The sequence below is a fragment of the Medicago sativa genome, chromosome 2, assembly GCF_051527215.1.
Source record: "Medicago sativa cultivar Bolivia chromosome 2, Bolivia_mono, whole genome shotgun sequence".
Taxonomy (NCBI): Eukaryota; Viridiplantae; Streptophyta; class Magnoliopsida; order Fabales; family Fabaceae; genus Medicago; species Medicago sativa.
Genome location: NC_140750.1, coordinates 63,127,243 through 63,190,794, shown reverse-complemented (window position 1 = coordinate 63,190,794; position 63,552 = coordinate 63,127,243). Strand labels below are relative to the sequence as shown.

Sequence of the window (63,552 nt, the reverse complement as noted above, 5' to 3'; positions counted from 1 at the left end):
TTATTGTTATTATTATTATTTTAATAGTATTATATTACATATACATATTAATTTAAAATTAAATAAATTCTTACGAATTTACCAGTCGAATCTATGATCTTCACAAATACCCTCTCCAATCTTGAAAGTCTAAATAGTAGTAGTACTTACAATTTTATTAAGGCTAAATAAACTCGAGTCTATTAAAGTCTAAATATAATATTTTTTTTTGACAAAAAGTCTAAATATAATATCTATAAAGTATTATTTAGACTCTTTTTTTTAAAAAAAAAAGTTAAAAAACTCAAAAAAAAAAAAAAGTACCATTTAGACTTTCCAAGTCTAAATAAATTGGAAGTACCCTCTCCAATCTTCAAACTTTTATCTTTGTTATTTTATAAGAATAAAATAAATAATAATAATAATGAATGCCATACAATAAATGCTAAAAATTCAATATAAGTGAGGGAAATTATCTAGGGTCTCTATAATATGCACACTTTTAAAAAAGGGTCAAACCTGAAATTCCAATTTTACCTGTTGTAGTCAATTTGACAAATTCTTAACACTCATCTTTTTATTTTACGTGGTGAAGTTCTCGTTTCCTGTTGCAGCTAAACACATTGTCAGACGCATTTATTCCCTTATTCCCTCTGTAAATGAAGAACAGTTGCCTAATTTGATATAGATTGTTTGAGTTTATGAATTATTAGGAGTCTATTGGTTTTAGAGAGGTTGAGTGTTGTCCCACCCAATAACTAAAAATTGAAAACGTGAAATAAGATAGAAGCTCTTCATTAGTAAGTAGTAACATTTATAGATATTAATGTTATTTTTCAATGGCACTCTTATGAATCTTTATTTTTACACTAAACTATTTTTTTGACAAGTTCTCTATTTTTTACATACTTGATATCTTTTGACTTAGTAGACGTCATATTTCATTCATTACCTCTATAAGTTTTTTCATGTTTCTCTAAAATATTAATATTTCTCTAAAATAATATTTGAAAAGGACTCACCCTATTTATCTAAATTCGTACGTTGACAACTACTTGTAATCACAGTAACTGACTTTGAGCATGTTTGGCCTAGCATTATTCTTTTAAAAACTCTAGATGAAAAATTGCAAGTAAAAGAACTTTTGTATAAGTTGTTAATAGTTACTTTTCAATCACTTCTTGCCATCGTTTTAAACCTCCAGTCATTCGACTCTTGCAAATTAAACAACATTCTTTTTACATTTTCGTTTATAATGTTTTCACAAGTTAGCATCCCAATATTTCTTTTTCTTTTTTTTACAAAATCATCCCAATATTTCTGTTATGGTGTCTATCAAGCTCAAAGTGGCCATATTATATGTGAGACTAGATGTTATTATCTTTCAAATACCTTTTAACAATTTATATGTTCATTCTCTTGTAAAATGAAGCATAACATGAGTATATGTATAATATGTAAACTAAGTTCACATAACTGACATAAACCGAGTTTACATATACATATTGTTCGTAAATTGGGCTATGAAAACTCAGTTTACATACAAAGAATACGTAAAGTGAGTTTACACATGTTATGTAAATTCAGTTAAATTATGCAAGTTACGTAAACTTAATTTACTTGCAACGAATACGTAAACCTAGGTTGCAAGACCTACATGACTTTGTATACAAGTGAAAGTTTATTTGACTTTAAGGCTGTGTTTGGTAACATAAAAAAATTAGCTTATTCTTTGTTGGACTAGCTTTTAAGCTAGTTTTGATAGAATGAGATGTGTTTGGTAAAAAGCTTTTCTCACTAGCTTATAGCGTTTTTTAAAAAGCTAATCCAAGTAGCTTTTGAGCTTGTAGCTTGTAGCTTTTTACATTTTATTCCATTTTTAACCTTTAATATTATTTTTTATTAAAAAAACTACCCACGTAAAAGGAAAAAACTTCCCACATAGTGCATAATTTTTTTTGCAGTTTGCTTTACATTGGTTTCTATTTGATTTTTTTTTGTTCCTGTTGGTTGAAATATTGTTCTAGATTTGTTTTTTTTACACGGTCACTTCCTATTAAATTCATGTCTAAATTTTTTGTTTTGAAAGATATCTAAATATTTATTTGTTCCTTCAGAAAAATATCTGCAAATATTTATCATTATTTTTTTCTTTGAACATATTTACCAATATAAATCAAAGAAATAATTTTCCATAAAAATATTTTGAAATAAATTAAAATTATTAAGATAAATTCTTAGTTAAATTATTTATGGGTAAAAAAAGTAAAAATAATTTATAAATTAAATTTACAATACATTAAACATATATGTACTTTTAAGTCATTTTATATTTATTAGTAACTTCAAAAGCTAATTTTACCAAACACTTTAATTTAAATCAACAAGCTTTTTCAGCTATAATCTTTCGGCTATCAGCCATCAGCTAGCTTATCAGCTATAAGCTAACTTATAGCTTAATTTTACCAAACACACCCTAAGAGTCTTTGTATACAAGCGAAATTACTTGTTAATATATACATGCATATACCAGGTTAACAATTCTATCGCAACTTCTCACAAATTGTTTTTCTTTAAAAAAAGATTGTATACTATAATGAATCACAAAAGCAAATACTGGATTGCATTGATATTCTTAATGTGGATGTGTGTCATGACAACATAAGAAAGTTTGCGCCAATGTTTAACAAACGTTAGCTAATGTTTTTGGACATGGTGAGTCTTTTACGTCAGGGAAGAAATGAGCCATACTTGTCGCTGGATCTGAAGAATATTATAATCACGGGCACCAAGATGATATTTGTCATCTATACTATGTGTACTAGCGGAAAGACGGGCACTACGTCTGTCCGCTCTTTCTACTGCGCTAACACATGTGATTATTTTATTATGTTTATTTGTATAATTTTGATTTAAATTTTAAAATGTTAATGAAAATTATTGATATTTGATTTATAAACAAAATATTGTCAAGGCATATACCAATTATTTATGAACTCAACATATTTTGCTCACGTTTGTTACTAATATCTTTATCAGAGGATTTAAAGTCCAATTTTTAACATATTTTTTTGCTCATGTTTGTTACTAATCTTTTTTTTAGAGGATTTAAAGTCCAATCTTTAACAATATTTTTTGCTCACGTTTGTTACTAATATTTTTTTAGAGGATTTATAGTATTTAATATAGTGCTAACAAATCTTTTTCTAAAAGATTTTGAATCATAATATTTTGCTCACGTTTGTTACTAATATTTTTATCAGAGGATTTAAACCAATTTTTAACATTATTTTTTGCTCATGTTTGTTATTAATCTTTATTTTTTTTTTGCTCACGTTTGTTACTAATCTTTTATTAGAGGATTTAAAGTCTAATCTTTAACATTATTTTTTGCTCATGTTTGTTACTAATCATTTTTTAGAGGATTTAAAGTCCAATCTTTAACAATGTTTTCTGCTCACGTTTGTTACTAATTTTTTTTTAGAGGATTTATAGTCCAATCCTCATCGGCTATTATTTTTGTTTAAAAAAATTTAAAAAACTCATAGAGTTGTGAGAAATAAAGCAGGAAAAAACATAAGCTTTGAATTATTATTTTTTTGCATAAGTGATTATTGTTCACCTTTGATTTTCTCAAATTCTGATTCATTCATTCTTCTAACAAAAAAAAGTAAAAACAAAGCTTGAATTGTAATGTTGGCGGAAAGTAAATTGGTCGAAGGATATAACAGAAAGATATTCAATTCATGAAGTGGACCTTAAAGATATTCCATTCATTGGTGCTTCAGAAGTATTAATCAAGTTCTTGAGCCTTGGAACTTTCTAATTTTTTAGAGGTGATGAGATGTACTATGATGAATTCTGGATCGATTTGAATTCATGAGAAGAGACATAAAAAATGCAAATATAATTTTTAAACTTTTTGTGAGTTTGATATGTGGTTAACGGTGGTAAAAGAAGGTTAACGATGACGATTAGTGTAATACCCCGCATGTAAAAATTCAGTATCAGTTATTTATCTTAGGGTTTTTTTTAAGGGAAAGGCAAAATGGTAATTGCACATATGACTTTCCGGACTGAATCAAATTATTCCAACGGATCACGGTGAATGTAATATTTCGCTTAAAACTTTCACGGCATTTTATCGGATATTTTAGTTGAGGAAGAGTGTACAAAAGGGCATTTTGGTCATTACTCATCTAAGGACTATAAAAGGTCAAGCATACAAAATATCTTCATTTTTTTTTCCCATTCTTTTCTCCCTCATCAAAAATATCTCCTCCCCTCTTCTAACTCTCTCTCTCTCGGCCCTTTTTCTTCTCCCACCTAATTCTCATCATTCTTTCCAAATTTAAGCTAAAATCAACATACAAGTAAACAATTTTGATCCTTATCATATTGTGACCTTGTTAGCAAGTTTTGAGACCTTATGTTGGTGAACCAAGCCTTGGACAGAAGACATGAAAAGAGAGCTGAAGCTTGAGTACAAGAAATTTGAAAGCTTTAGCTTATGATTTTGGATTTCTACTTGGAGCATTAGCAGGTAATCACAAATAATCTGTTATTGCTTTTGGATTCTGTGATGACCCTGTACTTTTGACTGCTAGTAGTATCAGTTTTAGTGTTGTTGCTGTTGGGATGTTATGTTGAACTAAAAGTGCCTAAATTGAGGTATAAGTTGTTTTCAAGGAAATTATCATAAATGATTATTGGATGAAACAAGTTAGACTTTTGATGCAAGTGGTTTAGGTGAAGTGTAATCATGTTTGGTTGTATTCTGGAAAATTTGAACATAAGTTGAATTGTTTAGAGGGAATAAGTTGTCATATAAGCTGTTTTGAGCAAAATGCCTTAAACGACTAAGTTGTGAATTCCAACTGTTGTATAAGTGGTTCATAGGACTGTTTATTCATGTTGGAATTATGTGTGAAAGTTTGAATTGAAATTGATATGCTAAAAGTCATGAGTTTCTAGTTAAGCCGTTTGGAAAATAGCTTAAATTGGAATTTGAGTTGTTTCAAGTATTTTTTTTGTAATGACCAGTTTATGAGAGATATGTTTAACTGGTATATGAGTAATGGTAAAATCATAAGCTGTTTTAGTGATGATAAAAGTGCTTAAATAGTAATTAAGCTGTTTTGGAAGTGCTTAAATAGCCAAACGGCAAACTTCTGGTGCAGGGACTGAAATGGTAATTTTTCTATATGCTGGTTGATGAGTTAGGAGTATGTCACAAGTGGGTTGGACTGTTTCGGAAAAGTCAAGACCTATAAGTCAAGGCATAAGCTATTTTGGAAAATTGATTATGGAGTTTTGGAGATAGCAGAAGCTGCAAGTTGTTGATAAGATGCTTTGCAATTTTTTCCAAGAGTGATTCGAGGTGAGTTCCTTTAGTTAGTAAACCCACCTTTGGGTAGTAAATTATATCATTAGAATGCTAATATATGATTAAGAATTATTAGAACGTGTTGGCATAATTGTATCAATGTTATATTCCCATTATTTTGTTCTAAAATTTCTTATGTTGTTGTGCAATACTACTTTAGTCCTAATGTTGGAGGATAGAATTTGAATAGAAGATTGATATACATATAATTTGGAAAATTGAATTGTCACATGTTTTGGTTAATAGTTTACTCTAAATTCTCTTTTATGTTATGAATATGTTTATGATAGTGTTGATGTTGGAGGAAATTGTTTAAACAAGGCCAATGATGAATTTACTTATGTAAATGATTGAGAAAAATATTGGAATTTAACATTTGCCTTGGTTACTAGAAATGGTTACATTTTCTTAAATAATTTTACAAGAAAGTTTATCATGCATAAATATAGCCATTGTTCGGCTAGAATTTGAAACATTCATTTTATTCAATTATGTAACCAGGAATGTTTTAAGATACTCCAACACGCATAGTAACATAAACATGTTCGAATTGACATTAATGCATATTTTCTTACTATGTGACAAAGAATATTTAGCAATCTTCCAACTTAGGTGCCATTACATAATTATTGCACATTGACACAAGAGATGTATTTAGAACAAGCATGTCATCTAAATAATTCATGGGTGGATTTCCAATCATTGGAAGTAAAGAATCCTAGTTATGGAAGTTCGGCTTAATTAGTCGAATTTAGTTTATCAGAATATGGGGGAAATCTTATGACCTTTTAGGAATGACATATGACAACGATATGCCTAGAACCTGAATAGGTTAGTATCAGAATTAATTTCAGAATAAAGACGGGATCACTACGTCTTTATTATCAGTTTCAGGATGTTATTATTATAAGAAATCAATTAAGTTAATGTATTCCTCTCTTTTGCTCCCCGTTAGTAGTGGAGTTGAGAATTATTTCAGTTATCAGAAATCATTTCAGTTATAATATTAAAATATGTTTAAACCGTGGCTTTTGCTATCATCGCCAGTTAGGATACAAAAGGTTCCCGCCAGTTGGAACGGGCACTATCCGTGAGGATGACCCCACGATAATCAGAGGAGTCCGGTATCCCCGTCAGTTGGGTTCCCGCCAGTTGGAATTATTACCGGTCAGAGTGGAATAAATTCCGGGGTTACTCCACCTGGGTTTATTCCGTAAAATCAACTCAGATAATATTGTTTGTTCAACGCTAACATTCCTAACATAATATGACAGACATTATGACTATAATAGTTAGTATGATTTCAGCATTAGTATCAGGATTGAATCAGTATTTCAGATAGCGATCCTAGTTATCCCCCGATCGCTCAGTTAAGCATGACAAAACTGTATAAACCCAAAAAGGGTTGAGCTTAGAGACAGATGGCGATCCTAGGTTCCCTGAGATTGCCTACAGCTTAGGATAGGATAGGTGGAACTCACTGAGACATCCCGTCTCACCCCAATCCCTTTTATTTTATTTCAGATCAGCAAGTTGTACGTGGCAAGGAGACAATACAGGAGGCTGAATGACATATTTTCACATGCTCATGTCGTACTAGTTCAGATTATTTATTATGGTTCCAGACATGTATTCATACAGCAAATGTACGATCCTGTAGTGATATATATATTTATTCAGTTGCAATTTTTATTATTGTAATTTTAATGTATCCAGAACTAAATTTAGCGCACATTCTAAATATTCTAGATAAGTTTAGTATGGGCGTTACAATTAGCTAGTGACATTGATTATTAATCCACGTGTTATTTTATAATTGGTTATTTGTATTTAAAATTAAGGGTATTTTTGGAAATAAAATTCCAACCCAAAAGTGTGCTGAAAGGGGTAGTTTTCTTTATATATAGTATAGATAAAGTAAACACCGCCTTTCAGGTCTTTTATGCTTAATTTTTCTTTCAAAAAATACCTTCAATTTTGAATACAAATAACACATATGAGCATAAATATATATATTAAAAAAATATAGATAAGTATTGATGTAAGTTTTTTCCTACATGTCATATAACTATGTACACGTGAGTATATATAGGATCGTTTCCACAGGGAGTTACGTTAATCATAAGCATTTTCACAATAGTTCACATTAAGGAATTTGGACACGAATGTTTAAACGCTAACTTGGAAATAACGATGTCGCTTTGGACACGAAGGATGTTGTAGAAATGATTGTAATAATATTGGTTATAAAGCTAGAGTCTGTTAATCGATCGAGAGATTGCTGCTGTTATGCTTGCTCAAAAGTAATATATTTCATGTGTTAAAAGAGGCTTTTTTAGTGACTTGTTATGCAAGTTATCTACGGAAAAGCAATCAATTGTTGTATTTATACCATTTATGCTTTATATGCCTAATTCTACCCAATTTATGCAGGAAATGACAAGCAAGGACCAAAACTCAAGTGTGTGAACCAAGCAAATCTCGCTTACGCGAGGTCATCTCGCTTAACCGAGATTTCTCCAGGGAGCAGCTCAACCTTCGCTTGCATCTCGCTTCCAGGGTCGCTTGTGGATTTTAGAATCTCGCTTACGCGAGATCATCTCGCTTACGCGAGATCATCTCGCTTACGCGAGATTTCTCCAGGGAACAAATGTAAATTTCGCTCCCATCTCGCTTCCAAGTCGCTCAACCAGGATTCAAAGGCGGTTTAAGTTTGAAGCAACCTCGCTTACGCGAGTTCTAACTCGCTTAAGCGAGATTTCTCCAGGGATCATTCGCTTCCAACTCGCTTACGCGAGATGCAACTTCATAAAGGATCAGGGCTACGTGGCAAGACTTCATTGGCCATGGCTGGATATTTAGGCTTCTCGCTTAAGCGAGATTTATCTCGCTTAAGCGAGATTACACGTTTTCAGCCCATTTAAATACAAGTTTTCCCTCTCTCTAGACTATTCACTATTCCATTGAAACATTTTATACATTTCTGGAGAGAGGTTTGAGCTATTTCAAAGAGAGAAACACAAAGCAAGTGATTAAAGATGAAGATTCAAGTATAAATTTAAATATTAGAAAAATGTAACAAACACGATATGAATATATATATATACATATATTTGTTTTTTTTCCTTTATCATTTAAAAAGTGTAACAAACTATATGAACATATTTATACTTACTTTTTCGTTATCTCAATTATACTCTTAAACATCTTTTTCTACAATAAAGATCGTTGTTGGTGTCATTAAAGAAAAGAATTTAGATTATATTTTTTTTGTTAAATTGTTGGTGTCATTGAAATAAATAATTATGATTAGTTTGATTTGTTATAACTTGAAGCAACAAACATTTATATTTTTAGTTTTAATCCAAATCAAAATTTCATAAAAAAAACATGATTAATAATTTTCAAACGTTAGCGCAATAAAAAGAGCGGAAAGACAGATACGTGAGTGCCCGTCTTTTTGCTAGTGCCTATAATATATTAAAAAGAGGTGCCCTTGAAGATGAAAAAATCATTGTTTTCATGTATGATGATATTGCATTTGCATATAATAATTAAGATAATCCAATGCCTGATGGTATAATCAAACATCCAAATGGTTCAAATGTTTACCATGAAGTTCCTAACATATTATCTCTATTCCATTCTTTATTAATTAATCTAACACAATATATATATATATATATACATCCACATTAAGAATATAAATGCAATCCAACCGTTGGTATGCATGAAAAAAATATAAATTTTGTAGTATGCGAAAATGCATATGTTATTTTTATTAATGTTCCTGAAAATTTTAAATGATAAAAACACGATTTCAAATACAATCAATCTATGATTTAGGGTGTTGGAAAATACGCGTCGATCTATGATTTTTTAAATGTTTTTTTGCTTGAATGTAATTTTTTGAATGTTCAAATATTACATGTATGTTTATTCAATCACTATGTTCTAGAATTTATTGAATTTTTTTTTCTGCATGACCTGAAAATCGAACATAATCCAATTAATGCTCGAATGAGTTTTATTTCATTTTAGTGTAAAAAATACACGTTAATCCCAATCTAAATCTAAATCAAAATCAAATACAGTTGATTGGTTTAAGGGTTATGTCTGGTCAAATTTAACCCAACCCTTCTTTCCTCTCAAAATCTCAATTAAATTCACATATTGCTCAGTTGATAAAATGAGTTACACTCTGATTTTTATTTTTAAATTCATTTTTCTATTCATGTTTAAATATTTTTGATAAAATTGAGGATTTAATAAAACATATTTAGAATTATATGAGAGATGACATAATGCAGAAAACTTTTTTGGGTGTGCTTAGGGGCCGTAAAAGTGATGTTACAAGAGGTAGTGATAAGGTGGTGCTTAAGAGTGGACGAAATGATATTGTTTTCATTTACTACGCAAGCCATGGTTCTGAAGACACAATTTATTAGTAACACATTAAGTTGTTCTTTTTTCGAGATTTGTTGTTCATTAGATTTATATATTTTTTAATTCCAAACACAATAGATTTATTATTATATTTACACAGTGCGCGCGCTCGCGCATGTTCTCACACTTTATTTTAATAACATGCTCCCACACTTTTTCTGACGGGATACACCAACTGTAGATAAATTTAAAGGGCTGTTTCCAAATGATATAAACATCTACGTAACCACAACTTCAAATGCAATTGAGAGTAGTTTTGCATATTATTGTGTACATGAGTATTGTACTTGTTTGGAAGATATGTACAACATTTCATGGAAGGAAGATAGGGTGGTTTAATGATTTGTTAAATGATCATCAATAGGGTATTCAACTTCATTGACTTTCTTATTTTGTGGTTGTTTAAGGAACAATTAGAAACATGATATGACTCAAGAAACTTTGAAAGAACAATATGAACAATAAGTATCAGTTCAACTTTATCCTTATCTATGGGTACCTATATGTATATCAATTCAATTTTGGTTTGTACTAAATATTATAAGAAATGTACAGGTCCTCTAGAGAACTTTAGCAGCTCATGATGCAAGCTCTCACGTGATGCAATATGGAGATCTAAATATGAATAAAGAGCGTCTCCTTAGATACTTTTGTGCACATCACGCTAATTGCAGCAATGACAACTATGCCACCAGCAATCAAACAAGACTTGTTAGCTAAAGAAATGCTCATTTAATCTCCCATTTACTTTTTTTTTGAAAGACTCCCTTGTACTTTGTGTTATGGAAATTTTTTATATCAATTAAAATTGCTGATTCAAAAAAACATATATTATGTTTAGTCATTGATTATTATAAAAAAAAACCTTTAAATAAATGCATAATTTGCTATTTATTTTGGTTTAAGGGTTATGTCTAGTCAAATTTTGCCTAACCCTTCCCTCATCTCAAAATCTCAATTAAATTCACATATGCTCAGTTGGTAAAACGAGTTACATTGTGTTTTTTATTTTTAAATTAATTTTTCTATTTGTATTTAAATAATTTTGATAAAATTGTGGATTTTATAAAACTTATATAGAATTATATGAGAGATGACGTAACATGAACCAATAAAAGTGATGTGACATGAGGTAGTGATAAGGTGGTGCTTAAGAGTGGACCAAATGATATTGTTTTCATTTACTACGCAAACCATGGTTCTCAAGACACTATTGATTAGTAACACATTAAGTTGTTCTTTTTTCGTGATTTATTGTTCATTAGATTATATTTATATATTTTTTAATTCCAAACACAATAGATTTATTCATATGTATACACAGACAAGTGTGCGCGCTCGCTCGCTCGCACTCTCACACCTTATTTTAATAACACATACCAACACTTTTTAATGACACTAAAAAAAGCTAATGGTACACAAGTTTGCACTTGTCCTTTTTCATTAGTTCCATATTGAAACATCTGATTGTTTGTAAAGTGCATCCATTCCTACTCCTCCTTGTAGTAGTAGATCCAAGGATGCCAACTCGAAGAATGCCAAATCACATGAAAAACTATAAATGGCCTTGAGCCAGTCAAACTGATTTTCCGCGTGAGTAAAAAAGTTTGCTTCCATCACCATTCCTTGATTAAATTTTTTGAATATATAGATATTCAAATTTGTTAAGATTGATTTAATTTGGTTTCAATTTTTGAATTATTTATTTATTTAATTTTTTTTATAAAAGTTCTGGTTTCAATTTGTTTACTTAGATGACATATTTGGGTCTGCTTCATCCATTGGCCGTGCCCTCCTACAAGATACGAAAGGTAACTAACAATTTGTTATGCATGTATCTCTTTATATTTTACTTTTACTTTTATCTTATATATAATAATAAGAAATTGGGACAAGAAAAAAATTTAAAGCTGGGGAAGACATAAATTACGGGGATGTCGCCGTTACAAATCGTAAGTGCATGGCTTACCAATATCTTTTTCTAAATTAATTACTCCCTCCGTCCCATATTACTTGACCTAGTTGACTCTGTCACGTATGCCAATGCACAATTTTAAACTTAAATTTCTTTAATAATCTAGTAGAAAAAATTACGAAAATTTGATATTTTGAAAATATTAATCGAGACGAATCTAACAACATCTTATATGCTATATTTTGTTTTTATATATTAGTAGAAAAATAGAGTCAAAGCATGTTACATGAATAGTGCAAATATTCTAAATAGGTCAAGTAATATGGGACGGAGGGAGTAGCTAATAAGAATAGGTTTTTAAGTGTTTGATTTTGGTAGATATTTTAACAATGATATAAAAACATCTTAGGGGTCAAACCTACCAATTGCATAAAGTGGATTCTCCTCTACTAACATACACAAAAGTTCGGGGCCCAACCTCTCACCACTTGCTTAATAGATACAAGTCTCATATCACTTGAATCAATCAATGTTGATACTTTCAACTAGTTTTCTCTGCGTGTTTTAAACATGAAATTATAATTTTAAATTTCAATATGTTCAAATTTAATTTATTTTGTAAGATATGGTGATAAAAATAAATAAATGATCACCATGACTTACATTTAATGTGAGCATAATTGAATAAATGACCAATGGCTCAACATTCAATATAATTGTGAAAGTGCCAGCGCGTCATACAATTTTAAAATGGTTTTAGCTGTATCTCATTAGAAATGAGTCTTTGTATTCCTTTTTTTCACTTGTGTCCTAATATTAGGAGGAAAGAAATGGGCATTGCTTGTTGCTGGATCAAAACATTATTATAATTATAGGCACCAAGCAGATATCTGCCATGCCTATCAAATCCTTAGAAGAGGTGGCCTTGAAGATGAAAACATCATTGTTTTCATGTATGACGATATTGCAAATCATTCAGATTACCCAAGGTCTGACATTATAATCAATCAACCGAATTGTTATGATGTTTACCATGAAGTTCCTAAGGTACTATATCTAAATTAAATTCACATAGGTGTGCTCAGTTGTTAAAATGAGTTACACTCTGATTCTATAATTTTTAATTTTTTTATATATGTTTAAATACTTTTGATCAAGTTGAGAATTTTATAAAATTTTGTAGGATTATACTGGAAAAGACATAAATGGAGAAAACTCTTTTCGTGTCCTTAGAGACAATAAAAGTGCTACTATAGGAGGTAATGGTAAAGTGCTTAAGAGTGGACCAAATGATATAGTTTTCATTTACTATGCAGGCTATGGTGTTGCAGGCGTTATCGGTTAGGAACCCATTGACTTTTGTTTTTGACATTTATCGTTATACACACACATCCACGCACGCGTTCGCTCTCTCACACATATGATTTCTTTTATCTCATGTTATAATATATATAACGGGGCTTTTAACATTCGTGTTGATAGTGTATTATTCACCTTAAAGTATATAGTATTATTATATAAATAAAGTTATTACAGTTGATCAGGCATGTCAGATGATACCTCAATTTATGACATTGATATCGTACACACCTTGAAAGACTTATATGCGCCCAAATCATACAAAAAGATGGTGAGTTTCTTTAACTGTTTTGTATGGATTATGGAGATATATAGATCAATTTAATAATTACAAACAATATAGCCTATAGTAAGTATTTCCAAACAAACTGCAAATTTCATAACTCGTTAGATTTACATCATGTTAGTCAATCAAAGACAATTGGAGTACCCAACTCTATTTTAAATAGTCTCTTGGCAATAAAAAAAGATATGTAGTGAACACATGGTGATATGTTGTTTTTAGTCATAGAAAAATATGCATTGTGTTATGTACTTTATAGACCAAAGTTGGTAAGGAATGTGCTATTCAATTAGGATTTCAATTATTTTCAAATGGATCCTTAGTGACATTAACTTTTATTGAAGTTCATATTATATTTATTCAAATGAATACACAGGTTGCTAGTTAATTTGATAAATAAATTTGTCTTTTGCATTTAGATTGTTCTTTAAATTTGATATCGGTTAATTACTTTGATCTTTGAAATTACTAACATAGGATACATTCAAAAAATATAGCAAATTTAATTAGGATATCGGTTAAGTACTTTTTTTTTTACATTTATCATTATACACTCAAACACCCGCGCGCGCGTGCGTACACACACACACAATTTCTTTTATCTCATGTATGTAATAATATACTTAAATATGGCATTCAATATTCGTGCTGATAGTGTATTGTTCACCTCAAAACATAAAATATTATTACAAAATAAAGTTATTATGTTTGATCAGGCATGCCAAATGATGCCTCATTTAATGGCATTGATATCTTAAATACCATAAAGGACTTATTTGTGTCCAAATCATACAAAAAGATGGTGAGTTTCTTTAACTATTTTTACTATGAATAATGGAGATATATAGATCAATTTAATAATTACAAACAATATAGCCTATAGTAAATATTGTCAAACAAACTACAAACTTCGTAACTCGTTAGATTTACATCATGTTAGTCAATCAAAGACAATTGGAGTACCCAACTCTGTTTTAAATAGTCTCTTGCCAATAAAAAAAGATATGTAGTGAATATATGGTGATATGTTGCTTTTAGTCATAGAAAAATATGCATTGTTTTATGTACTTTATAGACCAAAGTTGGTAAGGGATGTGCTATTCAATTAGGATTTCAATTATTTGCAAACAGATCCTTAGTGACGTCAACTTTTATTGAAGTTCATATTATATTTATTCAAATGAATGCACAGGTTGCTAGTTAATTTGATGAATAAATTTGTCTTTTGCACTTAGATTGTTCTTTAAATTTGATATCGGTTAATTACTTTTATCTTTGAAATTACTAACATAGGATACATTCAAAAAATATAGTAAATTTAATTAGGATGACGGTTAAGTACTTTTTTTTTTTTTTTTTTTACATTTATCACTATACACTCAAACACCCGCGGGCGCGTGCGTGCGTACACACACGCACAATTTCTTTTATCTCATGTATGTAATAATATACTTAAATAGGGCTTTCAATATATGTGGTGATAGTGTATTGATCACCTCAAAACAGATAACATTATTATAAAATAAAGTTTTTTTTTTTGACAAATATAAAATAAAGTTATTATGTTTGATCAGGCAATGCAAATGATGCCTCATTTAATGGCATTGATATCGTAAATACCTTGAAGGACTTATTTGTGTCCAAATCATACAAAAAGATGGTGAGTTTCTTTAACTATTTTGTATGAATTATGGAGATATATAGATCAATTTAATAATTACAAACAATATAGCCTATAGTAAATATTGCCAAACAAACTACAAACTTCATAACTCGTTAAATTTACATCATGTTAGTCAATCAAAGATGATTGGAGTACCCAACTCTATTTTAAATATACTCTTGCCAATAAAAAATCATATGTAATGAACACATGTTGATATGTTGTTTTTAGTAATAGAAAAATATGCATTGTGTTATGCATTTTATAGACCAAAGTTGGTAACGGATGTACTATTCACTTAGCATTTGAATTATTTTAAAACGGATCCTAGGTGACGTCAACTTTTATTGAAGTTCATATTATATTTATTCGACAATATTGGAATAAAATATTATAATATTGGAATAAAATATTCCAAAATCAACAGCAATGTTAATCCACCTATTTATTTAAGTATAAACCACGTAAATTGGTCTTATTGTTAATAATTGACTTATATATGCCAGAAAGAATGTGGGTTCAAATTTGGTTGCAACATGATAACTATAAATTAAGTTAATTTAATTAAAATTAACTCTAATTGCACTCTCTAACTCTTTAAGTTGTCTTTGACATTGGTGAATTTGCATCATCCAACTAACCAAAGTGTTGAGAGAGTAATGAGAATAGCTTTTTAACATATTTAACCTCAATATTTATGTATTTCATTTGATGACATGAAAAGGTGATATACGTGAAAGCATCTGAATTTGGGAGCTTGGTTGAAGGGCTGCATCCAAATGGTATAAAAATCTACGTAACCACAACTTCAAATGCAAGTGAGAGTAGCTTTACATATTATTGTATAGATGAGTACCGTACTTGTTTGGGAGATATGTACAACATTTCATGGATGGAAGATATGTATGGTTTAATGATTTGTTAAATAATGACCAATAAGGTATTCAACATCATTCGTTTTCTTATTTTGTGGTTGTTTATGAACAGTGAGAAACATGATCTGACTCAAGAAACTTTGAACGAACAATATGAAACTGTAAGTATCAATTCAACTTTATCCTTATCTGTGGATACTTATATGCATATGAATTCAATTTTGATTTGTACTCAATATTCAGTAATGTACAGGTCCGTCGGAGAACTTTAGCAACTCATGATGCAAGCTCTCACATGATGCAATATGGAGACATAAATATGAATAAAGATTGTCTCCTTACATACTTTGGTGCAATCACGCTAATTTCAGCAATGGCAACAATGCCACAAACAATCCAACAAGACCTGTTAGCCAAAGAAATGCTCATTTAATCTCCCTTGTAGTACTTCTTGTTATGGAAATTTTCTATATGAATTATATTTGCTGATTAAAAAAAACATATAATATGTTTGGTCATTGTTGATTATTATAAAATGGGAAATGTTAACTTGTGCCCTTGGGGCATAAGTTAAGAAGGCAAATGTAGAAAGTTTTTCTTGAAACTTGTGGATTCAATGTCTTAAAAGTTGCAAAAGTTATACTTTCAATATAAAATTTATTTTTAATTTCCCTTTTAAGGTTCTTAACTTGTGCCCTAAGGGCACAAGTTAACATGACCCTTATAAAAAAAAACCCTTCAAATGAATGCACAATTTGCTAGTTAATTTGATAATTGAATTTGTCTTTTGCAATTAGATTGCTCTTCAAAATTTGATATCGGTTAATTACTTTGATTTTTGAAATTACTAACATAGGATACATTTAGAAATATAGTAACATTGTATCACATATTTAAAGACTAAACTAACGACTATTATTTGTTGTTGTTTTTATTTCACACTTTGAACCCAAATATTTCACAATTAACAAGAGAATTGAAACATTCCAAGTTTAAATTAACTGATGATGCAATAAGAGTTAATTAATGGTAAGATAATTTACTTAGAATTATCAAGACAAGAGAGATTAGACACAATAGAGAAGAGACTGAATAGTGGCATAATAGTAAATATATATCAATATAATATAATACCACATGTTTCATCCATCACATAATAAATCAATTTCTCATATGTGCTTTGTCCATTTGTTTTTTTTTTCCTTCATGGAATAGAATAATTAGGATATTTCTTTTGAATAACCAATTAATTCTTGATAAATACTTTTTTGTCAATTTATTAATTATCTTGTACTGTTTAGTATATTTAAACATATTTTTTTACCTTTAATATTATTATCTCTTGCCCCTTAGAAATATTATCTATTGCATAAAAAATAAAGTTTCTTTTGTACAATACAGGTATGCACTAATATAATCTGAAATGGCGATGTCCTACACCAAAGGACAAGATAACATGTTTCAACCCGACTCTTTCAACTTAAAAAACCGTCGAAAAGTGCAAGGAAGAGTTTGATGTTTTACCACGTTTCCGTTGGATTTCGAATTCTACTTATTCTTCAAATTATTTTCTATATCGTTTAATTGGAACGTTGGATTTCGACGTACTATAGATGCCAGGATTCTACTTATTCTTCAAATTATTTTCTATATCTATTAATTATATGTCAAAGAAAGAGAAAATTAATCTACATTTAAATTTCACTACCAAAAAAAAATAAAAATCTACATTTAAATTTCATTATTAATTTGTATAGACAAAAAATGTCATATCAATTGTAAGATAATTAATTTATCAGCAAGAAATAAACTTTATTGTGATGTAAGTAATGAAAAACCTAAAGCTGGTTCTTCCAAAGTTTGGGAGCAACATCATATTTTCGAATGGACAAAAAGATCCGTGTGGTAGTGGAGGATAAACAAATTTATGCATCCATCATTGCTACAACTACCTCACTGAGGGGAGTGGTTATGGTGCATAAGGAAATCCTTATGCCCCGTGCATAAATTCCAACATAATTGCTTCCTACACCCCAAAAGGAACCAACCAAAACAAAACAAAACGAACCAAACGCGGAAACAAACTGAATCATCACCATCGTTCATCATCATCACTACTGGAATCTTTAATCTCATCATCAACACCGTCGTTCATCATCATCACCGTACCGGAATGCCAAAACCATTTTGCTGTGGAAATGGTTTCTGCGAGTTGTACTCCAAAACCATTTTGCTATGGAAATGGTTTCCAGAATCTTCAATCTCATCATCAACACCGTCGTTCATCATCATCACTGTCATCATCACTGTACCGGAATGCCAAAACCATTTTGCTGTGGAAATGGTTTCTGCGAGTTGTACTCCAAAACCATTTTGCTGTGGAAATGGTTTCTGTGAGTTGTACTCCAAAACCACCAAAATCAAACCGAAATCAAACAACACAGAACCGAAATAGTAAATTCCAGTGGTGAAATCAAATCGAAATTGAATAGTAAATTCATTTTCCAGCAATTCTCAACGGAAATCAAACCGAAATCAAGAGGAACAAGGTTTTCAGCAACAAACAACACAGAACTGGATCGTTCAAGCAAGAAGAAGAAGAAGCTGAGGCCATATCGTAGTTTCTTTTTCGTCTCTTTGTTTGTTAGATCTAGAACTTGTGAAGCTTTGTTTTGAAAAACTAAGGCCGGATCTGTAATCTACATGAAAAAGGATATCTATATATGGGAAAAAAAATTGGATTCAGAGTTGTTTTGAAACTCCGGCACGGTGGTGCACCACCGGCCACCGTGCCGGAATCATTTTGCCCGCCGGAGAAGAAGGAGTGGTCGGCGCTGTGTTTTAGTGAGAGAAGCAAATGAAGTTTAATTGTGGGGTGTGAGCTTAGAAAGCTAGGATTATTACAAGTGTCCAATAAATCTAATGGTTGTGAAGTCCTTATGCATGGTGCATAAGCAAATGGCTTATGCACCATAACTTTTGCCCTCACTGAGCACCAACAACCGTCATTAATGGCGTGCTTAGAAAAAGTCTTTTTCTTTCATGCGATTATTTGTTGTGTCATTTTGGAACTACTATTCAGTGACTAAGGAAATGTTTACGGTTTTTATAAATATGATTCATGTATATTTTTGGAGAATGGATAAAAGTGTTCATTTATGCATTGAGTGTGGCAAGATAAATTATTGTATATATACATATTTTTATCTTTACATATTCGGTGGAATGTAAGGATGCATGATTTTAAGCATTGTTTTTTCCTACTGTGGGTTCTAAAATTCGGCACTTTTGATACATTCAAACGTTGGGCTATGGTAAAATTTCAGCCCTTATATTTGATGTGTCATTTGTATTCAGTTAGCATAAATATACCCTGCATACATTTATTGGATGTCATTTGGTTGTTATGAAAAACAAGATATGGTCTTTTTTTTTTTTTTTGATAAGAAACCACTAAATCATTTTAATATGTGACACTATGCCACTTATATCCTCATTGAGTTTCCTTTAAAGACAATTTGATCTCAGCCTAGCCAAATGCACCAAACTGTGGCCATTCATACCAACAATGAGATTTTCCTATCTTTCTTACCACTTTTAATTTTCCACTATGTCGCAGGAAATGAGAGCACAAGTTCAAATCTTGAACGAATCGCATGCCAAGCCATCCATGAAAAAATAAGTGTTTGGGCAGATTTTGTGTTTGAATTGCGGAAAACGCAGCTGAGTTGGTGTTGAGCCGTCAGTATGCCTCTATCGAACAAATTCTTCCTTGTTGCCAACTTGGTCATGCAAAAGCCTCCATCAGAAAATAAGAATTTTGCTAAGAGTATTTAACTTCTCTTTCTCGTATTATTAATGAAGGATGATTAAATAAAATCTTTTATAGTTTCTCCTTCCCATACAAAATTAATTTATTTCTTAATATTTGTAAAAGTGTCATATACTAGAAGAAACAGAGAGAGAGAGTATAAATTCGATAATAATGGGGGAGTATATGCTTGGTTGCATTATTGTTCCTAGATTCCTAAGAACACACACAACCTTCCAGTTGCAGACATTAATGCTTAGTAGCTATTTTTAGGATACATGGAAGTAAGTACTCACTAATGACCTCATTTTCAAATCCAAATCCATACTATACTCCATTTTGATTTTAAATATAAGCAAAAAAATGTTAAACAAAATAGATATATTTGATTAATTTTTTTTAATGCAATACGTTAAATTTGTTCAACGTTTTTTTTATTTATATTTGAGACCGGAGTAATATGTACATTTGATTTGCTCTATTGACCGTTTGATGCACGTTTGTCATGCCTTCATCCACCACTCAAATTTTTGGGCAGAAATTAACGATGCTTTGTTTCGTCTTTCATTTGTGTTTGATTCCTTTGTTCTATTTTTTTCTTTCTCCTCTGAGGCTCTCACTATAGGCTATTTAAGTTCCTTTGGATACCAACCATTATATTCTACATCTTATTTTATCTTTATCTTTATCTTTCTCTTCCTATCACATAACTTATCTATAACATATGTCACATTATTTTCTCTTATTTCTTAATCTTTTTAAGTGCATACACTCGGATAGGGGTACACCAAACATTTTATTATAATTATGATGCAGGAGGTGGCCGTATATGAGAGGACACTTGTGAGCTGTATGATTTTGAAAGAGCAAAAATATGCAAAGAAACAAAGATAAAGTGTTATGGGCAAATTCTATTCTAGAAATGGAAAACATAGAGATTCTTTCCACTTTTTAATGTTGTCCCTTGATGTTGTAACTTCTTTTTTAATCATTGAAGATCAAGTACTTCTTTTTCAATCCTTTGTTTTTAATTATTGAATAGTTTTTTTTTTTTTGAGCAAATTATTGAATAGTTAGGCTCCTTGATATTTGTGTTTTTAATTATTGAACAGGTGGTCGGGGGTGGTACAACAATTGAAAACAACCGAACGAGCAAATTATGAAACTCTTATGATTCTTTCCTTCAAGGACGGGCCACAATATAATCGCATAAAAGTGTGGAACATGATATTTAACAATTTTTTTTAGAAACGCTAACTTGTGCCCCTAAGACACATTTTAAGAAACTTAAATATAAATTTTGTTTACGAAATTATGTCAAATTGAAAATTAATGATTTGAAATAAATATTTATCATTTATGGAATTCTTAACAATATGTGTTCTAAAGACACATGTTAGTATGACCCTTTTCTTCACTGGTACTGTTTGGTGGATATTCTATCCATCGATTTAAATAAATTGAAATGATGTGCCAAGTTTCATATATAGCATTATGAATAACATTATAGAATCTCTACAACAAAATTTTAGAGTTTTTAAACGATGGAAAATTAATTATGAATTTTTTTTCTTCGTAATTATGGTTTCTAAAAATAATTAAGGTATGTAATAGCATCATTAAAATTATTATTATTTTTTGACAAAATTAAAATTATTATTATTGTTATTTTTATCATCATCATTAGTTTTTTTCATAGAAAATTTGCTAGTTTGATTATTATTATTATTATTATTGAGATAACCATCGTTCCAACTCATAAAGTCTTTCCCACACATATTACTCATTTGAAGTTGTTGGCAATTGATCCTACGAGCTCAACATTTAAATGTATACACGTATATCTCCTTGCGATCAAAATTTTGCTAATAATTTTTTTTTTGTGGTGGTCAGACATTGAACCCTAGTCCTTGCATATATTATATATTGTCCATACCAACTAAGCTAAGCTCACAAGGACAAACTAATAAGTTTTTAGCAATGCACTAGTTTCATCTTAAATATAAGCAAAAATAAAAATCAAATGAAATTGATATGTATCTGGTAAAAAATTTGAATCAAATACATCAAGTTTGTTTTATACATGAGGCATGTTTTGTCAAAAAAAATAAACAATATGAGGCATGTGGTCTTTTTTAATTTGTGCCTGCTATATCTATGTCATGCTTTATCGAAAATTAAAAAGAAGGCAAAGGTGTACTAGTAGCCATAGGACGTCTTATACTGAAAAAGTCACACATATCATTCTTTCTTTCTAGTACCAGACTTGATTAATTTTCCAATAGGGCTGATTGAAACTGAAAGGAGGTGGAGATTAGGACTCCTTCTTGATAGGATACTTAAAATAAGGAGTATTGATGGATTATAATTACGGATTATTAGTTGTTTTAGAGTAACACATTGTATTTAATTTTAGAATAAATTATGATGGAATAATAGTAGAAGATTAGTTTAATTCTACTTTATCTTTTAGTAGTAAGTTACTTAGAAATTTTAGTAGCCATTTTGTAGTTGTTATTTATCTTAAGCATTTCACCACAAAAAAAAAAAAGGATCTTAAGCATTTGTATTGCTTCATGTTGTTTTGTGATTCGAATGAGCTTGTGGCCGTTGGATGGATGTGATTGAAAGTGGAGATTTCATATGGATATGGAATGTGGTCTATTGCAAATGTCATGTACTTTGGAGTTATTGTGTTGTTTGATTTTTTGAGGGGCATGCGTTGTCACGTTTGCTGCATAAACTAGTGCATTTTTTTGTTGCACATAATATTAGTACGAAATTTCCGTCTCATTTAATAATGACTAATCTCGGTTAAAAAATATGTAGGGCGCACAAAGTATGTCATCTCTTTTCAACAATTTGTTTTATATGTGAATCGAACCCTGATCACATATTTAAAAGGTTCAAATTCCTTACCACTTGGATCAATCATCTGTTGGTAAGCAGTGCATCCTTTAACTCTTCTTGTTTTGTTTGGTGGTGACATTCAATGTTATTTAAGCACAACCCATCATCCATTTCACTTATATATTCCACTTCTTTCATCTCAAACATGTAACCCTGCACACTACTCATTCCCTTACTCACAAACAAGACCTTAAATTGTTTTTTCTTCATTTCCTTTTCTCAATTATTTCTCATCCATCATCTCTTTCAACTCTATCATATTCAACTTCATCTATCATTTATCTCCCTCTCACCAATCTTACACAAATATACCCATGTGATATATGCCACAATGTGAGAGACTCACATGGTCAAGTTATTTTGCTTCAACTTTTTTTTCTCAAGTATGGAGGAGCCTCACGACAAGGAGAACACAACACCGTTGGAGGCAAGGTGTGCAATGACCGTCAAGGCTGCAACCTTGGGCATGGGTGGAATCGGTAAACAGGTAGTGAATCTATCTCTACATTTTGTTCATCACTTGCTCTTGCTTTCTCTTCTTAACTTGCTATATGTTTTTCTCTTCTTTTTGTTGCATACATTTCATTCCCTATCTTTTCCTTGATAAATTTCAGTTTTCACCTCCTCCTTAATTAATACTTTAGGTGAAATGTTGTTTCAGCATTTTGCTGACCAACACTAAACTGAAACTTAATGGAGAGAATTAATATGAAGACTGGACCCTAGGATTAATCGGTGCTTGGGTCAGATACCAAGTTTGAAAAAAAAATAAAAATAAATAAAGGACAATTACATATATTTTAGTCCTTGATGTAGTAGATAATTTCTCTCGGATCTTCCACTTGGTAGAAAAGAGAGGGAAAGTATATAAGGGAGATATCAGAAAATATATAAGGGACCAAAGAAAAGAGAGGGAAAGTTTGTTATTCAGAATTGCAATCTTCAATACATGAAAAGTAAGTTACAATCTGATAGGGAACTGGTTTATACACATGTTAATGAACTGTACAATCAAAACTATGCTATGATCAATTGTATTTCTAATAATTTTGTCTTAATTTTGATTTTGTGTAGGAAATATCACTTTTGAGATAAATAATCATAAATTTAAGGCTAAAAATCTGAGTTGTGATAAAATTTGTAGCAAATCAAATATTTAAAGGATTAAAAAGTTCAATTTTGACAAAATATGTTACAATCTAAATATCTGTTATTTTTTTACTATGGATTTTATTTATATCATCAACTTCTCATTCACATGTTTTATTTAAGTTTAACATTTGCTATATTCTTAATAATTTCTCATCAGCATCGATACTATGGCAAATCAGTACCATTTCGTTTTGTTTTATTGATGGCCTTATCCAACCAAATGCATATATGGATGTTGTTTCAAGTGATTTCAAAGTAATTCACTCTAATATATTTTGTGTTTAATATGTGCTTTGTCCATTTTTTTTTATAAAAAAGAATAATTAGGATATTGCTTTACGAATAACCAATTAATTTTTTTTCAGGAAGTAAGTGAGAACTGCTACCAATTGAAGTCTTGGATTGAAATCGAGAAAGTAGCTTCTCAACCAAACGGTCTTTTCAATCTCAGTCAGAGATTCAACACCTGCATGTAAAAACAATTTTTTTTAACTAATTAGATATAGCGTATAAAATTAAATGTATTGATGTGTTCCATTTCTTGCAGTCTCTTGACCCAATCATCTGAGCTGAAAAGCTACCTGGAAAGCATGTATGATTATGCAGCTCAATACAATGATCCTCCAAGTTATTCGGTTATAATCTAATTTGTAATGCAATTGATCAAGCTGCTTTTGGAAACCACATCCTTGAGAAGATAACATCCTATAGAATAATATGTTTCTTTTGTATAATTTAGACATGCAATGAAATGGTGATGCCCAAAGACAAAGAAAAAGATAGCATGTTTCAACCCGATCCTTTCAAAAAAAAAAAAAAAAAAACCATGTCGAAAAGTGCAAGGAAGAATACGGTGTTTCACCCATTTTCATCAGATTTCGACATACTATGGGGGCCGAGTTTGTATTTTTTCTTCAAATTATTTTCTATATTTTTAATTATATGTCAAAAAAAGAGGAAATTAATCTGTATTTAAATTTCATTATTAATTGTACCGTAAAAAAAATGTCATTTCAGTTGTAAGATAATTAAATTATCAATAAGAAATTAACTTTGTTGTGGTGTAACTAATGACAAAATATAAAGCTGTTCGTTCATCAACAAACATCAACATCACTACACTTGAAGATCAATGATCTTGGCAAACCTGTTCGTTCTTATTGAAGTGCAGGTTTCTAACCTGCTTTATAGCATTGATTTGAGTTGCCAATTTTTAGAAGAGGAAATGGTTTGTGTAAGGATTTCTGTATGGTGGACACTCCCCTCCTTGAACAAAGAGCATTTCAGACAAGTGACTCCAAGGAACATGAACCTGATCAGTTTCATGATTTGAGAAATATTAGCAATATAGTACCCTTCCACATTATTATTATCGGATGAAATCTTCTGACCTTACGCAATAACCTTGAGTCAACCACTCTTAGTGATGCCCATAGAACTTCATCACATAATAAAACAGGCATTGTGAAAAGAATGCAGAGGAATATATCGATTTTTATGATCACCGTGACTTTTAAGGAGGCCAATATAAGCATCCACCATCATAATTGAAATTAATGTTATGGTCTTTCATAATCCAAGATTTACATTTGCTATGTACAGTGAATTGTGGTGGATTTATAAAATGACGTAATATAATGATGATTATGGCGATTTGAACCTCCGATATACATAAAATGAAAATTTAAAACGCGCTAAATTTTCCCACTTTTCATTTTGTGTAAAAATTGAAATGATGTGTTATGGCAGGTACACCATGACATGATGCTCTGTTATCACATTATTTCATATAGTGGTTTGAGATATTCATGATGAAACCTTATAAATCCATATGATTTTGAACATTTTTCTGATGTATTACAGGATACTTACAACTCCTGTCTCACTAGTCCAATGTGTTTCAGATGGCAATGGCATCCAAAAAGACACATACTCTTAGCAGGTTCTGACTATTCCACCGCTTGGATGCAAAATGCTGATGAAAATTCCCTTATCTTAGTGTAACCTGTGGTGATTTCACCCCTGATGCTACTAATTTCTCTTCATATTTTAATCGTGTTGAATCTTCCTTTATCTATTATTATCTATGTTATATATTTTTACATTCTTCAATTTCCGTTTACTTGGTACCTTGAGAGAATAATATGTACTCTTTCGGATGATGCCACCTTGAGAATATGGAATCCAAAAAGTGAAGAAAATGTTCATGTATTCGAGAGACACATTTATTTTAACCATACAGATTTTATTATTGTTAGGATGAACAGAAACTGCAAGCTTATTTTAGATGTTCTTGCCGTGTAGAGTTGATACATGATTTTGTTTTTTTGCCTCTACTTATTTAAATTTGCTTTCCTTGTCTTGCATAAAGAGGGCTTTAGAGGAAAAGAAATTAGCTCGAGATGTGGCAAGAAGTTCTGAAAGATTAGCCATGCACAATTTCCATGAGAAGACTCCCCTCGTCGAAGTTTTTTCCAAGGTATGTGATCACAGGATAGTACTCCCTCCATTCCAAAATATGGTGTTTATAGAACTTTTATTCTGTTTCAAAACAATATATATATATATATATATATATATATATATATATATATATATATATATATATATATATATATATATTTTAAATATCCATGAGGTATGATATCAATGTTTTCTAATTAATTATACCATTAATATAAATAAGATGATTTGTATTTACAAAATCTGCTTTATAGAATTTGCATAATAATTGTCATTCAATTTTCGACATTCTTTATATTGGTTAAACATGACTGTGCAGTGCAGTAGTGCACTGATATTGTAGCCATTTGCTCATTCCATAATGCAAATTACAATAAAATTATCTGTATCTCATGGGTATATGACTTCTATTCATAATGTAATGTTTTGTCTTAGATAATATAGATCACTTTATCAACTCCTTTTCAGGTATACAAAAAAATGTCAAGGCAAAACAAGCAAGTGCAGGCTATACAAGAACAGGTATTACCTGTCTTCTAGTTATTTGACCCGTGCTCCACTGGCCCTTTATTTACCATGATGGTTGAAATTTTGGTAATGAATTTTTCTCTGTATATCCAAGAGGGGTAACCTTGGCGCAACTGGTAAAGTTGTTGTCATGTGACTGTAAGGTCACGGGTTCAAGTCCTGGAAACAGTCTCTTGTGTAGAAACAGGGTAAGGCTGCGTACAATACACCAAATGGTGGGACCCCTTCCCGGACCCTGCGTATGCGGGAGCTTCAGTGCACCGGGTTGCCCTTGCCCTTTATATCCAAGAAGGAAAAAAAAAATCTGTGTGTTTTGATTTGAATGGAGTTCATGATGGGAATGATGCCTTAGAGATATGAGAGTTTGACTATGATTTGTGTGCTTTTTCTTCCTTCAAAGATAATTATTGTGCAAAATCTCTTGCTTGATTTATTTAGCATTTCCTATAGGCCAATTCTGCTAAATCAATTGAAAAGGATCATAAAGCATTAAAAGCAAAAGTTGGTGATCAAGAAGTACTGGAGAAGTCACTTGAGGCCAAATTGGTTGAAAGGCAAAGTAAAGGTAGGTTCTTGTGCAAGCAAGCAATGTTGGTACCCCATTTCCAAATGAATGCCCTGTAAGCACGAGAAATGGTATTTTTATTAAAACTAATCACAAGTTTACCAGGGGGGATAAGGGAACCACCACAGTTATTCTTGAAGCAGTTGCATCTCATGATCTATGGATCTGGCATGCCTTTTTTGGATGTCCGGGAACATTGAACGATATAAACGTTCTAGACCGGTCACCAATGTTTGATGATGTGGAACAGGGAAAGACTCCAAGGGTGAATTTCTTTGTGAATCAACGTCCCTATAATATGACATACTATCTAGCTGATGGTATCTACCCTTCTTATCCAACTTTCGTCAAATCAAATAGACTTCCTCAAAGTGAACCCGATAAGTTATTTGCAAAACATCAAGAGGGATGTCGGAAGGACATCGAACGTTCTTTTGGAGTGCTTCAAGCTCGATTTAAAATCATCCGTGAACCAACTCGCTTGTGGGACATAACTGATTTGGGTATCATCATGAGGTCATGCATCATATTACATAATATGATTGTTGAGGATGAACGAGATACATATGCTCAACGTTGGACCGATTTTGAGCAATCTGAGGGAAGTGGATCTAGTACACCGCAACCATACTCGACCGAGGTGTTACCCACTTTTGCAAATCATGTGCGTGGAAGATCCGAGTTGCGTGATCCAAATGTTCATCACGCATTGCAAGCAGATCTAGTGAAGCACATATGGACAAAGTTTGGAATGTTTCGTAATTGAAGATCATTTGTATCGTATTAAATAAATTACGTGTGTGTTGTGTGCTTGTTTGATGTCTTGCATTTTAAGCTATTCGTGTGTCGCGTGCTTAGTTTGTTGTATTGCATTTTAAGTTAAGAAAATAAAAATAAATTATTTAAAAAAAATTTGTTTTTTTAAAAAAAAATTATTTGTATTATTTTAATTTAATTATAATCGATAATTATAATTTTATGTAATTATAAAAACAAAAATTAAATAAGAATAAGAAATAAAAAGTGGTGGGGTAGGGTGTTGAATGAAAACTATTGGAGTGGTAAAAATTGAATGAGTGTTGAATTAAGAGAGAGAAAATGATGTGGAGTGTTGGGAATTGAAAAAGTGGGTGTTAAAGGTTATTGAATTTTTTTTCCCATTGGACATGGTCTTAGACCATCTCCAATGGCCCCTGTTGAAGCTTGTTGAACCTTGTTGAACCATTGGAAGCAGCCTTGTTGAACATGACATGGAGGAGTTGAGTGATGAATTGATTCAACATGTTTAATCCTGCAAGCACGAGACACGCGTCACGTTTTAATTGTGTGAAATTTGGCGCGTGCGTTACACGCGCCGACAGGGCGCGTCGAAACAAATGAGCGCGGAGAGAGAAAGAAAAGTTGGGGGGGGGGGGGGATAAGGACAGGTGGCACGCTTTTACTGGCTGGTTGAATTTTTATTATCTTCCTATTTTGCACTCAATTATTTCGGTGGAAATAATATTTTTTTTACTTTTTTACCAAAATTCGTGATTTTTTTTCTCGATAAATAGAGACTTGGATCATTTCATTTGGACACAGAAAAAAATCAAGTATTTCACTCTCTTAATCTTATTATTAGCCTTTCTTTTGAAGTTTTAGTCTTTGATTAGTGAAATGGATCCCAATAACAATCAATTCAACACCCAAAATTCTTCTGATTACCCACTTAACACCCAAATCAATTTCCCAACCAACATCCTCAAAACTCAAATCAATTTCCAAACCAACATCCTCAAAACCCAAATCAATTTCTCAACCAAACTCCTCAAAACATGCCTAATTTTGGGTTTGCCTCAAATTTCAATCACCCATCCTCTGTTCCAAACAACTTTCATCCATATTATAGATCTATGATGGGATATCCATCTCAAACACCCCCATTTAATGGTTATATGCTGATGATGAATGAAAATTTTCAGTCTTGGTGAATATCCTGAATTTTCATCACAAATAAATCGTGGTGGAATGACAAGATCTAATGAAGTCACTCCAGAGGATACAACTCCTAAGAGCAAGAAAAACCAGCAACCATCATGGAACACTGAACAAAATTTGGTGTTAATTAGTGGGTGGATAAAATATGGAACATCCAGTGTTGTCGGGAGAAACCTGACAAGTGAAGCATATTGGGGTAAAATTGCTGAGTATTGTAATGACCATTGCTCATTCGATTCTCCACGTGATGTCATTGCATGCCGAAACCGTTTTAATTATATGAGCAAATTAATAAATAATGGGTTGGTGCTTATGATACCGCTAAGCGTCAGCAAGCAAGCAGTTGGTCGGAAGATGATGTGTTGGCAAAAGCCTAGGAAATATATGCATGTGGGAAGAATGTTCAATTTACTTTAATGGAAGAATGGCGCGCTCTCCGTGATCAACCTCTCACGAGGACTCTGTAGGATCTAGTGCTCGTCCAATGGGTAGGGAGGCAGCTAAAAAAAAAGGAAAAAAGAAAAGCAAAGACGCTGGCTTGGAGGAGGTGGAAAAGGAGTGGGTTCAATTCAAAGAAATGAAGGTGCAAGAGATGGAACACTTTAAAGAGTACACCGAAAAAATGGAAAAGTACACCGCAGTGCAACAAGAGAAAAACAGATTGAAGAAAATGGACATGTACATAAAGTTAAGTTCCCAAGAGCATCTCGATGACAGGAAAAAAGATCTGTTGGAAAACTTGGAGCGTGAGCTGTTTGGAAATTAATTTCACTAATATTTGTTTGTATTCGGTTAAAATTGTCAGTGTTGTCTAGTCCTCAGTGATAGTCCCTAGTGTTGTCTAGTCCCCCGTGACTTATTTCACAAACTATTTGCTTTAATAATTATGCATACTATTTGCCCATTACTAACTGTGTGCCCATTCTATGGTCTTCCTCACTATTTGCTTTAATAATTATGCATACTATTTGCCCCGTGACTTATTTCACAAACTTTAATTTCACATACTATTATATGGTCTTCCTCACTGTGTGCCCATTACTAACTGTCCACCACACACTATTTGCCCATTAATAATTATACATGACTTTAATTATACGTGACTTTAATTGTCAGTGTTGTCTAGTCCCCCGTGACTTATTTGCTTTAATAATTCACATACTATTTGCCATTAATAATTATCTCCACTATCTCCACTATCTCCACTATTTGTCAGTGTTGCTTTAAATAAACCATCACTGACTTTAACTATTATCTCCACTATCTCCACTATCTCCTCTATTTGTCAGTGTTGCTTTAAATAAACCATCACTGACTTTAACTATTATCTCCATTATCTCCACTATCTCTACTATTTGTCAGTGTTGCTTCACCATCCGTGACTTTAATAATTATACCATCTGTGACTTTAACTATTTGCTTATATATAGGGACTCATACCTACTTCTAATATCACAAATCTCATTCATATCTACTACCAATATCACAAATTTCATTCAGATCTACTTCCAATATCTCAAATTGCATTCATATCTACTTCCAATATCACCAAAAACTATCAATGGATCCTTTTGGTTTTGATATGGAAGCCTACTTCCAAAAACGTGATGCTGAAGACACTTATATCGTCAACCGATTTATTCAGCGTCGAAAAAAACTAGAGGAAGGTAGTGGATCAGGTAGTGGATCTCGTACAAGAAAATATTTAAATAGAGATCATGCAGCAGCTAACCAAAGACTCATTGACGACTACTTTGCCAATGAACCTACATATGACGATGCAATGTTTCGTCGTCGGTTCCGGATGCAAAAACACGTTTTCCTTCGAATCGTTGGAGACCTTTCAAGTAGTGATAACTACTTCACCCAGCGAGTTGATGCCACCAACAAAGAAGGTATATCACCATTAGCAAAATGTACCACAACAATGCGAATGTTAGCATATGGTGTGGCAGCAGATGCGGTCGATGAATACATCAAAATAGGAAGTAGTACAACATTGGAGTGCTTACTTAGATTCTGCAAAGGAATCATACGACTGTATGAGCAACAACCCAAGATGACCTGCAAAGAATACTACATGTTAGTGAAATGCGGGGGTTCCCAGGGATGATCGGGAGTATTGACTGCATGCACTGGGAGTGGAAAAATTGTCCTAAAGCATGGGAAGGTCAATTTACCAGGGGGGATAAGGGAACCACCACAGTTATTCTTGAAGCAGTTGCATCTCATGATCTATGGATCTGGCATGCCTTTTTTGGATGTCCGGGAACATTGAACGATATAAACGTTCTAGACTGGTCACCAATGTTTGATGATGTGGAACAGGGAAAGACTCCAAGGGTGAATTTCTTTGTGAATTAACGTCCCTATAATATGATATACTATCTAGATGATGGTATCTACCCTTCTTATCCAACTTTCGTTAAATCAAATAGACTTCTTCAAAGTGAACCTGATAAGTTATTTGCAAAACATCAAGAGGGATGTCGGAAGGACATCGAACGTGCTTTTGGAGTGCTTCAAGCTCGATTTAAAATCATCCGTGAACCAGCTCGCTTGTGGGACATAACCGATTTGGGTATCATCATGAGGTCATGCATCATATTACATAATATGATTGTTGAGGATGAACGAGATACATATGCTCAACGTTGGACCGATTTTGAGCAATCTGAGGGAAGTGGATCTAGTACACCGCAACCATACTCGACCGAGGTGTTACCCACTTTTGCAAATCATGTGCGTGGTAGATCCGAGTTGCGTGATCCAAATGTTCATCACGCATTGCAAGCAGGTCTAGTGAAGCACATATGGACAAAGTTTGGAATGTTTCGTAATTGAAGATCATTTGTATCGTATTAAATAAATTACGTGTGTGTTGTGTGCTTGTTTGTTGTCTTGCATTTTAAGCTATTCGTGTATCGCGTGCTTAGTTTGTTGTATTGCATTTTAAGTTAAGAAAATAAAAATAAATTATTTAAATTTTTTTTGTTTTTTTAAAAAAATTATTTGTATTATTTTAATTATAATTTTATGTAATTATAAAAACAAAAATTAAATAAGAATAAGAAATAAAAAGTGGTGGGGTAGGGTGTTGAATGAAAACTATTGGAGTGGTAAAAATTGAATGGGTGTTGAATTAAGAGAGAGAAAATGATGTGGAATGTTGGGAATTGAAAAAGTGGGTGTTGAAGGTTATTGAATTTTTTTTTTCCCATTGGACATGGTCTTATATTTGATGTGTCATTTGTATTCAGTTAGCATAAATATACCCTGCATACATTTATTGGATGTCATTTGGTTGTTATGAAACAAAGATATGTTTTTATTTGTTTTTAAGGGGGAGTGAGCATACAACATATTTAACCCTAAATTAAACGAGTACAAATGTTAAATACATTTGAGACGATTTATACAGCAACTCGAGGAATTTACTCCCTCCAAACATCCTTTTTCGGCCTAATAACCATTCCCACTAAATCATTTTAATATGTGACACTATGCCACTTATATCCTCATTGAGTTTCCTTTAAAGACAATTTGATCTCAGCCTAGCCAAATGCACCAAACTGTGGCCATTCATACCAACAATGAGATTTTCCTATCTTTCTTACCACTTTTAATTTTCCCCTATGTCGCAGGAAATGACAGCACAAGTTCAAATCTTGAACGAATCGCATGCCAAGCCATCCATGAAAAAATAAGTGTTTGGGCAGATTTTGTGTTTGAATTGCGGAAAACGCAGCTGAGTTGGTGCTGAGCCGTCAGTATGCCTCTATCGAACAAATTCTTCCTTGTTGCCAACTTGGTCATGCAAAAGCCTCCATCAGAAAATAAGAATTTTGCTAAGAGTATTTAACTTCTCTTTCTCGTATTATTAATGAAGGATGATTAAATAAAATCTTTTATAGTTTCTCTTTCCCATACAAAATTAATTTATTTCTTAATATTTGTAAAAGTGTCATATACTAGAAGAAACAGAGAGAGAGAGAGTATAAATTTGATAGTAATGGGGGAGTATATGCTTGGTTGCATTATTGTTCCAGTTTCAGACAATAATGCTTAGCTATTTTTAGGATACATGGAAGTAAGTACTCACTAATGACCTCATTTTCAAATCCAAATCCATACTATACTCCATTTTGATTTTAAATATAAGCAAAAAAATGTTAAACAAAATAGATATATTTGATTAATTTTTTTTTTAATGCAATACGTTAACTTTGTTCAACGTTTTTTTATTTATATTTGAGACCGGAGTAATATGTACATTTGATTTGATCTATTGACCGTTTGATGCACGTTTGTCATGCGTTCATCCACCACTCAAATTTTTGGGCAGAAATTAACGATGCTTTGTTTCGTCTTTCATTTGTGTTTGATTCCTTTGTTCTATTTTTTTCTTTCTCCTCTGAGGCTCTCACTATAGGCTATTTAAGTTCCTTTGGATACCAACCATTATATTCTACATCTTATTTTATCTTTATCTTTATCTTTCTCTTCCTATCACATAACTTATCTATAACATATGTCACATTATTTTCTCTTATTTCTTAATCTTTTTAAGTGCATACACTCGGATAGGTGTACACCAAACATTTTATTATAATTATGATGCAGGAGGTGGCCGTATATGAGAGGACACTTGTGAGCTGTATGATTTTGAAAGAGCAAAAATATGCAAAGAAACAAAGATAAAGTGTTATGGGCAAATTCTATTCTAGAAATGGAAAACATAGAGATTCTTTCCACTTTTTAATGTTGTCCCTTGATGTTGTAACTTCTTTTTTAATCATTGAAGATCAAGTACTTCTTTTTCAATCCTTTGTTTTTAATTATTGAATAGTTAGGCTCCTTGATATTTGTGTTTTTAATTATTGAACAGGTGGTCGGGGGTGGTACAACAATTGAAAACAACCGAACGAGCAAATTATGAAACTTTTGTGATTCAGTTAAATGAATATACTTAAGGTACACATGTGGTGAGTGAGAAAGAGATGATTTTCTGAAGCGTTTACCCACATGTGGTGAGTGATTAGTCCCTTGATAAAGAATGAGTAAACGCTTCAGAAAATAACATGATAATTTTAACGCTTCAAAAAAATAGTGGTCACGCATATGTAAAAATGTGGTCATACAGACCATATATTTGGCTAGTTGATATTTCTCAGATGTAAATAATCTCGTTTTAGGCGAATCGAACGCATGATCTCATTTGATCACTGCACTAAAAACATTTCCAACCATAATTAACCTGTTTTACAATCGGCAAGTTTATCACGCCTAAGGACGGACAAGTTCTAATTTATGAAAAAATAGTGGTCACGCATATGTAAAAATGTGGTCATACAAACCATATATTTGGCTAGTTTATATTTCCCAGATGTAAATAATCTCGTTTTAGGAGAATCGAACGCATGATCTCATTTGATCACTGCACTAAAAGCATTTCCAACCATAAATAACCTGTTTTACAATCGGCGAGTTTATCACGCTTAAGGACGGACAAGTTCTAATTTATGAAAAAATAGTGGTCACGCATGTGTAAAAATGTGGTCATACAGATCATATATTTGGCTAGTTATCTTTCCCAGGAGTAAATAATATCGTTTTAGGCTAATTCATTGATATAAAAACATAGTACTTATACCACAACAACAGAACTGAGACTAATCTTCTACTCCAAGACACATGATCCTCAATAAACAATATAATTAAGCATATGGTCCAATAACATATATAAGCATATATATATATATATATATATATATATATATATATATATATATATTTAAACTGACAGTTGAGTTAACACTCCATCATCAAGATTGAATCAAATAGACAATAGGAAACCGAAATCCAAAGTAAATAAACTAGGAATTAATTAATTAATTCTCTTCATCCAATTCCTGCATTTGCTTGAGGACCTCAGCACAGCTAGAAGCAACCTCCTCTACCATGTACAACATAGCATTGGCAAACCTGTCATTGGAGGCAATGTCGTTGTAACGGGTGAGAATAACGCGTGCTTGGTCACGCCCAGGTGCTCTTTCGTTACAACTACGCTCAGGATTGTTTTCCAACTCTATCAAATTTTTGAAAAATCCTTAAAATTTTTGAGATTTCTCCAAGCAACATGGAAGGTGACACCTTTTTTATACTACAAGTGATAAATTATCTAAAAATGATATTGTTTTTACAAGAAAAGTTAGTTAACCAAAAACTTCAAAAATATAACCATTATTTTTTAAAGGTGTAACCATATTTTTTTTCATGCTTCAAAATTGGTTGTCTATAAGCGTACCAACATGACAAAAGAAAACTACTCCAATTTAGAGCTTAAGTAACATGGAAGGTAGTAATATTTTATATCTCACTGATAAATTGATATTGTTTACACAAGAAAATTACATATAACTAAAGAAATGAACAATGTAACCACAATTTTGCCACTATGGCGTAGTCATTAATTTTTCCTTCGTTTAAAATTTGTTGTCTTTAAGTGGATCAACCTAACAACAGAAAAATTATGCAATTAAGAAACCAAAGCTCCTTGCATCCCAACTAGGCCATAATTCCCTCAACACATTTCCATTCATTTTTATGGGGGTCTTCATTTTCAATAGATATCGGAACGGCGACTCCATAATATTGCTCTTATGTGCAGCGGACAAATCTTTGTTAATTTCAACCAGCCCATCTGTGCAGCACATGATTTCTTATCTTTGCCTAAAAAATAAACATCGATTATGCATTAAAAACATAAGAGACGAACAGTTACATAAACATTAATCGTAATTAGTTAAAGATTACTTACATCGATATCCCTTGCATCATCAAATCACTAACACCTACAACTCATAAAACAGTGTCATACATACAACAACACTTTCCAAAACACCAAGATCAGCCCCCACATGATAGGCATACTAACAAAAAATTATCTGCACTTAACCATATTTTAATAAAGACGTAACCACATTTTTTTCTTCAATTTTTTAGCACTTGACCATTTTTTAATAAAAGTGTGACCACAATTCTTTTGATTAAGAGTTGGACACTAACTTTCTACGTGATATCATTTAGAGGAACAACCAAAGACAGACTAAATAATTTGGGGAAAACTTATGATTTTTTACTAACAATAATACAATGATAAATGAATGTTCTTCTATGTATAACATGTTTCAGACAAACTAACTTAAAATAGATTCACTTAACCAACACAAATTACCATCCCAAACACATATGCAATTCCCATCAAGTGCGAGCATCAACATAATAAGAGCCTCTAAAACTATATGTAGCAAATATCATATAGACAAGGAGCTAAAATGAAGCAATCCGACAATAGCTACAATGATTTTAAAAACATTATACATCTATTTGAAACTAAAAATGGGACATGGTATTGACACACAAAGATTGTCATGCACTAACCGAACAACAAAAGAAATATCAAAAAAATGGAAGAATCAAACACAAACAAAATTGAAGTTATTAGAAATCAAAGGGATTCTGCACCAATGTGATTCTTTCAAAATTAGAAATCAAATTACAAATTTACAATTCAATCTTCTCACAAACACATATCAACATGTGTAGTCATATATAAACAACAGTGAATCCCAAATTGTGTTCTCAAAGGAAACGAAAAAACACTGATTCTAAATGAATCTCACAGAAAACGAAAAAACAATGACAATGAGGTAAATCTCAAACAAGAACATAATTGAGAATATTAGGATTTTCAATCCTGAAGAATGACAGGGCCGCAAGTGCACGACTATGTCGGTTTTAGTATAAAAAGTATCGTATCCACAGAGACCAATCTAACAAGTACCGCTTTTCGCTATTACTATGTTTATCTAAGGCGAAATCAAAATTGTTTGGAATTTGCGCGTAATAAAATAAAACAATGAATTTAATTTAATAATAATAACAGGAGACCGGAATGTAGTTCTCGTCGACCATCGATACTCACAAAGTAGTAGTTTTATAATTAAAACAAGATAATTTTCTTTGCGGGAAATAATTAAGTTAAAGACGCCGCTTACTCTAGCGCATGCGGTGCCAGAAAGTCGAACCTGTAATTGCCCGCTTTCGCGTGGTACGAATTACAACTTCGAAGTCCTTTTTTTGAAAAATAATTAATTCTTACTTGGAAAAAGTAATTTTTAGTAGAAAATCAATTTAAAGGTACCGTCGGCTTTCGCACGTCCGTTACCGGATTTTAAACTTACAACCGTCAGCTTTCTCGTGCACGATTATAATTCTAAAATCTCTTTTTGAAAATATAAATTTTCTAAAGTACTTTAAAAAGTGCTTTCGCTGTTTTTTTACAAATTATTTTCCGAATTTCCTACTTTCGTAAACGATATCTCTATGTTCCTACTTTTGTAGTGAAGCTTTTAATTTGAGAAACAAAATTTTCGGACTAAAAATACACTTCTTGTTTCAATTATATAACATACAATTTAGTAGAGTATCATTGGTGTGACGATCCTCACATTCCGGACTCAAAGTAAACTACTCAGACATAATAAAATAATAACCTAAAACTATTTTTGATAAATTCATGTTTAAAAAAAAATAACAATTAAAAGAGATAGAACCTGTATATGGATGGAATCTTTAAAGGAAAAGAACAGCCACGTAACTGCAACACAATTGCACCTTAATACACAAACAGTAGCAGAAGCATGGAATATGAATGGAAAGGAACAGCTAGCGCAGAAAGCAACACAATGGAATGGGCCGCAGCAACAAATTGACCAAATTGGAATATAACAGCAGCGATGGAATTTCAATTAAGTATCCTCACACAATATGGAGTTATGGACTCACGGTATGAATTAAAGCAGGCAGGTGCAGCAACACGGCAATCGTAAAGTACGACAAGAGAAACTAAATTGGAATGAAAAGGACTAATAAAAACTGGAACTTGGAATTGAATTTAATAGAAAAAGTATTCTGCAGAACTAAATTATGAAGTGCAGTAGCTAAAACGAAAACTGGAATTTGAAATTACGATAAGTACTTTACGTGAAAAATAAATTGTTTCTAACTAATTGAATCTCTTTCTAATTGAAACACTGCAAAATTAAACTGAAGAAATCATACTGGTTTGTGAAGAGGGAGAAACTGATGGATATGTGCGTTGAGAGGTTTGGATCTCGTTTTCTTCGGCTTTAGAGTGTGGCGGTGATGGTGGTGAGAGAGGTTTGGATCTCGTTTTCTTCGTTGCAGATGGTGGTGAGAGAGATCTGTTGTGGGTTTAGAGAGAGAAAGGAGAAGAGGACAATGGAAGAGAAAATTGTGAAATATCTAAAATATCCCTGCCACATAAGGGGTGTACACAAAGTGGTATAGAAAAAGGGTGTACATGAATCATTTTCCATTATTTGTTGTGTCATTTTGGAACTACTATTCAGTGACTAAGGAAATGTTTACGGTTTTTATAAATATGATTCATGTATATTTTTGGAGAATGGATAAAAGTGTTCATTTATGCATTGAGTGTGGCAAAATAAATTATTGTATATATACATATTTTTATCTTTACATATTCGGTGGAATGTAAGGATGCATGATTTTAAGCATTGTTTTTTCCTACCGTGGGTTCTAAAATTCGGCACTTTTGATACATTCAAACGTTGGGCTATGGTAAAAATTCAGCCCTTATATTTGATGTGTCATTTGTATTCAGTTAGCATAAATATACCCTGCATACATTTATTGGATGTCATTTGGTTGTTATGAAAAACAAGATATGGTCTTTTTTTTTTTTTTTTGATAAGAAACCACTAAATCATTTTAATATGTGACATTATGCCACTTATATCCTCATTGAGTTTCCTTTAAAGACAATTTGATCTCAGCCTAGCCAAATGCACCAAACTGTGGCCATTCATACCAACAATGAGATTTTCCTATCTTTCTTACCACTTTTAATTTTCCACTATGTCGCAGGAAATGAGAGCACAAGTTCAAATCTTGAACGAATCGCATGCCAAGCCATCCATGAAAAAATAAGTGTTTGGGCAGATTTTGTGTTTGAATTGCGGAAAACGCAGCTGAGTTGGTGTTGAGCCGTCAGTATGCCTCTATCGAACAAATTCTTCCTTGTTGCCAACTTGGTCATGCAAAAGCCTCCATCAGAAAATAAGAATTTTGCTAAGAGTATTTAACTTCTCTTTCTCGTATTATTAATGAAGGATGATTAAATAAAATCTTTTATAGTTTCTCTTTCCCATACAAAATTAATTTATTTCTTAATATTTGTAAAAGTGTCATATACTAGAAGAAACAGAGAGAGAGAGAGTATAAATTTGATAGTAATGGGGGAGTATATGCTTGGTTGCATTATTGTTCCAGTTTCAGACAATAATGCTTAGCTATTTTTAGGATACATGGAAGTAAGTACTCACTAATGACCTCATTTTCAAATCCAAATCCATACTATACTCCATTTTGATTTTAAATATAAGCAAAAAAATGTTAAACAAAATAGATATATTTGATTAATTTTTTTTTTAATGCAATACGTTAACTTTGTTCAACGTTTTTTTATTTATATTTGAGACCGGAGTAATATGTACATTTGATTTGATCTATTGACCGTTTGATGCACGTTTGTCATGCGTTCATCCACCACTCAAATTTTTGGGCAGAAATTAACGATGCTTTGTTTCGTCTTTCATTTGTGTTTGATTCCTTTGTTCTATTTTTTTCTTTCTCCTCTGAGGCTCTCACTATAGGCTATTTAAGTTCCTTTGGATACCAACCATTATATTCTACATCTTATTTTATCTTTATCTTTATCTTTCTCTTCCTATCACATAACTTATCTATAACATATGTCACATTATTTTCTCTTATTTCTTAATCTTTTTAAGTGCATACACTCGGATAGGTGTACACCAAACATTTTATTATAATTATGATGCAGGAGGTGGCCGTATATGAGAGGACACTTGTGAGCTGTATGATTTTGAAAGAGCAAAAATATGCAAAGAAACAAAGATAAAGTGTTATGGGCAAATTCTATTCTAGAAATGGAAAACATAGAGATTCTTTCCACTTTTTAATGTTGTCCCTTGATGTTGTAACTTCTTTTTTAATCATTGAAGATCAAGTACTTCTTTTTCAATCCTTTGTTTTTAATTATTGAATAGTTAGGCTCCTTGATATTTGTGTTTTTAATTATTGAACAGGTGGTCGGGGGTGGTACAACAATTGAAAACAACCGAACGAGCAAATTATGAAACTTTTGTGATTCAGTTAAATGAATATACTTAAGGTACACATGTGGTGAGTGAGAAAGAGATGATTTTCTGAAGCGTTTACCCACATGTGGTGAGTGATTAGTCCCTTGATAAAGAATGAGTAAACGCTTCAGAAAATAACATGATAATTTTAACGCTTCAAAAAAATAGTGGTCACGCATATGTAAAAATGTGGTCATACAGACCATATATTTGGCTAGTTGATATTTCTCAGATGTAAATAATCTCGTTTTAGGCGAATCGAACGCATGATCTCATTTGATCACTGCACTAAAAACATTTCCAACCATAATTAACCTGTTTTACAATCGGCAAGTTTATCACGCCTAAGGACGGACAAGTTCTAATTTATGAAAAAATAGTGGTCACGCATATGTAAAAATGTGGTCATACAAACCATATATTTGGCTAGTTTATATTTCCCAGATGTAAATAATCTCGTTTTAGGAGAATCGAACGCATGATCTCATTTGATCACTGCACTAAAAGCATTTCCAACCATAAATAACCTGTTTTACAATCGGCGAGTTTATCACGCTTAAGGACGGACAAGTTCTAATTTATGAAAAAATAGTGGTCACGCATGTGTAAAAATGTGGTCATACAGATCATATATTTGGCTAGTTATCTTTCCCAGGAGTAAATAATATCGTTTTAGGCTAATTCATTGATATAAAAACATAGTACTTATACCACAACAACAGAACTGAGACTAATCTTCTACTCCAAGACACATGATCCTCAATAAACAATATAATTAAGCATATGGTCCAATAACATATATAAGCATATATATATATATATATATATATATATATATATATATATATATATATATATATATATATTTAAACTGACAGTTGAGTTAACACTCCATCATCAAGATTGAATCAAATAGACAATAGGAAACCGAAATCCAAAGTAAATAAACTAGGAATTAATTAATTAATTCTCTTCATCCAATTCCTGCATTTGCTTGAGGACCTCAGCACAGCTAGAAGCAACCTCCTCTACCATGTACAACATAGCATTGGCAAACCTGTCATTGGAGGCAATGTCGTTGTAACGGGTGAGAATAACGCGTGCTTGGTCACGCCCAGGTGCTCTTTCGTTACAACTACGCTCAGGATTGTTTTCCAACTCTATCAAATTTTTGAAAAATCCTTAAAATTTTTGAGATTTCTCCAAGCAACATGGAAGGTGACACCTTTTTTATACTACAAGTGATAAATTATCTAAAAATGATATTGTTTTTACAAGAAAAGTTAGTTAACCAAAAACTTCAAAAATATAACCATTATTTTTTAAAGGTGTAACCATATTTTTTTTCATGCTTCAAAATTGGTTGTCTATAAGCGTACCAACATGACAAAAGAAAACTACTCCAATTTAGAGCTTAAGTAACATGGAAGGTAGTAATATTTTATATCTCACTGATAAATTGATATTGTTTACACAAGAAAATTACATATAACTAAAGAAATGAACAATGTAACCACAATTTTGCCACTATGGCGTAGTCATTAATTTTTCCTTCGTTTAAAATTTGTTGTCTTTAAGTGGATCAACCTAACAACAGAAAAATTATGCAATTAAGAAACCAAAGCTCCTTGCATCCCAACTAGGCCATAATTCCCTCAACACATTTCCATTCATTTTTATGGGGGTCTTCATTTTCAATAGATATCGGAACGGCGACTCCATAATATTGCTCTTATGTGCAGCGGACAAATCTTTGTTAATTTCAACCAGCCCATCTGTGCAGCACATGATTTCTTATCTTTGCCTAAAAAATAAACATCGATTATGCATTAAAAACATAAGAGACGAACAGTTACATAAACATTAATCGTAATTAGTTAAAGATTACTTACATCGATATCCCTTGCATCATCAAATCACTAACACCTACAACTCATAAAACAGTGTCATACATACAACAACACTTTCCAAAACACCAAGATCAGCCCCCACATGATAGGCATACTAACAAAAAATTATCTGCACTTAACCATATTTTAATAAAGACGTAACCACATTTTTTTCTTCAATTTTTTAGCACTTGACCATTTTTTAATAAAAGTGTGACCACAATTCTTTTGATTAAGAGTTGGACACTAACTTTCTACGTGATATCATTTAGAGGAACAACCAAAGACAGACTAAATAATTTGGGGAAAACTTATGATTTTTTACTAACAATAATACAATGATAAATGAATGTTCTTCTATGTATAACATGTTTCAGACAAACTAACTTAAAATAGATTCACTTAACCAACACAAATTACCATCCCAAACACATATGCAATTCCCATCAAGTGCGAGCATCAACATAATAAGAGCCTCTAAAACTATATGTAGCAAATATCATATAGACAAGGAGCTAAAATGAAGCAATCCGACAATAGCTACAATGATTTTAAAAACATTATACATCTATTTGAAACTAAAAATGGGACATGGTATTGACACACAAAGATTGTCATGCACTAACCGAACAACAAAAGAAATATCAAAAAAATGGAAGAATCAAACACAAACAAAATTGAAGTTATTAGAAATCAAAGGGATTCTGCACCAATGTGATTCTTTCAAAATTAGAAATCAAATTACAAATTTACAATTCAATCTTCTCACAAACACATATCAACATGTGTAGTCATATATAAACAACAGTGAATCCCAAATTGTGTTCTCAAAGGAAACGAAAAAACACTGATTCTAAATGAATCTCACAGAAAACGAAAAAACAATGACAATGAGGTAAATCTCAAACAAGAACATAATTGAGAATATTAGGATTTTCAATCCTGAAGAATGACAGGGCCGCAAGTGCACGACTATGTCGGTTTTAGTATAAAAAGTATCGTATCCACAGAGACCAATCTAACAAGTACCGCTTTTCGCTATTACTATGTTTATCTAAGGCGAAATCAAAATTGTTTGGAATTTGCGCGTAATAAAATAAAACAATGAATTTAATTTAATAATAATAACAGGAGACCGGAATGTAGTTCTCGTCGACCATCGATACTCACAAAGTAGTAGTTTTATAATTAAAACAAGATAATTTTCTTTGCGGGAAATAATTAAGTTAAAGACGCCGCTTACTCTAGCGCATGCGGTGCCAGAAAGTCGAACCTGTAATTGCCCGCTTTCGCGTGGTACGAATTACAACTTCGAAGTCCTTTTTTTGAAAAATAATTAATTCTTACTTGGAAAAAGTAATTTTTAGTAGAAAATCAATTTAAAGGTACCGTCGGCTTTCGCACGTCCGTTACCGGATTTTAAACTTACAACCGTCAGCTTTCTCGTGCACGATTATAATTCTAAAATCTCTTTTTGAAAATATAAATTTTCTAAAGTACTTTAAAAAGTGCTTTCGCTGTTTTTTTACAAATTATTTTCCGAATTTCCTACTTTCGTAAACGATATCTCTATGTTCCTACTTTTGTAGTGAAGCTTTTAATTTGAGAAACAAAATTTTCGGACTAAAAATACACTTCTTGTTTCAATTATATAACATACAATTTAGTAGAGTATCATTGGTGTGACGATCCTCACATTCCGGACTCAAAGTAAACTACTCAGACATAATAAAATAATAACCTAAAACTATTTTTGATAAATTCATGTTTAAAAAAAAATAACAATTAAAAGAGATAGAACCTGTATATGGATGGAATCTTTAAAGGAAAAGAACAGCCACGTAACTGCAACACAATTGCACCTTAATACACAAACAGTAGCAGAAGCATGGAATATGAATGGAAAGGAACAGCTAGCGCAGAAAGCAACACAATGGAATGGGCCGCAGCAACAAATTGACCAAATTGGAATATAACAGCAGCGATGGAATTTCAATTAAGTATCCTCACACAATATGGAGTTATGGACTCACGGTATGAATTAAAGCAGGCAGGTGCAGCAACACGGCAATCGTAAAGTACGACAAGAGAAACTAAATTGGAATGAAAAGGACTAATAAAAACTGGAACTTGGAATTGAATTTAATAGAAAAAGTATTCTGCAGAACTAAATTATGAAGTGCAGTAGCTAAAACGAAAACTGGAATTTGAAATTACGATAAGTACTTTACGTGAAAAATAAATTGTTTCTAACTAATTGAATCTCTTTCTAATTGAAACACTGCAAAATTAAACTGAAGAAATCATACTGGTTTGTGAAGAGGGAGAAACTGATGGATATGTGCGTTGAGAGGTTTGGATCTCGTTTTCTTCGGCTTTAGAGTGTGGCGGTGATGGTGGTGAGAGAGGTTTGGATCTCGTTTTCTTCGTTGCAGATGGTGGTGAGAGAGATCTGTTGTGGCCTTTCTCTCTCTAAACCCACAAGTTGTGGGTTTAGAGAGAGAAAGGAGAAGAGGACAATGGAAGAGAAAATTGTGAAATATCTAAAATATCCCTGCCACATAAGGGGTGTACACAAAGTGGTATAGAAAAAGGGTGTACATGAATCATTTTCCATTATTTGTTGTGTCATTTTGGAACTACTATTCAGTGACTAAGGAAATGTTTACGGTTTTTATAAATATGATTCATGTATATTTTTGGAGAATGGATAAAAGTGTTCATTTATGCATTGAGTGTGGCAAAATAAATTATTGTATATATACATATTTTTATCTTTACATATTCGGTGGAATGTAAGGATGCATGATTTTAAGCATTGTTTTTTCCTACCGTGGGTTCTAAAATTCGGCACTTTTGATACATTCAAACGTTGGGCTATGGTAAAAATTCAGCCCTTATATTTGATGTGTCATTTGTATTCAGTTAGCATAAATATACCCTGCATACATTTATTGGATGTCATTTGGTTGTTATGAAAAACAAGATATGGTCTTTTTTTTTTTTTTTTGATAAGAAACCACTAAATCATTTTAATATGTGACATTATGCCACTTATATCCTCATTGAGTTTCCTTTAAAGACAATTTGATCTCAGCCTAGCCAAATGCACCAAACTGTGGCCATTCATACCAACAATGAGATTTTCCTATCTTTCTTACCACTTTTAATTTTCCACTATGTCGCAGGAAATGAGAGCACAAGTTCAAATCTTGAACGAATCGCATGCCAAGCCATCCATGAAAAAATAAGTGTTTGGGCAGATTTTGTGTTTGAATTGCGGAAAACGCAGCTGAGTTGGTGTTGAGCCGTCAGTATGCCTCTATCGAACAAATTCTTCCTTGTTGCCAACTTGGTCATGCAAAAGCCTCCATCAGAAAATAAGAATTTTGCTAAGAGTATTTAACTTCTCTTTCTCGTATTATTAATGAAGGATGATTAAATAAAATCTTTTATAGTTTCTCTTTCCCATACAAAATTAATTTATTTCTTAATATTTGTAAAAGTGTCATATACTAGAAGAAACAGAGAGAGAGAGAGTATAAATTTGATAGTAATGGGGGAGTATATGCTTGGTTGCATTATTGTTCCAGTTTCAGACAATAATGCTTAGCTATTTTTAGGATACATGGAAGTAAGTACTCACTAATGACCTCATTTTCAAATCCAAATCCATACTATACTCCATTTTGATTTTAAATATAAGCAAAAAAATGTTAAACAAAATAGATATATTTGATTAATTTTTTTTTTAATGCAATACGTTAACTTTGTTCAACGTTTTTTTTATTTATATTTGAGACCGGAGTAATATGTACATTTGATTTGCTCTATTGACCGTTTGATGCACGTTTGTCATGCGTTCATCCACCACTCAAATTTTTGGGCAGAAATTAACGATGCTTTGTTTCGTCTTTCATTTGTGTTTGATTCCTTTGTTCTATTTTTTTCTTTCTCCTCTGAGGCTCTCACTATAGGCTATTTAAGTTCCTTTGGATACCAACCATTATATTCTACATCTTATTTTATCTTTATCTTTATCTTTCTCTTCCTATCACATAACTTATCTATAACATATGTCACATTATTTTCTCTTATTTCTTAATCTTTTTAAGTGCATACACTCGGATAGGTGTACACCAAACATTTTATTATAATTATGATGCAGGAGGTGGCCGTATATGAGAGGACACTTGTGAGCTGTATGATTTTGAAAGAGCAAAAATATGCAAAGAAACAAAGATAAAGTGTTATGGGCAAATTCTATTCTAGAAATGGAAAACATAGAGATTCTTTCCACTTTTTAATGTTGTCCCTTGATGTTGTAACTTCTTTTTTAATCATTGAAGATCAAGTACTTCTTTTTCAATCCTTTGTTTTTAATTATTGAATAGTTAGGCTCCTTGATATTTGTGTTTTTAATTATTGAACAGGTGGTCGGGGGTGGTACAACAATTGAAAACAACGGAACGAGCAAATTATGAAACTCTTATGATTCTTTCCTTCAAGGACGGGCCACAATATAATCGCATAAAAGTGTGGAACATGATATTTAACAATTTTTTTTAGAAACGCTAACTTGTGCCCCTAAGACACATTTTAAGAAACTTAAATATAAATTTTGTTTACGAAATTATGTCAAATTGAAAATTAATGATTTGAAATAAATATTTATCATTTATGGAATTCTTAACAATATGTGTTCTAAAGACACATGTTAGTATGACCCTTTTCTTCACTGGTACTGTTTGGTGGATATTCTATCCATTGATTTAAATAAATTGAAATGATGTGCCAAGTTTCATATATAGCATTATGAATAACATTATAGAATCTCTACAACAAAATTTTAGAGTTTTTAAACGATGGACAAATTAATTATGAATTTTTGTTCTTCGTAATTATGGTTTCTAAAAATAATTAAGGTATGTAATAGCATCATTAAAATTATTATTATTTTTTGACAAAATTAAAATTATTATTATTGTTATTTTTATCATCATCATTAGTTTTTTTCATAGAAAATTTGCTAGTTTGATTATTATTATTGAGATAATCCATCGTTCCAACTCATAGTCTTTCCCATACATATTACTCATTTGGAGTTGTTGGCAATTGATCCTTCGAGCTCAACATTTAAATGTATACACGTATATCTCCTTGCGATCAAAATTTTGCTAATAATTTTTTTTGTGTGGTGGCCAGATTTTGAACCCTAGTCCTTGCATATATTATATATTGTTCATACCAACTAAGTTAAGCTCACAAGGACAAACTAATAAGTTTTTAGCAATGCACTAGTTTCATCTTAAATATAAGGAAAAATAAAAATCAAATGAAATTGATATGTATCTGGTAAAAAATTTGAATCAAATACATCAAGTTTGTTTTATACATGAGGCATGTTTTGTCAAAAAAGATAAACAATACATGAGGCATGTTTTATCTATGTCATGCTTTATCGAAAATTAAAAAGAAGGCAAAGGTGTACTAGTAGCCATAGGACGTCTTATACTGAAAAAGTCACACATATCATTCTTTCTTTTTAGTACCAGACTTGATTAATTTTCCAATAGGGCTGATTGAAACCGAAAGGAGGTGGAGATTAGGACTCCTTCTTGATAGGATACTTAAAATAAGGAGTATTGATGGATTATAATTACGGATTATTAGTTGTTTTAGAGTAACACATTGTATTTAATTTTAGAATAAATTATGATGGAATAATAGTAGAAGATTAGTTTAATTCTACTTTATCTTTTAGTAGTAAGTTACTTAGAAATTTTAGTAGCCATTTTGTAGTTGTTATTTATCTTAAGCATTTCACCACAAAAAAAAAAAAAGGATCTTAAGCATTTGTATTGCTTCATGTTGTTTTGTGATTCGAATGAGCTTGTGGCCGTTGGATGGATGTGATTGAAAGTGGAGATTTCATATGGATATGGAATGTGGTCTATTGCAAATGTCATGTACTTTGGAGTTATTGTGTTGTTTGATTTTTTGAGGGGCATGCGTTGTCACGTTTACTGCATAAACTAGTGCATTTTTTTTTGTTGCACATAATATTAGTACGAAATTTCCGTCTCATTTAATAATGACCAATCTCGGTTAAAAAATATGTAGGGCGCACAAAGTATATATGTCATCTCTTTTCAACAATTTGTTTTATATGTGAATCGAACCCTGATCACATATTTAAAAGGTTCAAATTCCTTACCACTTGGATCAATCATCTGTTGGTAAGCAGTGCATCCTTTAACTCTTCTTGTTTTGTTTGGTGGTGACATTCAATGTTATTTAAGCACAACCCATCCATTTTATTAGAAATCGTGGTTGGGCCTAACACAACCCCACAAAACCGGCTTATGAGGTGAGGATTGCCCCCACTTATAAACAAATTGTCAGGCCAACTCCTAACCGATGTGGGACTCTTAACACACCCCCTCATGCTCAGGATTAGACATCTGAAGCGTGAACATAAATGACGGGTGGCCCGATAACGGAAACCTGACAACAGGTGGCCCAAAATCGTGAAGAGGCTCTGATACCATATTAGAAATGGTGGTTGGGCCTAACACAACCCCACAAAACCGGCTTATGAGGTGAGGATTGCCCCCACTTATAAACAAATTGTCAGGCCAACTCCTAACCGACGTGGGACTCTTAACACATTTCACTTATATATTCCACTTCTTTCATCTCAAACTTGTAACCCTGCACACTACTCATTCCCTTACTCACAAACAAGACCTTAAATTGTTTTTTCTTCATTTCCTTTTCTCAATTATTTCTCATCCATCATCTCTTTCAACTCTATCATATTCAACTTCATCCACTACACCATTTATTGTCTCTGGCAACACTTTTTTAGGGGACGTGTAAAAATTGTCCCCTAAAAGTAGTTTTGGGGACGATTTATGATTGATGCTAAACGAAAATTTGCAACCCCTAAAAACTGTCCCCTAATGTACTTCTGGGGACGTTTTTGGAGTGTTACTTTACTATTTCATTGGCAATAATTGATAATTGTCCCCTTAAATACTTCAGGGAACAATTTTAGATTGTCACTTTAGTTTTAAGGCAAACAACATCAAATTTTGGCCAAATATCTTGTTTGGTCCTTTAAGTTTTACAAAAACAATATGTTAATCCTTTTAAATTTGAAATAGGTCCTTATTACCCTTTTAATGACTCATTTTCAAACTTAATTATTTTAAAATACGTGCATTAAATTAGCAACTTAAATGACATATTTAAAACTTAAAAAAACTTAAAGGACTTATTTGACACTTTAAAAAACTCATAATACTTATTTAAAAAAAAAACTAATATGTTTGTGAAAGTTAAAAAAAAAAAAAAAGAAAAAAAGAAAAAAAAAAGAGTGTTTTGCCACAAAATTTTGGGGGCGGCAATTTTCCCTCCACTACCACAAAACAAATACACGCACCTACCAAACATTATTAAAAAAATTAAAAGAAAGAAGGTTAGCTAGCACACATAATATAATATAATAATATATCATTATAATTATCATTAGTTTATACTTTCATTGTCTTTCCCAAATTCATTCAACCCTTGTTATCGTAACAACTCCAAATCCCATGAAATCGGTCCAAACACCCCCTTCAAATCGTGACCTCTAATCTCAAATTCCTTCAATTGTTCTTCAATTCATCAATAGAGCCATGGTGACCACAAATCGATAGCCTAAATCCCTTCAAATCCAAAACCCTTGTGACCTCAATCGAACAACCAAGCTGTACGTTTAACTTCTGTAGTGATTTGCAGAATCACCCAAATCTTCAACCCCCAAATCGCTCATCTCAAACAACAATAGATCCATGTAATTTTTCCTCTCTTCTTCATCCTCTATTTTAGTTTCCTTGATGAAAAAACAGTTTTTTATTGTACTTTTTATTATGAAAAATTTAGTCTTTACAAAGATTGATTTGTAAATCTTGATAATTTTTCAATGGGTACCTTTTAACTTCATTCTATTCAATTTTTTATTGTATTTTTTACTATGAAAAATTTAATCTTTATAGACATTGATTCATAAATTTGATATTTTTTCAATCGGTTCTGTTTAATTTCATTATCTTCATGGATTATGTGTTTAGTTTATGTTGAGTTCAGTTTGTGGTTTAAAAAAAAGATTTAATTGAAATGGGTCAACATAATCGTTTTGTCCATTCATGATTTTAAGTAAAATACTATTGACTAGCAGCACCCTTTTTCACAAGTAATATAGCTGAAGTTTATTAACATCTTTGAACATATGGATGCATTGATGATTCTGATGATTCTAGTATTGATTAGGTAGTGTTTACAGTGTCTTTTAAGTGGTGGGGTTAGTGGTAGCTGGACTGATTTTTGGGAGCTTTTTTTTGAACATTTAAACTGGGTTGTTGTGGTCTTGGTGTTGTTTGGTTTAGTTAGCCTAACATCATTGTTCCTTTTGTGTTGTATTTGTTTCCTAGTGGCTTCTGCTTATATGTAGCCCAACCCATTGTAATTTTGTTCCTTTTGTGTTGTATTTGTTTCCTAGTGGCTTCTACTTATATGTAGCCCAACCCATTGTAATTTTGTTTTGTTTCAAGCAGCGCAACCGTTACGTCTTGTGCGGGTTGTTTTGCCTAATAGATTTGACAACTCAAAAAAAAGATTCCTTTTTTAACATCGATTGTATTGTATAATTATGTAATTTTTTCCCCTTTGTAGTTCATCAATTTTTTTTAATGATTGTAGTTCATCATTGGTTGACATAATGGACAATGTAAGAAGTGTGAAAGCTGGAGGTTCGCATAGGCCTACTAGTCAAAGTCCTGCTGAAGGATTTGATTTACCTTTTCAAGCTAGATCAAGCGTTGAGTTGAAAAAGATGTTTCAACATCAAATTAAGCAAGAAAAAATTGAAAAGTTGCATGAGAGGCTGCAGGGAAACAATAGAGAAATGCCTCAAGGGATTGTAGAAGTTGTAGACAGGTAATTTTTTCTTGTCTCATGATTATGATTTTATAAAATTACATATGTAACATCTATGTTTTGGATTTCCTTCATATATATTTGTTCCTAATATTTTTTTTATGAATTTTCACAAAATTTAGAAACACCAAAAAAAGGAACTCAGCAAAAGCAAGTTCAAAAGGACGAATTTCTTGATGACAACTTAAGTGATGAATTTCAGGAGGATGACCTAGATGATGAATTTCAAGAGGATGACCTAGATGATGAATTTCAAGAGGATGACATCGGTGATGAATTTGAAGTGGACGATATGGGTGATGAATTACAAGATAAACTTGAATGATCGAGTTGGATGGTGCTTTATTTTGGATGGTAGTTAAACCACATTTTGGATTGTAGTTCAACCACTAAACTTGTCCGAACTATAGTTTTGCTATTTTGCTAGGCTTATACTTCTAAGCATTAAACTTATCAAGTAATGTTTGACATTTTGATTACTATTATGTCTTGAATTAATGTTTGAACTATTTTATTATATTACATCTTTTGTGGTTGTATTGCTAAATTCGATCTTAATTGAGTTATAATTGACAATTTTAATATTGCCTTTAAGCTATAGTTACATTTCTAAAATAATTGGAAAATTCTAAAATTTTACGGGGACACTCTAAAAATGTTGTCTGTAAGCTATGGGGACGTTTTTTGGTTTTCTTAAAGATTCACATTTAAGGCAACGTTTATTAATTGAAGCAACCTATGGTAACATTTAAAAACGTCCCCTCAGAATCCCCAAAAAATCGTCCCCTATTCCTAGGGATTAGGCGACGTTTTGTAAAAGTGTGCCCATAGATCATGAAAAAACGTCCCCATAGACTATAGGCTACGCTCGTATAGGAGACCCCTGAAAAACGTCCCCTATACCTTTAGGGGACGCTTTTCATAGTTCTGGCAACATTTTTCGATTGTTGTTATAAAGGATAAATGGTGTAGTGATCTATCATTTATCTCCCTCTCACCAATCTTACACATATATACCCATGTGATATATGCCACAATGTGAGAGACTCACATGGTCAAATTATTTTGCTTCAACTTTTTTTTCTCAAGTATGGAGGAGCCTCACGACAAGGAGAACATAACACCGTTGGAGGCAAGGTGTGCAATGACCGTCAAGGCTGCAACCTTGGGCATGGGTGGAATCGGTAAACAAGTAGTGAATCTATCTCTACATTTTGTTCATCACTTGCTCTTGCTTTCTCTTCTTAACTTGCTATATGTTTTTCTCTTCTTTTTGTTGCATACATTTCATTCCCTATCTTTTCCTTGATAAATTTCAGTTTTCACGTCCTCCTTAATTAATACTTTAGGTGAAATGTTGTTTCAGCATTTTGCTGACCAACACTAAACTGAAACTTAATGGAGAGAATTAATATGAAGACTGGACCCTAGGATTAATCGGTGCTTGGGTCAGATACCAAGTTTGAAAAAAAAATAAAAATAAATAAAGGACAATTACATATATTTTAGTCCTTGATGTAGTAGATAATTTCTCTCGGATCTTCCACTTGGTAGAAAAGAGAGGGAAAGTATATAAGGGAGATATTAGAAAATATACAAGGGACCAAAGAAAAGAGAGGGAAAGTTTGCAATCTTCAATACATGAAAAGTAAGTTACAATCTGATAGGGAACTGGTTTATACACATGTTAATGAACTGTACAATCAAAACTATGCTATGATCAATTGTATTTCTAATAATTTTGTCTTAATTTTGATTTTGTGTAGGAAATATCACTTTTGAGATAAATAATCATAAATTTAAGGCTAAAAATCTGAGTTGTGATAAAATTTGTAGCAAATCAAATATTTAAAGGATTAAAAAGTTCAATTTTGACAAAATATGTTACAATCTAAATATCTGTTATTTTTTTACTATGGATTTTATTTATATCATCAACTTCTCATTCACATGTTTTATTTAAGTTTAACATTTGCTATATTCTTAATAATTTCTCATCAGCATCGATACTATGGCAAATCAGTACCATTTCGTTTTGTTTTATTGATGGCCTTATCCAACCAAATGCATATATGGATGTTGTTTCAAGTGATTTCAAAGTAATTCACTCTAATATATTTTGTGTTTAATATGTGCTTTGTCCATTTTTTTTTTTTTTTTTATAAAAAAGAATAATTAGGATAGCGTATAAAATTAAATGTATTGATGTGTTCCATTTCTTGCAGTCTCTTGACCCAATCATCTGAGCTGAAAAGCTACCTGGAAAGCATGTATGATTATGCAGCTCAATACAATTATCCTCCAAGTTATTCGGTTATAATCTAATTTGTAATGCAATTGATCAAGCTGCTTTTGGAAACCACATCCTTGAGAAGATAACATCCTATAGAATAATATGTTTCTTTTGTATAATTTAGACATGCAATGAAATGGTGATGCCCAAAGACAAAGAAAAAGATAGCATGTTTCAACCCGATCCTTTCAACAAAAAAAAAAAAAAAACCATGTCGAAAAGTGCAAGGAAGAATACGGTGTTTCACCCATTTTCATCAGATTTCGACATACTATGGGGGCCGAGTTTGTATTTTTTCTTCAAATTATTTTCTATATTTTTAATTATATGTCAAAAAAAAGAGGAAATTAATCTGTATTTAAATTTCATTATTAATTGTACCGTAAAAAAAATGTCATTTCAGTTGTAAGATAATTAAATTATCAATAAGAAATTAACTTTGTTGTGGTGTAACTAATGACAAAATATAAAGCTGTTCGTTCATCAACAAACATCAACATCACTACACTTGAAGATCAATGATCTTGGCAAACCTGTTCGTTCTTATTGAAGTGCAGGTTTCTAACCTGCTTTATAGCATTGATTTGAGTTGCCAATTTTTAGAAGAGGAAATGGTTTGTGTAAGGATTTCTGTATGGTGGACACTCCCCTCCTTGAACAAAGAGCATTTCAGACAAGTGACTCCAAGGAACATGAACCTGATCAGTTTCATGATTTGAGAAATATTAGCAATATAGTACCCTTCCACATTATTATTATCGGATGAAATCTTCTGACCTTACGCAATAACCTTGAGTCAACCACTCTTAGTGATGCCCATAGAACTTCATCACATAATAAAACAGGCATTGTGAAAAGAATGCAGAGGAATATATCGATTTTTATGATCACCGTGACTTTTAAGGAGGCCAATATAAGCATCACCCATCATAATTGAAATTAATGTTATGGTCTTTCATAATCCAAGATTTACATTTGCTATGTACAGTTAATTGTGGTGGATTTATAAAATGACGTAATATAATGATGATTATGGCGATTTGAACCTCCGATATACATAAAATGAAAATTTAAAATGCGCTAAATTTTCCTACTTTTCATTTTGTGTAAAAATTGAAATGATGTGTTATGGCAGGTACACCATGACATGATGCTCTGTTATCACATTATTTCATATATACAGAACACATTCATAAAGGCGTTGCAACGAGGCGTGCGCGTTATAGAACTCGATTTATGGCCAAATTCAGCTATAGATGATATCGTTGTCCTGATCATGCATTCAGTACTATTCCTTCTTGTAGTGGTTTGAGATATTCATGATGAAACCTTATAAATCCATATGATTTTGAACATTTTTCTGATGTATTACAGGATACTTACAACTCCTGTCTCACTAGTCCAATGTGTTTCAGATGGCAATGGCATCCAAAAAGACACATACTCTTAGCAGGTTCTGACTATTCCACCGCTTGGATGCAAAATGCTGATGAAAATTCCCTTATCTTAGTGTAACCTGTGGTGATTTCACCCCTGATGCTACTAATTTCTCTTCATATTTTAATCGTGTTGAATCTTCCTTTATCTATTATTATCTATGTTATATATTTTTACATTCTTCAATTTCCGTTTACTTGGTACCTTGAGAGAATAATATGTACTCTTTCGGATGATGCCACCTTGAGAATATGGAATCCAAAAAGTGAAGAAAATGTTCATGTATTCGAGAGACACATTTATTTTAACCATACAGATTTTATTATTGTTAGGATGAACAGAAACTGCAAGCTTATTTTAGATGTTCTTGCCGTGTAGAGTTGATACATGATTTTGTTTTTTTGCCTCTACTTATTTAAATTTGCTTTCCTTGTCTTGCATAAAGAGGGCTTTAGAGGAAAAGAAATTAGCTCGAGATGTGGCAAGAAGTTCTGAAAGATTAGCCATGCACAATTTCCATGAGAAGACTCCCCTCGTCGAAGTTTTTTCCAAGGTATGTGATCACAGGATAGTACTCCCTCCATTCCAAAATATGGTGTTTATAGAACTTTTATTCTGTTTCAAAACAATATATATATATTTTAAATATCGTATGATATCAATGTTTTCTAATTAATTATACCATTAATATAAATAAGATGATTTGTATTTACAAAATCTGCTTTATAGAATTTGCATAATAATTGTCATTCAATTTTCGACATTCTTTATATTGGTTAAACATGACTGTGCAGTGCAGTAGTGCACTGATATTGTAGCCATTTGCTCATTCCATAATGCAAATTACAATAAAATTATCTGTATCTCATGGGTATATGACTTCTATTCATAATGTAATGTTTTGTTTTAGATAATATAGATCACTTTATCAACTCCTTTTCAGGTATACAAAAAAATGTCAAGGCAAAACAAGCAAGTGCAGGCTATACAAGAACAGGTATATATTACCTGTCTTCTAGTTATTTGACCCGTGCTCCACTGGCCCTTTATTTACCATGATGGTTGAAATTTTGGTAATGAATTTTTCTCTGTATATCCAAGAGGAGTAACCGTGGCGCAACTGGTAAAGGTGTTGTCATGTGACTGTAAGGTCACGGGTTCAAGTTCTGGAAACAGCCTCTTGTGTAGAAACAGGGTAAGGCTGCGTACAATACACCAAATGGTGGGACCCCTTCCCGGACCCTGCGTATGCGGGAGCTTCAGTGCACCGGGTTGCCCTTGCCCTTTATATCCAAGAAGGAAAAAAAAAATCTGTGTGTTTTGATTTGAATGGAGTTCATGATGGGAATGATGCCTTAGAGATATGAGAGTTTGACTATGATCTGTGTGCTTTTTCTTCCTTCAAAGATAATTATTGTGCAAAATCTCTTGCTTGATTTATTTAGCATTTCCTATAGGCCAATTCTGCTAAATCAATTGAAAAGGATCATAAAGCATTAAAAGCAAAAGTTGGTGATGAAGAAGTACTGGAGAAGTCACTTGAGGCCAAATTGGTTGAAAGGCAAAGTAAAGGTAGGTTCTTGTGCAAGCAAGCAATGTTGGTACTCCATTTCCAAATGAATGCCGTGTAAGCACGAGAAATGGTATTTTTATTAAAACTAATCACAAGTTACCTGGTATTATGGCCTGATATTTTTCAAATTATTATTATTATCATTATTATTGTTTTTCTTCTTATTATTATACCTTGTCTCATAGAAAATCTATTTGCTGACTGAAGTAGAACACACGCCATGTTATTTTACGACTTATATGAAAAATCTTCAATGCTATATATCATTGTTCTTTGGATATTATACTGTATATTTATGTTGTATTTTCTCTCCTCAGTTGAGCATATGGAAGGGTTGAAAAAGCAGTTGGAGAAATAACGTAGTATCATGGCAGAGGAAGGAACTAAATACCTATACAGTAAAAAATCAGAGGTGGAGTCAAAGAGATGTGACATTGAAACCAGACATAGAAATGTTGAGGCTGTGTTATCAAAGGTATATCTTTTATTAAGTGTAATCGAAAAACTCCATTGGAAACTATAAACACTATACTAAGTACATCCATAAATAAAGAAAACACTACTTGTTATCTGAATACATACTATTTTTGAAGTCATAACTAGCATTCTTCAGGCACTTTCTTAAATTTTATTTCTTAATAAAGCATGTAAATTTGATGAGAGAATAAATTGTTATTTTGTCTATAATCGTCAGGTGGATGCCGTAAATGGTAGAATTACCTCGGAAAAATAATCTGCAACAGCTAAAGTGGATCAGTTAGATAGTAAAGGGACAAAGATAGTCGAAGAGGTACGTGGCTATCTATCTATCTTTGTTTGGAAGCCTGTGTGATCTAATATCGCACTTGGCTTCAAAACTTCATATTGCAGCCATACCTCTTGTGAGGAAAATGAAAATGAAAACTGAAATTCAAAGTTTCTCTATGTCAGTTTGAGAATGAATCCATTGTTTTTGTGATTGATCTACTTAGTCTTCACTATTAAGTAACATGTATGCAACAGAATTTGCCTGAATTCCAACTTAAACTGTTACCTATAAATTGGCTACAAATTAGTAACATTTATGTAACAGAATTAATAAGTGATTTCTATTCTACGCCAGGGTAAGATAATTTAATAAAGACTAAAATCACAAACCCAAAGTAATAAATAATTGCAAATAGAAAACATAAATATGAAACCAATGACCCTAAGGAAATAAATCCAATAATCTAATTTACACAGGTTCATTACCAGCAAGAAACATAATCAAATTTGCTCATGTGCAATAGTCTGATAAAGCATTTGACAATAAAACATGTTTCATTAAAACATATCAAAGTGACACTAGATTTGCATGATTAATCAGTTCAATTTTTTAATTTCGAGGCCTCTCTGTTCATGGGTACAGTCATTTACATTTTGCATTTATGCTTCATAGGCTCGCATTCATTTACATTTTGCATTTATGCTTCATAGTCATGGATGAAGTTATCTATGCTACATTTCTAACAGGGCTTGATATTCATATGCATACAAAGCAAAGCCAAACCAAGCAAGTGGAATTAGTAAAGTTCAACCTTTTTCTGGTTTGTATCATGCATGGTTAACTTTTTCACCCCTTTTTCAACAACTTCTATGCAATTAGGTTAAATATTATTTGCACGGGAAGCAGCTTGCAAATATTGGAGGCCATTTTCCTTCAGCCTCGGAAAAGATGATATTACATGTGATGCTTCTGAAAGTTTTGCCACAAGAAGAGGTAAAAACACACTATCATCTGCAACCAAGCATAATGAGGGACGTCTTCCCTGCAACTGTAAAAAATAATAGTTATTGTAATCATATAGGATAGGTAGACTTAGATGAAGAACAAAAAATGTTTTTGTTTACAATTTGTTTCTTATACAAGTAAAAAGATCATATCTTATGTCATGAGGTGGAGGTAGGAATAGTTTACCACAATTTCTACTGCGCTGCTTTCAACATTGAAAGCCTCCATCCTTTGTCTCCATAGATTTCAGCCCTTTCTGGTGGAAATACAAGCTGAAAATCTCCAGTTGTTAAGCCATGACGCAAATCCTCAGTTGTTGACAATTGTGTATCTAGATTATACGAGATACTGGTATCATTATGAGTAGCATGTAAACGAATTTCTTCCCCTTTGAATATGGATATACCACTTCCTGGAACAAACCAAACACACTGTTTCCAGTGGCCACACCAATCAACAGGACCTAGAGAAGCATGAAATGCAGCATCAGCAATTGAGGTTCTAAAATATTAAAAACTACAATATAAGAACAGCATGCCATGATGTATTTTCACATAACTCAGTTTCATGTAACTTAGCTTCCAAACAGTTTGAAATGAAAATAGACCAAAGTGAAGATAATCCAATGTCTCAGTAGATGTCTAACAATGGATGAGAGTATCTACTTATAGTACCGAACCAAACATGACCTATATATTTTCTCTACCTAGTTCACCTTCTTCTTTGATATTTTCTTCATTCTTTTCCTCTTCCTTGATGATTTTCTTTGCTTGGAGGAATTTGACAAGGTCTTGTAGGCATTCTGTAGCATCACAATCCTTTGTTAGCTCTTCTGCAATTTCAGCTGGAGTAACTTGAACTTGTCCTAGAAGCACTTCAATCTTTTCAAAGAGTTCATGTTCATTAATGCAAAGGTAGTTAATAACCAATTGCTTAAAAGCAGAAAAGTTGCAATATGACAAGTGAATTTGCTTGTCCATTCTCCCAGGCCTTAGCAGAGCAGGATCTACCACACCTTCTGCTTCTCGGAGAGGTTTTAATATATTGTTTTTGACAGCTTAAAAAAACCATAAAAAGTTTATGATGACGAAGGAAATTGACTCTGGCGCATCAACACACTGTGAATTTGTTCCTTAAAAAAAAATACATTGTGAATATGTGCTTTGACAAAACACAAGTCTATTGTTAAGCCATTAACACATTGGGAATCTGGATCACTTTTTTTTCTTTCTCGTTCAATCAAATATATTTTTTTCCAGTTTCAAGAACATTAATAATTCCCCTTTTGAAAGGCTAAAACTAAGGTACAAACAATCATTTGAATTTTCCATGAAAATCATAACAAGGAAGTTTGCTCATATCCTCGTAGTAAATTAGACGATCATATCATAGAATTAGATCCATTATTCATTATGATATAGAAAATATAAAATTTTATTTGTATGATAATGCATCCATAAAAATGATGCTACAAGATCACATAATAAACGTCATCTAATAATTTAAGCATTAATAGGTACAAAGGAAATGAGTTTCTTGAAGCTCCTCGATGGATTCTCATGCACAATGGCTTGGTTAGGGTAGGACACAGATTCAATGATGACAGAAAGGATGAGACGGTAGTTGGTCCCATCATCAGCTTGTGATTCACCCTTGATGATCTTGTCCAACTTTGGATTATTTATCCTTTGTTGCTTGCCGTACTCGGTCACGGCAAAGTTGGCGATTTCAATCACGTGTGGATCATTGAGGTTCTTGATGGGGCTATAACCACCTGCTATTGCTTGATTCCTGGCTGCAGAGGCCAACAAAACAAGGAGGAAAATTACAAGATATTGGAATCTCATAATGCTAATATTGTATCGTATCTTTTCAAGCTTCAAAGATTACAATGGTGTGAATTTATTTTGGCTGCTTGGATATATACGAGAAATATAACCATTTTTTAGGAAATGAGAAATATAATTTAGAAAGAATAAACCGTCTAATCTTAGTTTTTTTTTTTTGTGTGTGTACGCGACTAAACCGTTTAATGCGCAACATTTAATTAATGTTTTCATTCGTGAAATTCAGCAAAAAAAAATGTCTTCAAAGGCATGCTTTTGTACTTAAGCCTCGCAATCGATCAAGAATCGGCACAAACTTGTCGTGCGCGTTTCTATCAAATACATAATCTGGTAATAGTTCCATCAACGTATTGTCTTCATCTTTGCTAGACAACAGCTCAACATCTAACTTTTATATGCCATCCCCAGGAATTTAACTCTCATACACCATGCATAGTCCCCAATGCGTGCATTATGCTCACGAACTTAGGCAAACAAAGTGAGAAATTGCGCAGAAAACAAAACATCATTGTACCATTTATGTTTCTTAAACAACAACTTGTCACCATTATCCATTGAGAGCATCCCACATTCTTCACAAAAAAATCTTGAAACCAACCTTCAACGTATTGTATCGCATGTCACTATTATTATTTTTTTTTATTAAATCACCATATTAAAATTCCAACATTTTCGCCCAAATAGTGTTTGGTTATTTAGAATACGCCATTTCCATTTACATAATAATGACACATTAAACTTTTCAATACATTTCACATCCAATCTGCTCTCTTCCTTTCTTTTGCATACATCGACTCATTTTATCGATGGAAATTTTCTTTCTTCCTTCACACCACCCCACAAGAAATTCCTTTGAATTTTCACAATATCTTGTGTAATCTTTGGAGATATGTAGAAGGATAGGAAATAAAGTGGAATACTACTAAGAGTTGCATTTAACAAAGTAACTCTCCAACCAACAGATAGATGACGATTCTTCCACGACGATGACCACTTTTTTAAATTCTCTATAACTAGCAAGGTTTTACAACTCGAGAGTTTATCTCAACTCGTGTTACCCAGGTAAACTCGACTCGTAAACACGACTCGAGAACTCGTACGAGTTTACCTAAAATTAAAATTAAATAAAATTTATTATTTACATGACATATGTGAACTAATATAATATTGTAAATAGTCCAATAGTGCAAAATATGACTAAATTATAAAGGTTTTCAACCACCATAATAAAACATTATGTTCAACTAAACATCAAAATACAAAATAAACTTGCAAAATCATAAGTCTCTTAAGTCTTAACCATCCAAAAAGGCAAGTTTCACAAGTTCCTAATGTTGTTAATAAAACTATAAAAAAAATTAGACTTACATTCCGATTTTACTCGAGTTTACCCGAGTTTACCCAATTTTACCTGAGTTTACCGAGTTTGACCGAGTTAACTCGAGTAAAACTCGTCAAACATTCCGATTTTACCAGAAATCGAGTTTACCTCCGAGTTGACACGATTTTGATACCTAAAAATGTAAACTCGGTAAACTCGGTAAGTTAACACTCGATTTGTGGAACATTGATCACTAGTTTCCATGTTGAACACCTTCTAGGATTAGCACCTATGGGCAGACAGGAATTTGAATGGAAGCAAACCAACATTCCAGCTTAAGAAAGTTAAAGCCGCTTGTAAAAATGTTTGACTTGCATGGATTCCATAAACTTTGCTTTTACGAAAATTTACTCGAAGACCAGATACAAGTTCGAAACCTCTTAATATATATTTGATGCCCATAAATTGGCCTAAGATCCTTCACCAATAATGATAGTATCATCAGCAAACTGCAGCATCTCAAACTGGATGTCGTTATTTACCCTAAAACCATTAAAAGAACTAGATTCCACTACCTTCCTCATCAAACCATTAAATCCTTTTTGCAGCAATCAAAAATAAGAAAAGAGACAGCGGATATCCCTGTAGTAACCCTCTATTCACCTAAAAATCTTTTGTGGGACGTCCATTAACTAATACCGACGTGGAGCTATTGAAGATACAAATTTCCATCCAAGAAATCCACATATTGCCAAACCCCATCCCCAGTAGTATATATCTCAAGTAATTCCAATTAACGCAATCATACTCTTTTTTTCAAAATCAACCTTAAACAACAAACATTCCTGCTTACTTCTTTTCGCAAAGTCGACAATTTCATTGAGAGTAAGAATTCCATCTAGTATTTGCCGGCCGAGTACAAAAGCACTACAACATTCAGAAATAATCTTTCCAATACACATTTTAATCTCAAAGACAACAACTTTGCCACAATCTTATAGATACAACCAATCAAACAAATTGGCCTGAATTCATTCAAATCTTGCGGGTTGTCACAATTTGGAATTAAGGTAAAAAAAGATGCAGTGACACCATTAGACAATGGTCTCCCCAAGAATAATTTGTTCATGTATAGATCCTTTAATGGGCTATTCTCGGTTCTGAACCGAATATGTTTGATAAGGAGTATCTATTCGCACCTTTTACATTTAACACATCCCAATGAGTTTATTTTTATATGCAAAGTACTCTATTCAAAAGTTAATTTGTGGAATACATTTTGAAAATATAATGCAAGGCAATGATACATTTTGAATACAAGAAAGCTGATTATTCCGCCGGTCTAAAAATACTATATTCTTATTTCTCTAATCCATATATATTACTAAACCAAGACTAGGACAACCTTTTTATTTAATCTACCACATCAAAAATATTCACCATCTTCCGAATAAAAAAATTGTATTTCGCTCCAATAAATGAAGATCTAAATTTTGGAAAGTGCGTTTCTAATTCTCCTTGATCAAAATCGTGCTGCAACAGACAAACACCATATTCAAAGACATCTCTCACTTTAATTCATTGCATAAAAAGATGGTTAATTGACTCAATGTCTTCCAAACAAAAAACATATCATTGTTGATGCACATCTTGAATTACCTCTCTATTCCACACGAAGGAGAACAGTTCGCATAAACAGTTCTTTCCCGGGTCTTTTAATACAAATTATTTTAATAAAGTACTGATAAATTGAAAGGGAATTACAAATATAAATGAGTTACTCTCTTATTATTGGATTCACCTTGAAGAATACTAAAACATTGAGTCTCTTGGTCGGGTAGAAATTAGAAAAAGTGTAAAATTAGGTTT

At 32.1% G+C, this 63,552-nt stretch overlaps 2 protein-coding genes, 6 long non-coding RNA genes and 2 pseudogenes across 9 annotated transcripts; 7 read left to right on the top strand and 3 right to left on the bottom strand.

The window, feature by feature from the left end:
- Positions 1-4,554: 4,554 nt before the first annotated feature.
- On the top strand, positions 4,555-7,124 carry LOC146949558 (uncharacterized). The gene is made up of 2 exons (XR_015027317.1): positions 4,555-5,359; positions 6,890-7,124. It is a non-coding gene; the product is annotated as an uncharacterized LOC146949558 (long non-coding RNA).
- Positions 7,125-9,669: 2,545 nt separating this feature from the next.
- Positions 9,670-16,339, top strand: LOC146949557 (vacuolar-processing enzyme alpha-isozyme-like). Its single transcript, XM_085748535.1, has 8 exons — positions 9,670-9,790; positions 11,566-11,622; positions 12,547-12,773; positions 12,910-13,066; positions 13,271-13,356; positions 15,756-15,934; positions 16,019-16,067; positions 16,160-16,339. Exons 1-8 carry the CDS (start codon positions 9,670-9,672, stop codon positions 16,337-16,339), a joined length of 1,056 nt encoding a protein of 351 aa, XP_085604661.1.
- A 6,420-nt stretch (positions 16,340-22,759) lies between these two features.
- Positions 22,760-24,846, top strand: LOC146949556 (uncharacterized). 2 transcript variants are annotated; one of them, XR_015027313.1, is made up of 3 exons: positions 22,760-23,114; positions 24,145-24,251; positions 24,327-24,846. It is a non-coding gene; the product is annotated as an uncharacterized LOC146949556 (long non-coding RNA). The 2 variants fall into 2 exon arrangements; XR_015027314.1 differs by lacking the exon at positions 22,760-23,114 and adding an exon at positions 23,170-24,034.
- A 4,145-nt stretch (positions 24,847-28,991) lies between these two features.
- On the top strand, positions 28,992-32,216 carry LOC146949555 (uncharacterized; annotated as a pseudogene).
- Positions 32,217-35,659: 3,443 nt separating this feature from the next.
- On the bottom strand, positions 35,660-37,669 carry LOC146949554 (uncharacterized). Its single transcript, XR_015027316.1, has 2 exons — positions 36,133-37,669; positions 35,660-36,044 (listed from the first exon to the last, which is right to left on the bottom strand). It is a non-coding gene; the product is annotated as an uncharacterized LOC146949554 (long non-coding RNA).
- A 4,335-nt stretch (positions 37,670-42,004) lies between these two features.
- LOC146949553 (uncharacterized) lies at positions 42,005-44,014 on the bottom strand. Its single transcript, XR_015027315.1, has 2 exons — positions 42,478-44,014; positions 42,005-42,389 (listed from the first exon to the last, which is right to left on the bottom strand). It is a non-coding gene; the product is annotated as an uncharacterized LOC146949553 (long non-coding RNA).
- A 5,995-nt stretch (positions 44,015-50,009) lies between these two features.
- On the top strand, positions 50,010-52,041 carry LOC146949552 (uncharacterized). Its single transcript, XR_015025423.1, has 3 exons — positions 50,010-50,317; positions 51,223-51,459; positions 51,582-52,041. It is a non-coding gene; the product is annotated as an uncharacterized LOC146949552 (long non-coding RNA).
- A 407-nt stretch (positions 52,042-52,448) lies between these two features.
- Positions 52,449-54,205, top strand: LOC146949551 (uncharacterized). Its single transcript, XR_015027312.1, has 2 exons — positions 52,449-52,651; positions 53,685-54,205. It is a non-coding gene; the product is annotated as an uncharacterized LOC146949551 (long non-coding RNA).
- Positions 54,206-54,889: 684 nt separating this feature from the next.
- On the top strand, positions 54,890-57,553 carry LOC146949550 (kinetochore protein NUF2 homolog). Its single transcript, XM_085741525.1, has 5 exons — positions 54,890-55,742; positions 56,133-56,186; positions 56,647-56,761; positions 57,080-57,237; positions 57,457-57,553. The coding sequence occupies exons 1-4, from the start codon at positions 55,695-55,697 to the stop codon at positions 57,118-57,120; spliced, it is 258 nt and encodes an 85-aa protein (XP_085597651.1). The 5' UTR covers positions 54,890-55,694; the 3' UTR covers positions 57,121-57,237; positions 57,457-57,553.
- Positions 57,554-59,881: 2,328 nt separating this feature from the next.
- On the bottom strand, positions 59,882-60,424 carry LOC146949549 (cysteine proteinase inhibitor 5 pseudogene; annotated as a pseudogene).
- Between the last annotated feature and the right edge of the window lie 3,128 nt (positions 60,425-63,552).

What these genes read in the sequence shown, in the direction of transcription:
- LOC146949557 (XM_085748535.1), top strand. Translation starts at nt 9,670, where the DNA reads ATGCAGAAAACTTTTTTGGGTGTGCTTAGGGGCCGTAAAAGTGATGTT. An exon ending in CCTCCTACAAGATACGAAAG is followed by an intron (nt 11,623 to 12,546) that starts GTAACTAACAAT and finishes TCCTAATATTAG; the next exon opens with GAGGAAAGAAATGGGCATTG. An exon ending in TTTACCATGAAGTTCCTAAG is followed by an intron (nt 12,774 to 12,909) that starts GTACTATATCTA and finishes AAAATTTTGTAG; the next exon opens with GATTATACTGGAAAAGACAT.
- LOC146949550 (XM_085741525.1), top strand. Translation starts at nt 55,695, where the DNA reads ATGCACAATTTCCATGAGAAGACTCCCCTCGTCGAAGTTTTTTCCAAG. An exon ending in TGCAGGCTATACAAGAACAG is followed by an intron (nt 56,187 to 56,646) that starts GTATATATTACC and finishes CATTTCCTATAG; the next exon opens with GCCAATTCTGCTAAATCAAT. An exon ending in GGTTGAAAGGCAAAGTAAAG is followed by an intron (nt 56,762 to 57,079) that starts GTAGGTTCTTGT and finishes TTCTCTCCTCAG; the next exon opens with TTGAGCATATGGAAGGGTTG.